The 70481-nt window shown below is 39.5% G+C and overlaps 6 protein-coding genes and 1 pseudogene across 7 annotated transcripts; 2 read left to right on the forward strand and 5 right to left on the reverse strand.

The window, feature by feature from the left end:
- Positions 1 to 11034: 11034 nt before the first annotated feature.
- On the forward strand, positions 11035 to 12590 carry LOC149042391 (uncharacterized; annotated as a pseudogene).
- Positions 12591 to 16723: 4133 nt separating this feature from the next.
- LOC149042392 (tetratricopeptide repeat protein 28-like) lies at positions 16724 to 19014 on the reverse strand. Of its 2 annotated transcripts, none has more exons than XM_089212954.1 (2): positions 17290 to 19014; positions 16724 to 16940 (listed from the first exon to the last, which is right to left on the reverse strand). In XM_089212954.1, the coding sequence occupies exons 1-2, from the start codon at positions 18518 to 18520 to the stop codon at positions 16870 to 16872; spliced, it is 1302 nt and encodes a 433-aa protein (XP_089069080.1). In that variant the 5' UTR covers positions 18521 to 19014; the 3' UTR covers positions 16724 to 16869. The 2 variants fall into 2 exon arrangements, with proteins under 2 accessions (XP_089069080.1, XP_089069079.1); XM_089212953.1 differs by having other exon boundaries at positions 16724 to 16936; positions 17287 to 19012.
- Positions 19015 to 24206: 5192 nt separating this feature from the next.
- Positions 24207 to 36679, forward strand: LOC149042393 (microtubule-actin cross-linking factor 1, isoforms 6/7-like). The gene is made up of 22 exons (XM_089212876.1): positions 24207 to 24228; positions 24832 to 25158; positions 25517 to 25831; positions 26134 to 26463; positions 26606 to 26909; positions 27204 to 27530; positions 27752 to 28084; positions 28334 to 28666; positions 28953 to 29279; positions 29879 to 30205; positions 30668 to 30834; positions 30948 to 31107; positions 31408 to 31583; positions 31710 to 31860; positions 32080 to 32223; positions 32651 to 33223; positions 33512 to 33556; positions 33686 to 33803; positions 33925 to 34031; positions 34410 to 34523; positions 34984 to 35101; positions 35320 to 36679. Exons 5-22 carry the CDS (start codon positions 26679 to 26681, stop codon positions 36000 to 36002), a joined length of 4434 nt encoding a protein of 1477 aa, XP_089069002.1. The 5' UTR covers positions 24207 to 24228; positions 24832 to 25158; positions 25517 to 25831; positions 26134 to 26463; positions 26606 to 26678; the 3' UTR covers positions 36003 to 36679.
- Positions 36680 to 39392: 2713 nt separating this feature from the next.
- On the reverse strand, positions 39393 to 40660 carry LOC149042394 (uncharacterized). The gene has a single exon (XM_089212981.1). It carries the CDS (start codon positions 40260 to 40262, stop codon positions 39408 to 39410), a length of 855 nt encoding a protein of 284 aa, XP_089069107.1. The 5' UTR covers positions 40263 to 40660; the 3' UTR covers positions 39393 to 39407.
- Positions 40661 to 42774: 2114 nt separating this feature from the next.
- On the reverse strand, positions 42775 to 44433 carry LOC149042395 (tetratricopeptide repeat protein 28-like). Its single transcript, XM_089213039.1, has 2 exons — positions 43210 to 44433; positions 42775 to 42841 (listed from the first exon to the last, which is right to left on the reverse strand). Exons 1-2 carry the CDS (start codon positions 44034 to 44036, stop codon positions 42775 to 42777), a joined length of 894 nt encoding a protein of 297 aa, XP_089069165.1. The 5' UTR covers positions 44037 to 44433.
- Positions 44434 to 54059: 9626 nt separating this feature from the next.
- Positions 54060 to 56095, reverse strand: LOC149042396 (tetratricopeptide repeat protein 28-like). Its single transcript, XM_089212928.1, has 2 exons — positions 54826 to 56095; positions 54060 to 54393 (listed from the first exon to the last, which is right to left on the reverse strand). Exons 1-2 carry the CDS (start codon positions 56093 to 56095, stop codon positions 54371 to 54373), a joined length of 1293 nt encoding a protein of 430 aa, XP_089069054.1. The 3' UTR covers positions 54060 to 54370.
- Positions 56096 to 63120: 7025 nt separating this feature from the next.
- Positions 63121 to 67955, reverse strand: LOC149042397 (retinoschisin-like). The gene is made up of 6 exons (XM_089212972.1): positions 67794 to 67955; positions 67202 to 67536; positions 66488 to 66629; positions 65441 to 65697; positions 64753 to 64867; positions 63121 to 63784 (listed from the first exon to the last, which is right to left on the reverse strand). The coding sequence occupies exons 1-6, from the start codon at positions 67876 to 67878 to the stop codon at positions 63744 to 63746; spliced, it is 975 nt and encodes a 324-aa protein (XP_089069098.1). The 5' UTR covers positions 67879 to 67955; the 3' UTR covers positions 63121 to 63743.
- Between the last annotated feature and the right edge of the window lie 2526 nt (positions 67956 to 70481).

The following is a 70481-nucleotide window of genomic DNA, read 5'->3' on the forward strand; positions in this document are numbered from 1 at the left end:
AGGAGCAATTGATTTCCATTTGGTACGCTCACCTCTTAAAAAAATCGGCGGCCAAACGAAAACACCATTTTAGTTTGCTTTGGAAAATTTATGGCTCGATATCTCTGTCTACCCTGCAAGCCGTCACAATTTACAAAATAGGATAACACATTTTTTTACGTCGTTAAAAATTAATGCAGTGAAATTTCCTCTATGCTGTAGTAACATATACCTAATTCATTTAGCAGTCTAGGGTGACGCATGAGTGGTATCGCGCTTAAAAAATGCAAACAACGGTAATTTTAAATTCTGGATTTAAAACTTTTTCCCGGAAATAAAAAATTAGGGGAGAAGAAGGAAACAAAATAAGAGCGTATTGGTAACCGAGCCTCCTTTCGAGTGACATGTTATTGCGTGACACCATCGCAAAAAACGAACGTCAATGATTCATTTCATCTGTCAGGATGCTCTGGCTCGTTCTATAAAAAAAAACTTCCATTCTTATTGTGAAAGGAAGACTTGTAAAATGTGAGTGTTCCAAGCTGAAATATGGTTATAACTGTCCAGCAATGCGACGTTTCCGGCAGGAACCTTCGTGAGATGTTTTCACTGTGATTTGGTATACACCGCCTGTAGTGCTGTACTATCGAAGCTGTTGTCAAGTCTCTTTATAACAAGATTGAGGCAAGGAACCAATCTTAGAAAGATGTTTTTCGCCAGGTGAGCCTAAGAAATCCAGTTTGCAATCTAGTATAGGTCAAAGCGATAAGATTTTGTTGGAATTATGGCTTCGATAGTAAAAAGCCTAATTGGATTATCTGCGGTTGTTTACATGGCGGCATTGCGATTTGCACGAAATAGACCGGGCTACTTCTTCGCAGTAATTAAGAGCCCCAAATTAATTTTTATATCCATGGAAAGAACATTCTTTCCACTTTGGAAAAATGCTCATCTCAAGTGATTCCGAGTTATACCAGGTAGGAAAAATTTTTATTGAAAAACTGCTCCAAAATGTAATTTTTAATCAATCAAATTTTGGCTATTTTCAAATATTCGCCAATAATTCATAGTTATGTCAACAAGCCCGTTATTAGATTCAAATCATTTTTTAATACCTCGTATACAAATAGGTAAAATTCAGAAAGACTTGCTTTCTTTTGCGCTTTTGAGGAATAAAGGTTTTGTTGCCCTACTCGTCGACTTCATTTCGGTCATTTTATGGCGGTTGGGGCTCGATACAGTGTTTGGTGATTTTCTAGAAAATAAAAACAGCTCTGAACAAAAAAATTATACCACGTTTATAGACTTACCCTAAGGTATCTCTGAGCGAAATATGAGGATAGTGATTTTTCCGATCATGTGCCACCTCCCACGCGGTGATTAAAAAAAATTCGCTCTTAATCGTTTGCTTTTTCTGGAGTGTGAGCTTGGGCCGCCTCTGTTGACATCAGTAAAGGACATTCTGCATGACAAATATGTCTTAATATAGGATTGATTTTAGTTTTTGATCACGTGATTGTGGGAACCATCAGTTTCTCAAAGTAAACAATGCTGAACAATCTTATACCCCATTCACACCAGCAAAACATGTTTTGTTAAACTGGTTTTCATTGAATGAAAATTATAAACAGAGAACTGAAAAACTTGATTTTCCATTGGATTCAAGTACTTGCTAACTTGCATTTCCAATGTGCTACATTCAAGTCAAAAATATTCGGTTAAATAGTTTCTATGAAGAAAAAAAAAATTAAACCGTGTTTAACAAAACAACTTTTAAACATGTTTAAGCTTTGGTGTGAATGGGGCATTAGTTACATTCTGGTTGAAATTTATTGTATGAAACCTTAACTGTTTTAAGAAAGCCATTTAACGGTGGAGATATGAAGCATTCGATCAACGGAAAAGTACGCCTATACTACGTATGCAGTAACATTGAATTTAAGAAAGTCTTAGTTTCTCTCAGAAAATTAAAACATTTCTCTTCGTGAGCGCGCAGCGTCATGACTTATCTTCTTATGCGAGGCTCTAGCGCTTAAGCAGACAAAAAAACAGATTACGGCGTTTAGAAAAATATGTACCGTAGAACCCGCCGCTAGTATCTAAAAATTTAAGTGAATGGTGTCTCGACCATGAAACGTTTGTGTACAAGTAGAAAACGGAAATTCAATTGGAATCTACCGCGATCTCTGAATCGATCGTTTAACTCTCCTAAAAAAGTGTCAAGTTAATAGCAGGTGCAGATCATAGCCTCTGGAAAACCACGTAATGAAGCACTACGGATTTCCTATGATGTCAGCGTGGGACAGTCTAGTTTTATGATCATCAATTTCTCAAATTGAACGATACTCAATAACCTTGTTTTAGTTAATGAGGATAAATTATACGGTATAGAGCCACAGAGATTTAAAAAAGTCGCCGTAGAATCAATTTATTTCACTGTGGTGACGATTCAATCGCGCCATCAACCGCTTTAACGAAGGGCTAACACTCGAAACGTAACATATTGCAAACATAAAGATCAGGTACTGGATAAAGTAAATAATAAAGGGATAAAGTAGGTACTGGGCTTTGCCATAAGAGCCTTACCTCTCTACAGTTACTAAATGACTAAGGCTGATAAAAACCGAGTGACTAGAAAAGATTTTCAATCGCACTTACCAAGATGTTGACAATGTGGCTGATGCTTTCAAAATGAAACAACAAAAATAACGAATTACTTTTCCCAACCTTCCGAACTTCCGCTGTCACAGTGTTTAATGCATCCAGATCACGTGTGTTCAGGATATTCCCTTCCCCCTCGGGGCTAATCGAAATAAAAGGAAAAGTTTTAAATTGCATATTTTTTTGTGTGCCCGTGTGCCCGTCTATCGCGTCCCATTTAGGTTAAAAATTTTTAACAGTTAGTGGTCATATGATAAAATGCTTATTGACAGAATTTGGTGGGACCAGTGGGGAAAATATTAAGCTCAGGGTCATGAAGAAAGGACCTCGCTGCGCCCCCTACCACTCAATAAGTACACAGTATTTCGGTTTCGTACGTCACACTTTTATCAGTCATGATGTAATTGAACATGGAAAATGAAAAGTGTTATTCTTTTTCCAACAGGAAATGTCAGGCTTCAGTGTTTACCCCTTTGAGAGGTTTGATTTTCATCACAAGATCAATCACAGTACAACCTAAGTCCCTTCTTTTTAACGCTAAGCTATCTTTGCGTAATAATAAACTCATTGTCTTAGTGAACTTTTCATTTTCTAGCGGGTGTGATTTGCATGATCGAAGCCAAAACTACTAAGAAAAAACCAAGTGACTGTAATTCGGTTTTGCAAGTCACACTTTTATAACTAATGATGGTTATAAAATAATTGAGATAGTTCGCACGCTCTCAATAGGCCAACTAGTGAGTTTAGATGAGAGTATGTAAACACAGCTTGTTTGGACGTCACACTTTTAATGTTTGCCGGCGCAAGTTGAAAACATTTCAAACTCAAAGTTTTCCCAATACTCGCACAGTAATCTCAAGTGTAAGTGATAAATATTGGAATTGGAGAAGTATGTGCCAATTTTTGATCTAGGGTTTGACTTCCATCCCTTCCCCAGTGAGGTATAAGAAGGAGGAAAAAGAGGAACTAGTACTCTTTTGCCTGCCTTGATGACCATGAACTGTGTGGCTTTGTCGAGGGAGTTCAAGTAAAGACGACAAATATGCAAAAAAATGCGCAGAAAACATCGAAATGTAAGGAAACAAGGAAAAATTCTGGAAAAAAACATTTTGTTCTACGGGCCCTACTTTCAAAGAAACACTTGGAAAACTGTATATCACTGAAAAGCTTATAAAGTATCGAAGAAAGTTTTAAAAGTTTGTTTTTTTCCCAGCAAATTTAATTTCAATGTTTTCTCTAAAAAAAAGAGTAAATAAAATGGAAGTTTGAAATTTGACCAGATCTTGTTGACAGTAACCTCAAATCAAAACTCACAATTCAAGGCAGTAACAAAACAGTTTTTTTGTTATTGCCTTCGCTACACTACAAAACTGAAGAAACCGTTTGTTCGTTGCGGCTGAACGAAAACAAAAATCATGCTGCCTAGGTCTCGAAGGCAGGGTAATTAATTTATTTTTCAAAAATGACATTTAGTTGCCCTTTTGCTGTGCCCTGAGCAAACGCTGGTCCCTCGTAAAAATGCCGAGTTAATCAAGTCGATTTTGAAATTCACGCAGGGGTCATATCATCGAAAGAACTCGGTGACACTGATTGCAAAGTGAGAAATTTTCAAAGTGTGGCTACATTTTTCAAGATAAACAAACAGTGACGTGGCTTGATTAAATTTCCTGAACTTAAGAGTCATCAGATATATTGACAACTGACATACTTAGACGTTAAGTCAAGTACATATGTATTCAAACTGGGGAAACTTTGTGTAAATATTGGTTGAAAGCGAAGGTAATTGATTAATTACCAAATTGCCTAAATTTAGATAGATTTTGCTTTTTGGAAGTTTCGCAGATATCACTGGCTAATTTTTAGCTGGTTAAGATGTCACTTTTTTACCTATGTATTTTCTACCCTTCTTTAACTTCATTCGCTTGCAATTTATCACTTCTCTTTATCGGAATAGTGGTTAAGATATCCGTGCTTATCTGTTCAAGTTACCAAATTTTCCAGCTTTTGCATGATTCAATTCTGATCTATTCAGATTCACTGTAAAAAGGAAATAAACAACTGGTTTCCTTGGTTTCCCATCCTGTTATCAATGAAAACTTTCCACTTGAATATTCTCTTCGCATATCTTTTTTTTCCTCTAGTTGCTGCTTCCTGTTCTCTGTTTTTGCACTTAGCTTGTTTTGAAGCCAAAACAAAGGTAAAAATACAAAATATACCACTGAAAGATATTGACAACGTAAGTAATTAGAAAAAAGGCTCTAAAATGGCAAATTACGAAAATACGCGGTCATTCACGGCTGCTGTTTCTCAGTGAAGGCGAGGCCCCTCTTTGATGAGGAAAATGGCTGTTGTTCAGTTGTGTATTTTAGCGCTGTTTGTGGCTTCCACAAAGAGTAGTAGTATGTATTACATGTATTCCAACATGATCATACTCGATGGCAAAAGAAATTGCTATGTTTTCTACCACTACAATGAGTCCGCAAACACACTGGAGTTTATGGTGCAAATCAGTTTAAGTTGGTTTCGGTGTTGCTGAAGTAGCATCAAATAAATATATGTTATTTGCCAGCCCACGGCCTCGGGCGGACTGACTTAGACTGGTGAATAACATCTTTATTTTTTCCTTAAACTGAACTAAATTCCTTCCAAAACATCCCGAATGATTTAGGACTGTAATTACAGCAGGATCCTCCATAAATTGAGCAATATTTGAGCGGGTAAATGATAGTTAAAATAGAGGTGATGCAAATTAAAGAGAGATGCTGCATCAAAACATTTCCATGTACGTAATGAATAAGATAAGGGTGATTTAAAATTCTTCCTAACAAACTTTGAAACATTTTTACAAGTATCTGTCACAATCTGACACAAGTTAATTGAAGAGCGCGTAAGAAAAAAAAAGGGCATGTACACTTTTGAAAAAACAACCAAACTAGTTTAGCAAGGACTGTCACGACAATGTTTTCTCCAAAAACAGTCAATGATCTGGCGGAAAGTATTATTCACTCTCGTCGACGATTAATTCATGTGCGAAGATTTACTGCTGCTCATGAAGTAAATGGCGAGGAAAATAATTGCAAGTAAATTCAAATTTTCTATTTTGAAGTTGTAAGAGTTTGCTCGTTTGTTTGCTGCAATGGCGTGTGTAAATCTGGTCTTTCCTTCACACAAAATCTAAATTCGAATGAGCTGAGACACTTCAACGAGACACAAGGGGATTTAATTCGTATATTTGTTGTAGAACTGAAAACTTCGCTCGTCCTTTTACAACGAACAAATTGTTTGACAGAACTAGGATATTAAATGAATGAAGGTTCTATCGATTAATTCAATTTTGACCAAATACCTCACGTTGTAACTTTCTAAGTATTTTTTGTAAAGGATTGAAATTAATTACAGACAGGTTTTAGGCCGCTTATCAACCAATTTAATGGCACTTAAGCTTATAGAAATTAATTTCGAAACTAATATTATTCTGTCAACCAAGATGATTTGAGAAAGAGAAAATAGAGGATTCATAAGTTAGTAATAGGTTTGAGTTAGTGACCGACGTCTTTGCTTGGAAATGCTGCCTGTCGGGAAAAACGGATACGGACCGCGTAAAGAACCAATCAGATTGAAGGATACGTTGCCGTGCCCTCTGATAAAAAAATAAGGGAGAATTAATGAGAGGGAGATATGGAGAGCGAATCAGCATTTCCTCAAACGATGTGAGTCTTCCAACTCTAGCAAATGAATTTCGGATTTGTACATCACTCTTTTATAACCACTGATGGAATTGAACATGTAAAAATAACTTATTTCATTCCTTTTAACAGGGAACGTCAGGCTTCTGTGTCTATCCCATTGGAAGATTTTCATCCCAAGATCGATACCAGTAGAACCAAAGCTTCTTTCTTTGAACGGTAAGCTATCTTTGCGCGATAATCAACTTTTCAGACTGATATGGAAAACCAATCCGTAGTTTACTCCGCAGTGAATCTATTTCGGTTTTGCACATCACCCTTTTTCAACCTCAGATGGATTTGAGCATGCAAAAATGAAACATTTATTTCCTCTTATCAGAAAACCTAAGGCTTCACGGTCCATCCCTTTGGAATGGTTTGATTTTCATCACAATGTCCTCGTGAACTTTTCGTTTTCTAGCGGGTGTGATTTTCACAATCGAAGACAAAACTACAAACGGTTATAAATTAATTGAGATAGTTCGCACGCTCTCATAGGTCACTGAAAGACAAACTAAAACCAGAAGTGAAGCTGATTCACGTAAAGTCCGACCTATCAAACCTAAAGCTCTCGCGACTCCAGATTTACCGCACGAACGAGATGTTGTTGTTGTGTTCAAATCTATTCTGAAAAGAGACCACAGTCCAGAACAAATCAAATGCACCCCTTTATCGGGTGTTAATCATACTACAAAAAACTCTGATAAAAGTTGGTTCAAAGCCAATGCAATGGGAGTTAACAAACTTAACAGTCTCATGAAAACAACTCTCACCTTACGAACCACAGTGCGTGAAAACGAATGATTCAAACATTGAATGATAAGGGTATTCCTTCTAATCATATATAATGCAGTTATAAGGACACAAAAATGTGCAGAGTACTTACAACTACAGTCATCTTTCACAAAAAACAATGGAAAAGTATGTCAAGAATATTGAGTGGCCCGACTTCATTAGTTCAAACTGAAACACACTCTTGTCGAAACAACATAACAACAAAGTCAAACGCCGACAGCAGCAGGGCTATTCGAGGATGCTGTGCTTTACGGAAGAAATTTCAACATCAAGTCGTCCTCGTCTTCAACAGAAGTACATAAACAACAAACTTATAGAGGAATAACATGCATATTTGACTCTTCAGACGACGAAGACACTACACGAGTTCACCTTTGACATAGAAAGAGTCACCTTCGTTGAAAAGCTAAGTACTTATTTTTGTCAAGCTTTTCCTCCTTTTTCTTTAGGATATTTTTGAATTAATACTTACGAAAATTAATTCGTTGCTAATAAACTGTCATGCTGTAAGCTTAGTTAATTTATATCAGTATTTAATTTCACCATTTCTAGCCTTGATTTAATTTGTAAGGCACTTTTTTTGTTAGTTCCATAGAGGGCTCCGAGTCGGACGACCCAGGTTCTAGTCCTGGCCAGGGCAAGGCGTTGTGCCCTTGAGACGTGCGGAAAAAAATGCGAGTTCTGCTTTTAGGCTTGGCTAAATCTATATATTACAAAATAGTAGTAACCCATCAAGCCGAAAAAAATTGGATGTACGATCGTACGACCGTACAAGGTGCTACTTTTAACATGCGTGGTCAACTGTGATCGCGGGGACGCCAATACCAGGCTTTGTTCAGTAGTACAGTGGTCAGTGCACTGGACTCCGAGTCAGACGACCCAGGTTCTAGTCCTGGCCGGGGCAAGGCGTTGTGTCCTTGAGACGTGCGGGGAAAAGAAAATGCGAGCTCCGCTTTTAGGCTTGACTAAATCTATATATTATGCTGGAGAGCTTGTTAGTAGTAGTCCATGGTTCGGCCGGACATGTTTGCTTGCCTATTTGACTGTGAGAACTCTGGGTATAGAATGGTTTCGACGCAAGGGGTCTTGAAACAGTTAAAAAAAAACACCGTGGGCAGCTATGGAGGACTTTCCTTGTAAGTAACTGTGTTTTCTTCCCGATCCGTGCCTTATCCTTGCTAAAAAATAATAGGGAAGAAAACACAGTTATTTACCAAGAAAGTCCTCCATGGCTGCTCACGATGTTTAAAACCCCCTGCGTTGAAGTTATTCTGTACCCAGAGTTCTCACAGTCAAACAGGCAAGCAAACAAATCCAGCCGAACCATGGACGCTGGAAATCATCGGCTACTACAGACAAGCTCTCCATCATATTACTCTTTTCTCGAGACCACCGAAAATTATACTTTACAAATTCGGCGCAAAAATCAGGTTTGTTCAAGTCCCCGAGTCTCACGGCCCCGAGTGCCACGTCACAGAGTCCACGTCCCCGAGTCCCAGTTCTCACGTCTCAGTCTCACTTTTAGTCACAGCCCTAAATCCCTCATATGCGGTGAAACATGGTTTACCTACCAAACATGTCCGAGGCATCAGAAGGCTGCGCGTTAGAGGACAAAGCGAGTTGTACTCGAGTTTCTGCCCAGAATAACATAAGAAGGAGATTTGTGGGAACTAAGTTTAATGCTGGAAAGACGACTGAAAAACTCGTAGGTACAATGTAGTTGATATCGGCTTGTAATTCACTATGCACGTGCACACGTTTACGTCGAAGGAACAGAATTGTAATCGTTCCCACTCTCAAACCCATTTTTAACGCAATTTCTTCCTTTCTCTTCCTTTTTTTGTCGTATTCCTTTCCTTTAGATGCACACGGTATAATTTTTACGTTCATGTCGTACTTTAATATGTATCCTAAGCCCAATAAATGGATGAAAACTGAGTTTTTTTTTTTTTTTTGCTTGTTTTGGTTTGTTTTGTTTTAATTTCCTTGTCTGTAACCTTGCACTGTTACTTATAATTTGATATACTAGTCGAAATCCCCAGCCCTGGACCCAGTATACATGCCTAAGTCTCTGATCCCTGGGGGATGTTAATATGGTAAGATTTCCGCTCAGCTCCATTCTTCATTATGCATACATATCTTGGATAACTGAAAGAAAACGATGGCGAAAACAATAGATTACCTTTGTTTTACAATTGTATGGGACTGTACGGAAATCTTGCTGAAAATATTCCGATCAAACTTTCTGTTCCTTGAGCAAATATTGTCAAGGGATTAAAAAAAAAATAGTCACTGTTATTGAAATGCCTTACATTCCCTGTTATTCAAGAAATAGGAGCAAATAAGAGAAGAGTTGTTCGTCAGATTCCAGATGAGATTGTCACCAATCTTGAGCTGCAAGATGCTGTGAGACAGGTAAATAATGAGAAACTTCACATGACCCTCGGTTAACTTGACCCTTTAACCCCACAAGTGACCAGGAAAGAATTTCTCCTTACAATATCAGTACAATATCAAGCAGACAAGTGATGAGAATGAAGAAAAATATCAATTAGGGATTAATAGCTGATCCAATACCCAACTTCTCAGAACTGACATGAAAAGAATTGTTGGGCAGACAGTAAGGAGAATTACTAATGAGATCTTGGGAGTCAAAGGGTTTGGATGAGGCGTTGGAATTAACGTACACTGATCCGAACCTAGAATCGGACCCAGAGGATAGCCCTCCAGCATCACAACTCGAGCCAAGGCATAAAGCTGAATTATCCAAACAACGCAGCAACGAAGGTCTACGCCTTCAAAAAGAAAGCCGTCAAAAAGAAAACCTTCCGAGGAATAGCCGATCCACGCGGCAGCCAAGGAAGAGGAAACATGAAGACACCATCAGCGCTATCCAGTTCAAGAAGCAAAAAACTGAAACCTCCATTTTAAAACTGGAGAGACACAACAAAAGACTTGCCCTAAGTCGCTTCAATACAAGGCGAAGGCAAACGTCACGCCTGACGAAACCTTTCGACAGGAAATAAGCGCTATTAAAAGTGACGCCGAAGAACAATATGTTAGCGCCCTAGTGCGCTTCCATCAGCGTAGACTTGTTAGTCACAAGAACAAACTTGAAAAGGCTAATATTGCCAAGTCTCGATCACAATACAATATAAATACACGTGAAAGATCACGTTCGCCCTTGAGGAACACTGTAAATATTGATGTCGACAGGATAGACAAAATAGAAAATCAGCTTTCAGAGCTGAAAGACCTTATATGTACACGCTTTCAGAGTGATAATAAACATGTTGAAAAGTACAACAGTGTCATCTCTGAAAAATCAGTCGCCAAACCCACTGCAGCAAAAAGGCTATCCAAGAATAATAAACGCAAAAAGGGTAGAAAAAATACACTACACAAGCGAGTGACTACAGAAAGGGCGAAAAATGAAAAGTTTTGACATACAAAAACTCAGTCGAAAAACCAATTAAAATTGTTTGTATAATCGAGTAAAAGCTCCATTAGCTAGCAGTGTTTCCTATTACAATCACCTCCCACCCCTCCCTGCGTAGTAATAATTCGTCTCACACCCCTCCTTAAGTAATAACACTCCATCTCCCACCCCTCCCTTAGTGCTGATAGACTTCATCCTACCCCTCCCTCAGTACTAATGGTGTGCTCCCCCCTTCAAAATGGTCCAAAAAATAGTCCAAAAAATGGTCCAAAAAATGGTCCAAAAAATAGTCCAGTCCATATTTTACCCTATGCCCGTGTTAGCAAAAGGGCTTAAATTTATTGAAACACCCGTGACAAATGAAAATAAGATCAGGCAACAATTGTTGCGTGACTTCGAACAATTCGCTAGGCGAGATATATGAGATATATATATATGAGATATATATTTCACGGGAATGACAAGGAACCACATCCTTTTCACGTCAAATCAAACTGGATACCACCAGTACAACCTTCTATTGCCCTTGAACGCTACTTCGAAAATATCAAGTTAAGCCTTGCTGAAATAGAAATAACAAAGCCAAAACACAACCTGTCATACAACGAACACAAAGCAGTCAAAGAACTGCAAAACAATACTGCCATCAACCTTAAACGTGCTGACTAAGGCACCACAACAGTGATTCTCAACAAGAGGGACAAAATTCAAGAGGCCCAGGTTCAGGTCGACAACAGAGACCACTACCGACCTCTTGAAAACCCCATGGTCACTGACACATTAAAAAAAGTCAATGAACTTATTGCTCAACTGCACAATGGCAAACATATAGACGATATGACAAAAAAGTGGCTTTCACAGACTCCCAATCCACCCAGAATACCGATTTTCTACACTTTAACAAAAATCCACAAACCTTTGCCAGTGGGTAGACCGATTATATCGGGCTGCGAAGGACCAACTGAAAGGATATCATCCTTTGTGGATCATTTATTACAGCCTATTGCTCAAAAGCAAACATCGTATCTCAAAGATACGACTGATTTCATCAACTTTATAGAGAAAACGCAAGTGTCAAATGATACTATTTTAGTATCAATGGATGTAACAAGCTTGTACACAAACATCCCACAAGAAGAGGGTATCACAATATTATGCCAAGCATACGAAAAATACCACAATAACAGCCCTCCCATTCCGTCCCACTACTAAAAACAAATGCTCGGGCTTATACTGAAAGAAAATTCGTTCCAGTTCAACGGAGTAAACTATCTCCACTGTTTTGGAACTGCCATGGGAACACGAATGGCGGTTGCTTTCGCCAATCTCTTTATGGCAGAAATTGAAACAAAACTGCTTCACCAAAGCAGTATCAAGCCGAGAGTATGGAAGCGTTACATTGACGACGTTTTCTCCCTGTGGGATGTTCGTTAACAAGACATTGATCTATTCATAGAACAAGCTAACACGTTCCATCCAACTATAAAGTTCACGGCTGAAATCTCAGAGACTGAAATCACATTCTTAGACACGATTGTCTACAAAGGTGAAAGATTCCAAAACGAAGCTATCCTCGACGTCAAAACTCACTACAAACCGACCGAGACCTCTCAATATACACACTATTCATCTTGCCACCCGCCAGGTGTTAAGAAAGGCTTTATTAAAGGAGAAGCTATCAGACTTCTAAGAACAAACTCCTCGGAAAGAAATTTCCAGGAGGCCATGTGTAACTTCAAAACACGACTTGAAGCACGTGGTTACCCAAAAAGCCTAATTGAAAAAACGTTATCTGAGGTCTCGTTTGCCGCAAGGCAGTCGACACTTAAAAAACAAACCAAAAAAAACTAAAGGCAAAATATTGCCTTTTGTGACAGCATACCACCCAGGGGTTAAAAATTTAAAGCAAATACTGATGCAAGAATGGAACCTCATCCAAAATCAGCCACTGCTGAAAACAATTTACAAAACGCCTCCGATTATATCATACAAAAGAGGTAAATCGCTCAAAGACATACTCGTCAGAGCGAAGCTCCAGACTTGCTGTTTAAGACAAACAGTTTTCCGCCGTATCTTTCCGCACTTATGTGGTCGGAGATATGACGATAAGAGTTGAAAAGAAGCGTAGAGATGTCGATGTAAAACTGTCGCAGTACTGAATTATATTGGTCTTTGCTATTTTGATCGGTGCTATTTAGCAAAATCAAACATTCCCTGGATATCTCGATGGCTTTCTGAATGCGATCTGAGTTGAGCAGGAACAGGGCAACAAGTAAGGCGATGCTCATGAAAGCTATCATGGCTTATGCTGTTAGGTTTCCATTGTCATCCTCTCCTGTTATCAGGGAAACATTATTTTTAGTAACACAATACTAAACGAGTTGATAATCTAGATTCATAATGAGTCACTACAAACAGGAACACACATGTTAAGTTACAAAAACGGGCTGGGTCTCTTACACCTGGAAACTTTTTGTCACGAACTGTAAGTGTTGGAATTCACAATATCGACTTAAAACAAAAAATAAGTGAAGAAGAGGATAAGTACATCAACGGATCACATTTGGTGAAACTTGTAAAATTAATTTGACCTGCACAGTTTTTTTGAAACGGACTATGTGACTGTCATGCTGTGAAAGTCAACTGCTATTTAAGTGATTTTTGATCTAACTGTTTCGTTTGTTCATCTTATCTAGTAAAAAAAAAAAGCCCCATGCTTGGGTTTGATTAATGGTCGTGTGTCGGGGGGTCTTGTCATCAATTAGGGGGGTTTTTGAAAGGTCGTGGGTTTCTTAAAAACCCAAGAAGGATTGATAAACCTTTAACTATAACGTTCTAGAACATTTGAAAATGTTCCTCTAACAGTTTATCACCAAGTAATGAGCTCACTTATCTAAATTATATGGCTGAAAACGAATTTATTCATAACTGATGAGGATGATTGCCAAGATTTGAGGTAACAATGATTTGATCAACTCGGTTTGTCACCTTTCGTTTTACTTAAGTTGTGATTTTCGTACAACATGATATGACCTTAAAGTCACAGGACAAAGATAAACAAATCAGCATTAATCTTCACTTTTGCTACGAGAACTTTCCCCATGCATAGTTTCTATAAACAACATTAATCAACGGGTTAAGTTTATAGAGAAACTTTTGTGGGGTATTGCAAAATAATTTGGCTTTACCAGCTGAGTTGACTATGTAGATTGGCCATCATAAAGAGTTTCTGAAGCAGACGTTTCGAGCGTTATCCCTTCATTAGAGCATTTGATAATCTTGGGGAATCAATGATGTTGTATTGCCAGTATTCCGCAAAGAAACTTGCAAAGAATGGTCTGCAGTATCTTTATAATGCTTCGTTTTCCATCTGCATTTCTACCGGCCGTCAGAATGTATTTACAATAAAGCCTCAAGGGATCAAGCTACATGCATTCAAATTTTAAACAAGAGAGACAACCTTTTAACACAACTGTCTGCAAGATATCCTGACATTCCGCATTATGGCATGGAACATTTGAAAATATTGTTGTAGCAAGCTATTACCAGGTAACGAGCTTACTTATCAGATGAATGTTACTGAAAACTAATCTATCCTTAGTTGATGAGAATGATGAGCAATATGTGAGGCTACAGAAGTTTGACGAACTCCGGCTTTGTGACGAATTCATTTCATTCAGTGGCGATTTTTGCACAACATAACATGACTTAATACTCACAGGACAGGACAGGACAGGACCAAAAAAAAAACATTCATGTATGCCTTTGCGATAAAAAAAGTTACTTATCCCATATGTGATCGTAAAGTTAAAGCTCAGTAATGAGGCCAACCCATGCCATGATTTATAAGTGTTTTGTAGCTCGAAAGAGATCAAAAACTTTCAAAACATCTTGACTAATGTTAGAACCACACAATACGATTCTGCATGTTTTTTATCTTTATAGAATATCGACAAATATTTTGGTTAAAAATTTCAGCAAGTATCTACTACACAAAGGTGTGTGTGATAACGTGACTGAAGTAAAAAGATTGTAATCCTCTTTTTCCCACTTTTATGCAGGTATATACCATGACTTAGTTAAATACTACCAGAAAAATCTCTTGATTTTTAACCAAAGTTGTTTGGGTTTATTGTATAGCCTAACAAAGCAATCGAACAAAATTAATGGTAGAGGTTCGCAGCCTACATCCATTTGAAAAGTAAGCGTTCTGATCAATAACACTACGACAAGATTATAGGGAATCAGTCAAGTAACGGTTTGTTCCTCACAGAAAATACACTATCTTTCTTCGTGAGCTTTAAGCGTCATAGGCTGACCTATCTTCTTACGCAAGACTTTGTAGACCATGTGTACCACTAGACTGACACAGCTTCCGCGTTGAAGTACATTAACTTTGTTAACTTGCAGCTCAGCGAAGTGTAGAATTGTTCTTAGTTGTGAGTATGATATGCAAATGTTAACTCACTTACTCACTAAGTCACTCAGTGAAGGCACTGTCGTAAATAAATTACTTTGATCTAGTTTTTTGGTTCATTCATCTCGTCGCGTGATGTAAAAGAAACAGTTTGCCCTTAGGTTGAATCGTATTCTCACTGATTTCAGTTTTTCACCTTTTTGAGGGTAAACATTAAAAGCGAAAATTATTTTTGTACATCCTTTATGTTGGAGCAGTCTGAAAATTAGTGACAAGTCTTACAAACTTTAAAGCGAACTTGAAGATTATCTGCAAACGGGCTAAAAGAAATGACAATGGAATTAATTGCAGTTTTAAAACAGTTACGATTGAAATATTAAAAGCAATTTTAAGAAAGCTTATACAATGTAGAAACAAATAAATATTAATTCACAAAAGCACGAAAAACCTTTTTTTTTTTAATTTCCAACAGTTTTGGTTTTAAAATTCAGTTTTTTTCAGGATTACTTCCATATTTCGCTGCTTCGCGCAGGGTCCATAGCACATCGGATAGGATATCAGAGCGAGTTCTTATTTTTTCACTCGAAGGGCGGCCGATGTAGTTTCTGAGGCTTGCTTTACTGTGATGACCGGAGATCGCCATGATAAGTGAGCTGCGATGGACTTCAGTACGATCATATTTGCTCAGACACCGTCATGATTAGTATGAATTTTAACAGTTATGCCAGTTTGGTTATATTTTTCATCATTTCTGTTTTGTTCTGTTTTGTTTTTGAACTCTGAACTTTATATACTATACGAGTGTTGGCTGTGTTTGATTTTCATTACCGTACGTAAGCTTGCAATCTAACTGAGCGTGAAAATCTTTAAAACTTGGAATGTCTATTTTGCTTTTCCTTTGAGGATTTTCGTATCTGCCCACGTTTTAATAACGTAAATAACGGCGCCTGGTATGTTTACAAACCTTTCTTTGGTTCTTTTGTTACTACTTGCGGGCTCGCTTGTTCCGAAATTTCACTTTAAATTATCGGAAAAAAGCTAAAAAGAAGTCCCGGAAAAGGTCGAACATGGTACAATTTGGCAGATGGCGTGACAGCTTTAGCTCAGTTCTATGCTCTATACTCTCATAGAACACGCTCTTTCAACCAATGACAGCGCGCGTTATATCCGAACTTTATTATAATGATTTATGGCCATGTGATTTTGAATGTGACATTTCCACATCAGCGTGTTCTTGAGCTTTTGTAAAGCCGGAAGTGATACTTCTCTACTGGAGCAGATAACTTCAGACACGTATTTCTCCAGAACTTCGTCAGGTATCCTCTTTCCCCTCTTTTAGTCGTATTTTTAAGCTCTGTAGGATTTTTTTCTAATGTTGAGTGCTTCGGATTTATTTTTAGGATGCGCAACGCTTAATGTCTTAACTTTACTGAATTCGTTTTACTCAAAAGGCTTACGTAGGTCAACATTGTTTCGTGCTTATTACATCAGAATATAGTTTTTGCGTGAAAAACTAAAAATTGTTGAGTACATAACCATTACCTCCTCCTGAGAATATTAGTAAAGAAAGCACCAAAAATTGGAATAACTCTCCCCTAACCTGGGATAGCTCTTTTTTTTTTAATGTCGATGAAATACCGGATAGAGTATTTTCGCTATTATTTCTAATAAAATTTTTGCGTTAAAGAACAAAAAATAATTGAGTACGTAACCAATGCATTCTTCTTAGAATATTGAAAAAGAACATTGAACATTGAACTAGATCTCCTCTAATTTATGAGAGCACTTTTTTTAAATGTCAATGAAATACCGTCAGAGTATTTTCTCTACATGTTTCTATACAATTTATGCATCTAAAAGTCTTTTAGCTCTGTTTCCTTTGAGTGATTCTCATTATTTATTCTGTTGGGGTCTCTTTTTCTATAAAAAAGTAAAAAAAACAACAATTTGTTTCAAACTCAATTAAAATTGTTGATTGCTAATACAATTATACCAAGCTCAATATGTAAAAATATAACTGGCTAACATTTGTATGTGATTGGCAGAGGCCTTTCGAAATTTTATATTTACACCAGAGAGCGTCTAAAGTAACTCTCCGAAAAGACCAAAAAAAAAAAATATATATATATATCTATATATATGGATATACTAGCCTTGATGTTCAAGGTAACAAAGGATCCCCGCCGACGGTCAGCGACTGCTAAACCATAGCCACCTTCACACCTAATTTTAAATTAATTTGTGAAATATCTTTTTGAGCTGAGTCTCACCTGGCGCGCCAAACTCTAATCTCACGTCATCTCCAATCAGCGTGAATGAAGCCCATTGAGACACTTGGGTAAAACCATTTTTTCTCATCCACTTCATAGCCTGGTGAAGAGACTCACTGGCACTTTCTCCTTCAACAAGGTGTTCGTAAAACCGACTCATCAGCTTCTCTGTTGCAGAGTCTGGAATGGCCCACAGCGCAACCAACACCGAGCGAGCACCGGATCCTAAGAACGCACGGGCAATTCCTATAACTCCCTCGGCTCTTATCTCTCCACTTCCACTGTGACAGCAGCTAAGTACCACCAGTTTAGCTCTGACTTTCACTCGTGAGACATCAGCCATCGTCAACATGTAAGCTTCCTTCGGGATAGCGTTTTGACTGTTGGGAGTAGGAATGGGGGAGAGTGCAATTTCTCCTCTTTCCGCGTTACCATGGGCAGCAAAATGTATCAAGCTCACTGAACTTATCCGCTCAAGTACCGCCTGCTTCGTTGCTTTCTCTTCAACTAGAGGCGGAACACCCACCAGTCGTCCGACCATCTCCGCTTCCTTTCTTGCAGCTGGCAATGGTTGCAGCCAATTAACCTTGGGATTGCCTATTACCAAGGCACCAGTGTTACTGTGATAGTCCTCTGGACTATCTTGAATGTTCTTGAGTGTTGTCAAAGAAGGAATGATACGGATCTTATGAGTCTCTGACAAGTATTCGGCTCCTTCCTTTTCACTCAGGGCAGCAAAGGGAACTTTGTACAACCTGCGGTCAGGAACAATAATGACTTCAGGCTCATCAAGCAAATCATAAACGGGGGCAATGAACATTTTGTAACATAAATGTAGACTTAAAATCACTTTCTCGTCCTCGTCCTCGTCCTCCTCCACGAGTCGTAATCTTGCTGAGCTCTTTTGCGCGGGGGAGAGAGGTTTAATCGTATTTAAAGACCGATCTTCACAATCTTTAGGGGGCAAAATACCAAGACTCCGGAAATTTTCATCCAAAAATTGACTCAAAGGCAAATCTTTGGGTAACCCAGCCTGAACTAGATTCTCTTCTGGAAATACTCTTCTATAGTGAAGGACTCCACTTGTTTTCAAGATCCACAAATGCAAACTATTCTGAAAATAAGAAATGTACAGACAAGTACAGTTTTTTTGCTTTCTTAAAATGTTCTCAATGCCAAACCAAGATTGTGGATTAGCAGAGATGTGCGTTTCAACCGAGTACTTCTCTGCCATTAAGTCTGATAGGCCTCTAGCTCGACCCAACTCCTCAACATAAATAGCATCCCGAGCATTTCCGGTGGCACAAAGCAAAGTACAAAGCAGTTTGTAAGGAAATATTCCTGTGTCCTCCAGTAATGATGTTTTGAACTGATCATTGGCGCCCAAGAAATATCTCAGCTCCTCATACTTTTCAATGCACAGATGAAGACACGACAGGGAATCTCTGATTTTATATTGGTACAAATACAAAACGGCGTAACTTCCGAGGATTTCGAACTCTTTTCTTCCATCTCCAATATCTCTGGATATTAATAAGGCTTTCTCCAAGCACACTTCCGAAGCTTCAAAATCACCAATAGTTCTAAACACAGTACCTAGGTTTCCATAACATGATGCTTCCCCTTCTCTGTCGCCAATTTCAGTTTGGATGACAAGCGCTTTTTGGAGATACTCTTCAGCCTTGTCGTATTGGCCAACGGACAGAAACACAGTACCTAGGCTTCCATAACATGATGCTTCCCCTTCTCTGTCGCCAATTTCAGTTGTGATGACAAGCGCGTTTTGGAGATACTCTTCAGCCTTGTCGTATTGGCCAAGCGACTTTAACACAGTACCTAGGTTTCCATAACTGGTTGCTTCCTTTTGTCTGTCGCCAATTTTAGTTGTGATGACAAGCGCTTTTTGGAGATACTCTTCAGCCTTGTCGTATTGGCCAACGGACAGAAACACACTACCTAGGTTTCCATAGTTAGCTGCCTCCCCTTCTCTGTCGCCAATTTCAGTTGTGATCACAAGCGCTTTTTGGAGATACTCTTCAGCCTTGTCGTATTGGCCAAGCAACTTAAACACACTACCTAGGTTTCCATAGTTAGCTGCCTCCCCTCCTCTGTCGCCAATTTCAGTTTTGATGACAAGCGCTTTTTGGAGATACTCTTCAGCCTTGTCGTATTGGTCAACGGACAGAAACACAGTACCTAGGCTTCCATAACATGATGCTTCCCCTTCTCTGTCGCCAATTTCAGTTCTGATGACAAGCGCTTTTTGGAGATACTCTTCAGCCTTGTCGTATTGGCCAAGCGACTTAAACACAGTACCTAGGCTTCCATAACATGATGCTTCCTTTTGTCTGTCGCCAATTTTAGTTGTGATGACAAGCGCTTTTTGGAGATACTCTTCAGCCTTGTCGTATTGGCCAACGGACAGAAACACACTACCTAGGTTTCCATAGTTAGCTGCCTCCCCTTCTCTGTCGCCAATTTCAGTTGTGATCACAAGCGCTTTTTGGAGATACTCTTCAGCCTTGTCCATGACAGGACGGAAAACGCGTGCACTGTAAGTACCTCCCGTTGTCCCATACAAAGCCTTAGAAAAGTTTTCTAAGGCTTTGTATGGGACAACGGGAGGTACTTACAGTGCACGCATTTTCCGTCCTGTCATGTATTGGCCAAGCAACTTAAACACACTACCTAGGTTTCCATAGTTAGCTGCCTCCCCTCCTCTGTCGCCAATTTCAGTTTTGATGACAAGCGCTTTTTGGAGATACTCTTCAGCCTTGTCGTATTGGCCAACGGACAGAAACACACTACCTAGGTTTCCATAGTTAGCTGCCTCCCCTCCTCTGTCGCCAATTTCAGTTTCGATGACAAGCGCTTTTTGGAGATACTCTTCAGCCTTGTCGTATTGGCCAACGGAGAGAAACACACTACCTAGGTTTCCATAGCTAGTTGCCTCCCCTTCTCTGTCGCCAATTTCAGTTCTGATGACAAGTGCTTTTTGGAGATACTCTTCAGCCTTGTCGTATTGGCCAACGGACAGAAACACAGTACCTAGGCTTCCATAACATGATGCTTCCCCTTCTCTGTCGCCAATTTCAGTTGTGATGACAAGCGCTTTTTGGAGATACTCTTCAGCCTTGTCGTATTGGCCAACGGACAGAAACACACTACCTAGGTTTCCATAACATGATGCTTCCCCTTCTCTGTCGCCAATTTCAGTTTGGATGACAAGCGCTTTTTAGAGATACTCTTCAGCCTTGTCGTATTGGCCAAGCGACTTAAACACAGTACCTAGGCTTCCATAACATGATGCTTCCTTTTGTCTGTCGCCAATTTCAGTTCTGATGACAAGCGCTTTTTGGAGATACTCTTCAGCCTTGTCGTATTGGCCAACGGACAGAAACACACTACCTAGGTTTCCATAGTTGGCTGCCTCCCCTCCTCTGTCGCCAATTTCAGTTGTGATGACAAGCGCTTTTTGGAGATACTCTTCAGCCTTGTCGTATTGGCCAACGGACAGAAACACAGTACCTAGGTTTCCATAGCTAGTTGTCTCCCCTTTTCTGTCGCCAATTTCAGTTTGGATGACAAGCGCTTTTTGGAGATACTTTTCAGCCTTGTCGTATTGGCCAAGCGACTTAAACACAATACCTAGGTTTCCATAACATGATGCTTCCCCTTCTCTGTCGCCAATTTCAGTTTGGATGACAAGCGCTTTTTGGAGATACTTTTCAGCCTTGTCGTATTGGCCAAGCGACTTAAACACAATACCTAGGTTTCCATAACATGATGCTTCCCCTTCTCTGTCGCCAATTTCAGTTTGGATGACAAGCGCTTTTTGGAGATACTCTTCAGCCTTGTCGTATTGGCCAACGGACAGAAACACACTACCTAGGTTTCCATAGTTAGCTGCCTCCCCTCCTCTGTCGCCAATTTCAGTTTTGATGACAAGCGCTTTTTGGAGATACTCTTCAGCCTTGTCGTATTGGCCAAGCGACTTAAACACAGTACCTAGGCTTCCATAACATGATGCTTCCTTTCGTCTGTCGCCAATTTCAGTTGTGATGACAAGCGCTTTTTGGAGATACTCTTCAGCCTTGTCGTATTGGCCAACGGACAGAAACACACAACCTAGGTTTCCATAGTTAGCTGCCTCCCCTCCTCTGTCGCCAATTTCAGTTTTGATGACAAGCGCTTTTTGGAGATACTCTTCAGCCTTGTCATATTGGCCAACGGACAGAAACACACTACCTAGGTTTCCATAGTTAGCTGCCTCCCCTTCTCTGTCGCCAATTTCAGTTGTGATCACTAGTGCTTTTTGGAGATACTCCTCAGCCTTGTCGTATTTGCCAAGCCACTGAAACACAGTACCTAGGTTTCCATAACATGATGCTTCCCCTTCTCTGTCGCCAATTTCAGTTGCGATGACAAGCGTTTTTTGGAGACATTCGCTGCATATCTCAATGGCTTTCTGAATGCGATCTGAGTTGAACAGGAACCGGGCAACAAGTAAGGCGATGCTCATGAAAGGTGTCATGGCTTCTGATGTTAGGTTTGCATTGCAATCTTCTCCTGTTATCAGGGAAACATTATTTTTATTAACACAATACTAAACAAAAAAAGAAAAAAAAAAAAAGAAAACGGACGGAGTGGATCGGTAATTTGCTCGAACATAACCACATCACTTGTTATCACATACTTAATAGTTTTTCATGTTTCTTTTGAGGAAGGGAGAGGTGGGGGATGAATTTCGGTTTTGTACGTCACACTTTTGTGACCAATGATAGAATTGAACATGTAAAATTAAATTATTTCATTCTTTTTTTAACCGGAAACGTCAGGCTTCTGTGTCCATCCATTTCGAAAATTGAAATCTCATTACAAGATCGATACCAACAGAACCAAAGCTTCTTTCTTTAAACGGTAAGCTATCTGTGAGCGATAATCAACTTTCCATGAACTGATATGGAAAACCGATCCGTAGTTTACTCCGCAGTGAATCTATTTCGGTTTTGTACGTCACATTTTTATAACTTCAAATCGACCATCTTTCGTTCCCCATACAATTCCTTATGACGTGTTCAACTCTGGTAAGTTAACACCGAGTCACACAACGCGTGACGCTTTCATGAATTAATCGTTTGCTTTTTCTCGAGTGTGAGCTTGGGCCGCCTCTGTTGACATCAGTAAAGGACATTCTGCATGACAAATATGTCTTAATATAGGATTGATTTTAGTTTTTGATCACGTGATTGTGGGAACCATCAGTTTCTCAAACTAAACAATGCTGAACAATCTTAGTTAAATTCTGGTTGAAATTTATTGTATGAAACCTTAACTGTTTTAAGAAAGCCATTTAACGGTGGAGATATGAAGCATCCGATCAACGGAAAAGTACGCCTATACTACGTATGCAGTAACATTGAATTTAAGAAAGTCTTAGTTTCTCTCAGAAAATTAAAACATCTCTCTTCGTGAGCGCGCAGCGTCATGACTTATCTTCTTATGCGAGGCTCTAGCGCTTAAGCAGACAAAAAAACAGATTACGGCGTTTAGAAAAATATGTACCGTAGAACCCGCCGCTAGTATCTAAAAATTTAAGTGAATGGTGTCTCGACCATGAAACGTTTGTGTACAAGTAGAAAACGGAAATTCAATTGGAATCTACCGCGATCTCTGAATCGATCGTTAAACTCTCCTAAAAAAGTGTCAAGTTAATAGCCAGTGCAGATCATAGCCTCTGGAAAACCACGTAATGAAGCACTACGGATTTCCTATGATGTCAGCGTGGGACAGTCTAGTTTTATGATCATCAATTTCTCAAATTGAACGATACTCAATAACCTCGTTTTAGTTAATGAGGATAAATTACACGGTATAAAGCCACAGAGATTTAAAAAAGTCGCCGTAGAATCAATTTATTTCACTGTGGTGACGATTCAATCGCGCCATCAACCGCTTTAACGAAGGGCTAACACTCGAAACGTAACATATTGCAAACATAAAGATCAGGTACTGGATAAAGTAAATAATAAAGGGATAAAGTAGGTACTGGGCTTTGCCATAAGAGCCTTACCTCTCTACAGTTACTAAATGACTAAGGCTGATAAAAACCGAGTGACTAGAAAAGATTTTCAATCGCACTTACCAAGATGTTGACAATGTGGCTGATGCTTTCAAAATGAAACAACAAAAATAACGAATTACTTTTCCCAACCTTCTGAACTTCCGCTGTCACAGTGTTTAATGCATCCAGATCACGTGTGTTCAGGATATTCCCTTCCCCCTCGGGGCTAATCGAAATAAAAGGAAAAGTTTTAAATTGCATATTTTTTTGTGTGCCCGTATGCCCGTCTATCGCGTCCCATTTAGGTTAAAAATTTTTAACAGTTAGTGGTCATATGATAAAATGCTTATTGACAGAATTTGGTGGGACCAGTGGGGAAAATATTAAGCTCAGGGTCATGAAGGAAGGACCTCGCTGCACCCCCTACCACTCAATAAGTCCACAGTATTTCGGTTTCGTACGTCACACTTTTATCAGTCATGATGTAATTGAACATGGAAAATGAAAAGTGTTATTCTTTTTCCAACAGGAAATGTCAGGCTTCAGTGTTTACTCCTTTGAGAGGTTTGATTTTCATCACAAGATCAATCACAGTACAACCTAAGTCTCTTCTTTTTAACGCTAAGCTATCTTTGCGTGATAATAAACTCCTTGTCTTCGTGAACTTTTCATTTTCTAGCGGGTGTGATTTGCATGATCGAAGCCAAAACTACTAAAAAAAACCAAGTGACTGTAATTCGGTTTTGCAAGTCACACTTTTATAACTAATGATGGTTATAAAATAATTGAGATAGTTCGCACGCTCTCAATAAGCCAACTAGTTAGTTTAGATGAGAGTATGTAAACACAGCTTGTTTGTTCAGCAGGAGAAACTTCAGGTTAGTATCAATGAACTTTGCACTGTCATTACTGCTACAGGGCTGACTTAGAAAGAAGTGCACAGCTTGTTGAAAAACGTGATATTCTCTACAAAACGGCGACAATTTCGTCACTGTGTGAGAGGCTAAAGACAGATGTTTGTACCTTGGTTACCCTTCAACTCGCAAGATTTTATTAGAACTTCGCCCCTACAGCAAACATATCCTTGTTAATAGAGCGCTTTTCGATTGAATGTCGTAAATCCAGAGCCAAAGTGATCAGATCGGCCAATCACAAGAAAGAGTGAGAATGGCGCGAGTTTTTGGACCAGAGCGAAGTGCAGCAAAACCAATACTATCTTGGATTACTCTCGACACTCAATTGAAAATTTTTCCAAGTCTTGTGACAAGATAGTGGATTCCATGTAATATTCCTGGCTCATAAGTCTCTTCCCTTTACCTGTTTGCTAAATGATGTATCGAAATACAGGGAAGGAGCTACATTATAATCTCTTCCCAACGTAAAAGGGGTCCAGCCTCGTGAGCATAGCACGAGTAGCAAAATGTGGCCGAAAGTCTGAAGAGGAAGACATTGGTTCATTATTCTTATTCATCTTGTTAAAGGAAATCCAGAAGGCTTTGTCGGCCAAGGAACCAGATCTTTCTTCATGTAAAGAACTTGGAGACGACCTTAAGAAATACCTCGTCCAAGAAGAAAAACCGAAAGTAGATCAAGCACAGAGCGAGGTGGACAAAAAGTGGCGCTCTTTGCAAGCCGATGTGGACGAGCTGGCCAAGAAATTGTTTTCATCTCAGGCCCGTGTAGACAGTTACCAGCTTGAAGTGAACGAGTTGAAGGCGTGGTTCACTGATACTGAAGGAAAGCTGACCAATTTGGAGCCTGTGGGGGTCGAGCCAGAGCAAGTCAAACAACAGTTGGGAACACAGGCGGTAAGTTGCGTGGCTGTGCGGAAGAGGCTATGTCAGTCTGATCCTCCAATACCCCCTCGCACTTACTTAGAGTGATGAAGGAAAAAAAATTAAGCTAAAGAAAACAGCGAAATTAATTGTAAAATATAAGATGTGTCTTGTAAATTGAACACGGAAGTTCTTACAATAGCGCTGGTTTTATTTGTAAAACTGGGAGTTCTCTAACGAGTAAGCGTGTTGAGAGGGTGATTTTCCTTATTCTCATTACCTCTCTGCGGGACAGTGCACTGAAATAGTAAGGAAATTGTACGTACTCATCGTCTCTGGAGTTGAAAGGGTTGGCGATCTTTTATACAAGTTTCTCGTTTTCTGTTTCTAGGCCCTCAACGCAGACGTTGCAGCCCATGAGAAACCCGTTAAATCTGTGTGCGAGAACGGCGAGGCGCTGATACCAGCACTTAAGGATGAGGAACAGCAAGCCATCAAAGACGATCTCGAAAGTATCAAGGCTCGCTACCAGGGTGTAAAGAATGACACGTCAGTTAGGCAGGCAGCTTTAGTAGAGGCTCTGTTGCTGTCTCAGCAGTTCAGAGACATTCACAAAGAAGTGGTCACTTGGCTTGATCGCTGCGAGGGAAACTTCCTTGAGCTGGACGATGAATCGGTTGCGGAACTTCAACAGGAGAGAATCAAGGTAATTTTCTTTTGCTTTACTGAGATATTTCCGTTGTCTTTAAAACCTTTAGACTCTAAGAAGGCACGATCACGAGTTTGGAAAGTTCCTGTGGTGCAGCTTGCACGGGGAAGCGCGATCCTGCGACATTTCATTTCACTGGTATCTATTCATGCTCCTGGAGGGAGAAGAGGCCCCCGAGACAGTTAAGTGCCCTGCGTGGGGGCACAACACCAGCGCGTCAACCACTACCTAAACGCGTCTTACCTGTTTTCAATTTCACTCCTTCATTGAAAGAACGAGTTCTTTGGTTTCTTTTGCAGTCAATCCAAGAGGGTATCACTGCCCTTAAAGTTTTAATCGGCAATTTGGAAGAGACTGGAAGCGACCTTGTTAAGTTGAGCGGCCCAGGTGAGGCATCCACTTCAATTGAACAAAAGGTGGCAGCTTGTGTTGAGCGCTACGAACGACTTCAGCTACAGACAGAGGAGCGAGGAATTAAGATCGGAATGACCCTAGCACAAGAAGAAGAAGTGCAGACCAGATTGGACGAGTTACAGACACTGTTAGAAAAGAGAAAAGAAGACTTTGGAAGTTTGAAACCGATCAGTGTGAGACCAGATGTAATTCGTGAACAGATTGAAGAGCTGAAGGTAATTTGGCATAACTCAATGTTCAAACATGTGACACAAAAGGTTGCGTTTGTTTATTGCGCAGCGGGAATATTAAAGCGGTTTTTGATCGCCTGTCGTAATACACAACCCAAGTGTAATTTTCCTATCTTTCATTGTTCAGGTACTTCAAAGTGAGTTTGATCCAGAGAAGGAAATGGTGGAAGAAATCAGACCGCTAGCGACTGCTGTGGTAAATGCCAACCCAGATTCCAAAACATCATTGCTCCACGCTTGCATCCGATACGCAGACCATGTATGATGACAGGCACAAATCTCTAGAACTGACCCTCGATGCCGGGGACAAATTTTGGACGGGCTTAGATGAGATAAAGCACATCCTCAAGGACGTGCAGGATCATCAGGACTCCGAAGAACCCCCGGCCGCTGAGCTAGAGGTACTGGAGGAGCAGATTCACGATCATCAGGTAGGAATCTCTTACTTCCTACTGGTTTGAACTATCTCACTTTTACAACCAGCATGTCTCTTTTCGTGAGACGTCAAATAACACAGTCACACCAAACCATCAACCATGTCAAGTCAGTGACGTCCCAGTTTGTGTTCTCCGTGGTTTCTCCGACTGTAATCTTTGTACGGTATGGGGAACTCTTTTCTTTGAAGTCTTACCCATGATCTGCATTGCATATTTGGACCTACCGGTAATAAACTTCTTGCGACATCCCCTCTAAATATCTCTGGTTGTTTCGTCTTTTTTATTTAGGAGCTTCGAACAGAGCTGGACGCACACAGTGAAGCAGTGAATGTGTTGTGTGAGATCAGTCCTGTTCTTGTAGCGCACTGTAGTCCAGGCGACAAGATGCTAGTACAAACAGAACTCTCCAAGGTCACCAAACAGTGGGCAGACATCGAGAAGACCTGGAACAAGAGAGAAGCTGACATGACGGAAGTCAAGGAAACAGCTACTCAGTATCACAATACCCATGACCCCTTGCTGGCTAAGTTGACTAACTTAGAAGAAAGGCTGGCCGAGCAGCCGCCGGTGGGAACTGAGTTGGATATCGTCAAAGAACAACTTAAAGAGCAAAAGGTAACTTCTTTGTGCTAAATTAACGAACGCCCTCTAATGATATGTTTCTATCATCATCACAATTTAGCCTAGAGCAATTGAAATTTGCCAATTTCTAGTCAAGTTTATGTAGAAGCTTTTCAGAAATGCAAAATTAATACCGAGGATTTTTTGATTCTGTTGTAAAAGTTAAACTACCGTATTCGTGGCCTCTAAAACTAAAAAGCTTTCTTCTGTTATAGGACTTCCATAAGGAACTTACACCACTCCAAAGCGATGTGACAGCTGTAAACCAAAAGGGTACAATTCTTAGTGAGCAGTGTCGTCCGGAGGACGCAGATTTAATAGCGGCCCAGCTGGAGGATTTGAACACTCGATGGGATGACTTGTGTCTTCATTCCGGTGAGAGGCAGAAGACAATTGAAGGTGCTCTGTTACAGCTAGGACAGTTCCAACTGGCCTTAGAGGAGCTTCTGGTTTGGGTCAAACAGACCAATGCTACTTTGGATGAGCAGCTGGCCAGGGATGTTCAGGGAGACGTTAAGTTTATTGAGGTGGAAAAAGCCAAACACAAGGTGTGAATCTTTACTTTTGAGCAAGTGACGAATATCAATCGTCAAATGCTGCTGTTGTTGTTGTTTGTTTGTTTTTTTAAAGTAGAAAGAGTAATTGTGACACATGCACGAGGCGGCCCCATGTCCTCAGTGATGGGAAGCAAGCTATCTCGCCTCTGAGCCCTCTCGGTTCTGGCTTTTCTCACCTTAACTGCTAATAGTTATTAGGACACTCAGAGAGATATTTACTTCTGCGATTTTCGTCTTCAGATTCTCTACAATGACATCTTGGCCCACGAACCATCTGTGGAATCCGTGACGCGCGCGGCTTCTTCCCTGCTGACGGAAAATGGAGACAGCAAGTTGGATAGTGGTTCCCTGCAGATGAAGATGACGGAACTACAGGACGGCTGGCAGGAGGTGTTAGACAAAGCAGCCCGCTTAGACGCCCACCTCGCAGCTGCCCTAAGCGCGTCTCATGACGTCATGGACCAGATGAAGGAACTGAGAACTTGGCTGAATGAGGGACGTGACTTCCTTGACTCCAGGAGACAAATTGGCGGGCGCCCTGGGAGTGCACGTAACCAACTGACCAAGCATAAGGTTTGTTTTGGGAAATAAATGCCTTAAATTCTTAGTTACGGGTTTGAACGATAGTTTCATTCATTGCGGGGGTTTGAAAACATAATATGAATATGTTTAAAAATCCTTGATAATCTACTTTGTTGGAGTAGAGAAAACATCACTCGCGCAAGAATAAACCAGTTGCTATTGAACTAAAAATTTTAAGATGTTCTGCAATAGATAAACAAACCGGGAACGATTTGCACTCGAACCACGCAGGCAACATTTTTTATTGACGATGTCAATGATCCCTTTACTTCTACAGGACTTCCTAGACGTACTTGAAAAACGTAAGGAAACATACCAACGAATCACTGAAGCCGTCCAAGCCATGATAAAGAACAGCGATCCTACCACAGCAGCCTCCCTTCAAAGGCAGTCGGATGAATTGACAGAAGCCTGGGAACAAGTGAGCACAAAGGCTGACGAGGAAGGCCGTAAGTTGGATGACGCGCTCAAGAATGCAGTGGAATTAGAAAAACAAATCACAGATATGGACTCTTGGCTCAAGCAGGTTCATGACCAAATAGTGTCCTTTGATAATGTCAGCTGCATTTTAGACATTTTGGAAAAGCAACGACAGGAATACAAGGTATGAAAGGGAAATGGAATGGTGACACATTACTTGAGTGATATTTGTAATCCTATAACTCCCAAGATCAGATAGTAAATTCTCCCCTCTAGCTGTTACACATTTCCTTGTAAATTAATTATAAGAATTTTGTATGACTTCTACTTGATTAGTTTTAGTATATTACCTTTTTGCTGGATAATGTATGGATATTATAGAGAGGTTACATGTTTATCACTTGTGGGAGCTAAAGGGTTAAGAGATGATTAAACGCGCTAGCTAAAGTATCATGACATCCTAATGGAGCCGCAGCCTTCAAATGAAACTCTTCCTTTTTTTAAGCTTTTGTTTATTTCTTTGCCAAGAAAAAGTTTTTAAGTAGTTTACTGCAGTTGATAGAAACGGTCTTCGAAAAAAATTTCTTCATTTTCATTTGCTCTTTTTTTTACGAAGGTCGTTCAAGTGTTTTACTAAATTCAAGAATAATGTCTGAACAAAATTCCCAATAAATGTCCTCCTAAATTTTAAAAAGTTACCTCTTTCTGATGGAAAAACTAAGTATTGAGTTTGAGAATTTAGGTCGAGGGTCAAAGAGTTAAATGGTCCTTCTTCCCTTATAGGATCTCAAAGAGGACATTGACGCACACCGTGACCCGTTCAAACAACTCAAGGTACTAGCATTCAAGATCACAGATGTGTGTCTCCAGGAGGACGTGACTTACATCGACGATACGATCCGTAACCTGGACGCTCGCTGGAAAGAGCTGACAGGTCTGTCTTCGGGTAGAAAGAAAGATCTCGATGAAAATTACAAGCTGTCGCACAAGTTCTTCAAAGGTGCTGAAGAACTATTGAACATGCTGGACGAAGCTGAGCGGAGCCTTAAAGATGAGGAACCTATTGGGGTGGACCCCGCTCACCTGAGGTCCCAACTTAAAAAACACAAGGTTTGTGAATGTCTTTTTTTTCACCTTTTTGTCTCCTTTGTGCTAAATGAGCAGCATTACCTTATTTTGGGTCATTTCTCACGTCGTAGAAAGTTTCGTTCAACAGAATAAAACGTCGAATAGTTATTTGTTAACCTTGTACACCCTGACATCAGTATGCATATTCTCCATACTGTTCTCTAATCATTTCCTGTGGACCTTACAAGGAGAATGTGTATAACAATCAATACTTTCTTTAGTTCGCGATCATCTCCTTTATTCACATGAGCTTAAGGTGTGATTCAGGGGTGAGAAGTGTCGGCAGAAGTTGGACGCTTATCACTTCTAGGGATTTAAGGGTGAAGGTGGTAAAAAAAAGCTGAAAGGGAACAAGAATATAAATCGATAAAGCGACAACTTGCACGGGTCGCAGATGATAGAGAATGAAGTAGCTTTTTGACAATGTTGTTACTTATCTCTCAGGAGTTCCAATCCATGCTCGGTGCCAACCAAACATCAATGGATGGAATCATTAAGACGGGTAAAGTGTTGATGGAGAAGAGTCCTGGAGATGACGCCATTATTATCGAAGGAAAGATAGCTGACCTCAAGGCACGATGGGACGCCATCTGCGCGCTATCAGTAGAAAGGTTAGTTGCATGTAACACTTAGTATCATGGAGGTCTAACGCTTAATAGTAAAACAATTAGCTCTACGGTTTCTTTTTATATGATGACTTGTGTTTGCTTCACTCCTTTTTCAGACAACAAAAACTAGAGGAGGCTCTCCTCTTCACTGGTTTGTTCCAGGATGCCCTGCAGTCGCTGCTTGACTGGCTCAGTGCAGTAGAGCCCAGTCTTTCCACTGAAACTGCCGTCATGGGTGACCCTGAAACTGTACAGATCTTAATTGACAATCACAAGGTTAGGGATGCAACATGGATTTCGAGCATACTTGAACCGAATCAGAATCTTTTAAGAAAATTTCCTAAGCATAGGACATTCACTCGCGGATTTTAGCATGACAGATTTGTACACAAAGAACGCATGCTACTGACCGAGACAAAAACGCTGCACCGGTATTGCAGAGGTCATGGGTTCAAATCCCGTACGAGCCTGAAAATTTTTTTCAGGTCTTATCTCAACTACCAGTTCAGTAGTTTTCTTAGCTGCGAGGATCTCTTATATTCACATTCTAACAGTGTACTTGTTCCAATCTTGCAGACCTTCCAACGCGAGCTCGGACGCCGCCAAGCAAATTACGACTCGGTAATGAATACAGGTAGAACAATGATCAATGAGAACAAAGTGGAGGACCTGCACAAACTGGAAGAGAGGCTCGATGACTTGCGCATGCGTTGGGAAGCCATCAGCGCCTTATCTAACACTAAACAAGATAGGTAACGCTTTTTAAGTTGACTAAAACGGAAGCATGTTTTGACATTTTACCTTTCTGGCAAAATTGCCTACTGTTCACACTACCCACTCACAGATAACTAAATTTCTTCATTTAACTCATCTGGTAGACTCGACAATGCACTCGTTTTGGCGAAGGAGTTCGACACTGCCGTCAAGACAGAGTTGCGCATACTGAAAGACTTCGAAGATACGCTTAGGGGACTGGGTCCAATTGCCGACGACTCAGAAACTATTGCTGATCAACTGAATGAACACAAGGTACGTGTGAAGTAATAGGACACCGCTGGCTAACTTTCAATTTATGAGAAGTGGCTCTTCTTTTTACGAGTCATGACGATCTCCGAATTTCAAAGGTTTTCTAACATTTGCCTTGGCTCCTTGTGCGATCGCGAAGTTTGCCTTTAATTGTACAAAAATTTAGTGTAGGTCCGTTAAGTTTGCCACATTAACAATTCATTGGATTCGTGTCCATGGTAGGTTTTCCACGAAGATCTAATGGCAGAGGAAGTGAACGTTCAATCAGCCATTAAGAAGGGCCAAGTGATTGCACGATTCTGTCATCCAAGCGCACTGCCAATCATCCAGCTATGGATTGCAAGATTAAAGAAACGATGGGATGAGGTGACTTAGTGAATCTGTACATTTGAATACGAGCTGTAAAACAAAGCTATTCGCTCTGAAACGTTCGTCGGTAATATTGTCTGTGAGTGTGGACACATTAGAGCTTCCTCCTTTAAAACTTTTTCCTTGTCTAGAGTGGCAAAGAATTAAGGTGGAGCAGAATTTTCCTGAAATCTTCGTGACAAGTGTCCTTTTCAAGTTAAGTCATCTACACCAGAAAATTTTTTCCTTGAAAAGTTATTCCTTCACAATCCTCCTTTTCCAAAAACTGGCGAGTGAGGTTCTCAACAAGGTGACTTGTCAAGGGAAATTTCGTCATATTGTTTAACCTTCACTGCTAAGGGAAATTTTTTCTAAAGAATATTTGTTAAAGAAAACCTTGACTGTAATTGGATGAATAACAAACAGTTGGCTGGCTCTTTTCCAGGTTCGCAAATGGTCAGTTCAAAGATTGATTCGCCTGGAGGAAGAACAATCTAAGCTGACAGAGGAGCAAAGCATGATGGAGGAACTGCTGCAGTGGATTGGAGAGAAAGAAGAAATCCTGATCGAAAAGGAAAATGAGCCTATCCCTGACGATGATTACGAGCAAGTCATGACGCTGTTGGAAGACCACAAAGGTTTTCAAGAAGAAATGGCCAAGAAACAGCCAACATACGACAGACTCACCAAGTCGGTAAAACGACGTGGTTCTGTAGCGCCTACCGCTGTTTCTGCTGCCCCAGTCCAAGCTCAGACCACTCCGGACAAGCAAGGTCGGCGTGGAAGCAGAATACCTAAACTCACCTCCAGTCCTTCTCCGTCCTTCACTCGCGAACGGTCACGCGAGAAGTTGACACTGGTCACCAGCCCGGGTTCTTCGTTCACTCGGTCTGGTTCCACCACACTTGATAAGAATCATCCAGCTTTGCTGCACTTGTCCAAACGATGGCAGCATTTGTGGCTTTTTTCGATGGAGAGGCTGCGACGTCTTCAAGAGAAGTTGGAACGAATTGCCATCGTAAGTAAAGTTACTGTGATTCAGTCGCGCATCACTCAGGAAAATAAAAAGGCGTGATTCACGCTGTTTTGATTTAGTTTGTTTCCTCGCGAAAAAAAGCTTATTTAGCGATGCCTTTCCTCAAAGTTCACAATGAATCGCTGCTTTTTTCCCGCTTTTTTTTTCTTTTTATCTAGCTGTTGTGACATTTTATCAATCTTTCTGAATAAGTGGGTGGACAATTTTCAATAGTAAATTGATTATTTTTTCTTTTTTTATAACAAATATTCAATTTATTTCCTTTTGCAGAGACGAGCCTCGGCGAAGTTTGACTTCAACGAGTGGAAGAGTAGGGTAAGTTTATCAAACAGATTATGAACAATTTACTGTAAAGATAGATCTTCTTTTTCAAGATATGCACACGTATTATTCCAGTTACTTCTTGTCGTTTTATTGATCTGATGAATTTTTTTTTGTTCACAGTTTAACAAATGGCTGCGTGACAGCAAGTCACGCGTTCTTGACATCTTCCGCCGCATGGATCAAGACCGAGATGGCAAGCTAACCAGAGAGCAGTTTATCTCAGGAGTGCTCAGCACAAGTAAGCGTGACATATTGTTCCACCTTAACTTGTTGAGATACTTATTAAGCTAAGCGTGACATACTGTCTAATATAAACATGACATGTTTGGAGTAACACCCTTTCTGTCTTTGTTTTCCAGGTTTCCCAACAGAGAGATGGGAGATGGAAATAGTCGCCAGTAAATTTGAACGTGATGGACTGATCGACTACAAAGAATTCGTAAACTCGCTTAAGGATAAAAAACCAGTAAGCACCATTTCCTACCAGTTCAACTCATGACATTTAAAAGGGGAGTTGTGTCACATCTTGTTAGGAGGCGCAGGCTTTGTGGTCAGCGGGCGTGCTTTCTAGATAGAAAGTTCTGGCCCCAAGCCTTCGGCTGGTTTATTGTGTTGTGTTCCGGAAGAAGACACAACCTCTAGACTTTCTTCCTCCACAGGGGAATATAGAAGGGTACCAGAAAACTATCAGTGAAAACTAGCGGATTTTAGGTGATTCCCTTAAATTAAACTAGCCCTCCGCTTCGTGCCACTGAAACTAGGAAACGTTGTTGCAGTAAGGGGCCAGTATTCACCAGGAGTGTGTAATTATAATTATTGGTCTGACACTTATTCCTTTCATCAGACTAAGAAGCCAGAGAAGCCTAAGACTGAAGAACAACAGATTCAGTCTGAAATTGAACGCCTATGTCGCAAGTGCGGCGTGACATTTGTCAAAGTGGCTGAGAACAAGTACAGGGTAAGAGCCCCCTTAAATAATTAATATTTAGCTTTCCAAGCTCACAATTCCTTCACCGCTTTGCCGATTTATTTCCTCGGTTATTTCGTCACATCGCACCAAACTACTCTCTCAACATTGGACAGTTTGCTTGATACTATTATGCGCAATCTGATTGGTTGTTTGCTCGTTTCGCATCAGAAAGTACAACAGCGAAGTGGTGTACGATGTAATTTTGTAGATTTTCATGATATTACGAAGTAAATATGTAAAATTCTTTAATTATAACTTTGTAAAACGATGCAACATAGCAACTTGTTAAGGAGAATTTTCCTCAGGATTGTGTTTATACTTATCCTGTGACCGCGGTGTGAGTAGTTTTCTGTATGCTTGCTCACGGATCTTGCCGCACACCGAAAACTGATCACCAATCACCACTGCTTACTTTATATTTAACCGTCTGTTTTGCCATCTCTTACAGTTCGGTGACTCCCAGAAGATGCGTTTGGTTCGTATCCTTCGCAGCACTGTCATGGTACGAGTCGGAGGAGGCTGGGAAACACTGGAAGAATTCCTTCTAAAGAACGAACCCAGCAAAGGTAAATGAAAGTACTTAGAGGCAAAGAAACTATAACCTACCACAACTAAACAAGTTGTTGCCGACCGCAGACTTTTTAACCCCTTTACACCCTAACATCAGTTTCCGTATTCTTCATACTCTTCTCTACAATTTCTATGGTACTGGCAGGACAATCTGTTTTTGAACAAGTAAGGAGATGTTGCATGTTGATCTCATTGTGTCATATTTTTCCTTTAGCTACTGGACGAACAAATGTAGAACTTAGAGAACAGTTGTCAAGACCTGAAGGCGTCACACAGACCATGGGAGCCTTCACAAGCAAACGACACTCGGAACAGAAATCGACAGTGGTCACGGAAAAACCGCCCACTGGTCTCGGTCGAAAACCTAGGCTCGACGTTCCGAGTAGTGGTTACGGCCACCGTCGAGAGAAATCCGGTGAACTTCGGCCTCGTCGTGAAAAGTCGGGAGAACTTCGGCTACCAAGTGGTCCCACCAAACAGAGAAGCGGAACAAATTTAAAGGGGACGGCTGAAAAGTCCCCCTCGACGAAGAGACCTAGTGGCGTATCAAGGGTTAGGAAATCTGACAGTCAGACGTCACTTGGTAGTACGGGATCGCTCGAGGACTCTTCGGAGGGCACTTCACCTCGGGTATCTTCGGGAATTCCCTCAAGCCCAAGCAGCACCTCGTCTCGCGGGTCTCCGGATCGTCCAGGTTCGGCCGCGTCTAAATCAGCTACTAAGTCGACTGGAATGGCAAGAACCGGAAGTCGGGAAAATGTGCGAGGTAGCAGGGAGAGTCTTCACAAAGCCAAAGAAGGAACGACGAAAAGTTCTGGGATGACTAAAAGTACAACGAGAAGCCCTGGAACAACAAAGTTAAAGAACGGAGAAGAAAAGAAAGGTCCGAAAAAGTAAAGGAAAAAACTGTTTTTCAAATCATTTTTGTTTTTGGATTGAAACGAAGCGAATTTGAATAGGCAGAGCGAATTAATAGGTAGTCTTAAATTAATTTTTTTTGTCTTCATCAAGCAAGGAAAGTATTTAATTTAATGCTCTTAAAGAGAGTCAAAGTTAATTATGTGGTATGATATTGTTTCATTTAACTTCGTTTATATGAAAAGCTAACAACGACCACAAACACGCAGTCGTTCTATTTCGTAAACTTAATTTTTCGTAATTTTACTAAGATAAGAAAAACCGTCATTTTTGTACTGGGCGCTTTTTATAATACACTTCCATTTTCTCGAAGGCAATTAAAGCTTTTCACTGAGTGCATTACAACGCTCTGGTCGTTTCGCCCGTAATATAGCTCTTTAAGAATGTGAGAGCAAACTAAGTTAAACCTTTTTGGGACAATAATATTTCTTGAAAAAGTGAAGAGTTTGTATGTGAATCTTCAAGAAACTATTTAAGTAGAGATTAATATTGTCAATTTGCACGTTTGCCATGACCCATTTCAATGTGAAACCATTTGTTACAGAGAGTACAGCTTCCAGACTCTCTCGATACAGTGGATTCTATGTTTTTGTGAATGTTAAGTAAAGCTTTAAACATTTTGTAGGAATTGAATAAACAAAGGTAATTTTCTATGACGTGCGAATTTGTTTGTTGTTTAGATCAGTCCTGAAATCAATGAATTGAGTACCATGAATTGACGCTAGCAACTTTGTGATGCACTTGTCAAGAAGACCTTGTTCACTGTAAAAGCTGTCAACATGAGAAAGAATGAACTTAACCACTGTGGTCCATTTTATCGAAGAGGCCCTTCCCTCGCAGATCAGTAGCTTGGGCAAGCGACCGAGAGAGAGAGACAGAGGCAGGATTCAAAATAGTTCAACTTTTAGCTTAAAATCCTAGTGTGACAATTATAAGCTTGAGAGGATTTTTAAGGATTCAGGTTGGATCTGTTTCCTTGGCTACCCGATGAAAATCAAGAGAGTACTTTTCTTCTATTTGTTAACCCTTTAACCCCTAAGAATGACTAGTATCTAATTTATCCCTGCAATATCATCAACTGAAAAACCTCTTGATTGTTAAACAAATTCTCCTCGTCAGCACCTTAGGAAATATGTAGAGAACAGCATGAAGAATATACAAAGTGGTGTTGAAGGTTAGAAGTCGGCGAACCAGTAGTGAATAAGGCTATTTGGGATAGCGAAGCGCGCACAAATACCAGTCATTGTGGCTTACGTTAATTATTTTAAGGCTTCAACTCTTTAAGTTACATCCCCCTGAGTTGTTAAGTTGGCTGAATTTAACAACAATCCAAAGATAAACCAAGATTTCTGTTGTCATCATCACCATCATTGCGATTTGATCTCACCGCACCAGTGGGCGTATAAGGTCATCATCACCAGATTTTGTGTCACCACCCTCGCCGCACCCTTCTTCTTTCACCTGACTTGATTTCTTCCCCTGTAGGCTGACCTTCTCCAAGCGGTCATCAGCCCCCCTCTGCTGTCTTCATGCACTCTCCTTTGTGTTTCATTAACCAGATCCATCTTCTAAATACCTCGCGGCAAACATTTTCACTACTTTAACGTCAACCACTCCCGCTGTTACAGAAACTAAAAGCGTTAAAATCAATAGCATATATTCTATACACGGATTATATTAACAGGAAAGTTAATCACTGGAGCATAAAAGCCCCTAACCTCTAACTCACTCGTGGTTCAGCTGATAATAATGCCTAATTAATATTTGGGAGGCACTGACTGAAGTCTCAGCAGATACCGTGACTGTCAACAGAGAAACAAGCGAAAAAGAAGAAACAAAACAGTTTTCATTTAACTACCGACAACAATTGATTTTAAATCGGCTTACCTGTGAGGATCTCACCTTCCATCCCCCCTCCCTCCCTCCCCCCCCCCCCCCACGCCTCGTTAGCAGTTAATTGGCAATCAATTTACTACGGTCCCGCCTTTAATTAAACTCTGTTAGCGACGGATAATTCCCAAACTTTCTCCCTAAAAACCATGTAATCCTTAAAATCCTCCATCCACCCCCCCCCCCCCCCCCGGCCATAAATAATAATGACTAGTCCCTTAGAAGTGTCAAACTAGTCTCGTACCCAGACCCTTTCATGTCGGAAGGATGGAGAAACAAAGATTTTGGTCAAGAGAAGACATTGGAATTACTAACTTTTTAGTGGATACTGCAAAGATAAGAACTTCCGAATTATTTAGTAATACTGGCAAAAATGGTGGCCCTTTTGAAGTCTAATTATTATACGAAGTGTTCGTTTTTTTACCAATTGTCTTGGAAAGGATAAAACTGATTACATGGTAAGTGGATAGTTCTTAATTAGCCACCATTTTTGGAATAGTTTGTTATGTTACGGATTGTTATACAGACCCTGTCATTTGACTTCAAGTATTTGAGTTACCAGTCATAATTTGGTGTAATTTATCTCAGATAGTCTGGTTGCATCGAATTAAAGACAGAAAAAATTGGAAACTGATAGAATCCTGGCTGTTACTTAAATTATTAAATTCGGAAGCTCTGATCGCTCATTTTTGGGGGTTTGTTTAACAGTTAGTATCACAGTTATATCCTAGTTGATATCGCACAAAGGTGATATAAAGTGGCACTCCAAAAAAAAACTTCGGCCGTACAAAGACCAAATGGAATTCAAAATTGAAATCTTTTGATGAGTTTTCGTATCTTATTTACGTCAAAAATCAAGTTGCTGAACACCATCGATTTACACTATCATCAAAGACTGAATTTTAGAAAACTGGTTTGCTATCTAAGTGAAGACGTCTTACAACAGAGGGAACCAAACTTGACAAGTTACAAACGACTTACAAAAAAAACAAAAAAAACAACAAAAAAAACCAGGCGCGGTTACCAAGGGACCAAATAGAATGAACTAACCTTACCGACTGATCAAAACTGACGAATCAACGGACGAAAATCCCAATTTGAGTCTGACAGCCACTTCAATGCAAAACTGACCAATCACTTTTACAAACCAAATTTGCAACGTTCGAGTTACAAAAAATTGTTCAGTCGACTCTGATGACTTCTGCTCAGGCCAGTCTCTAGTTTCGACAACAAACTTTTTCAGGACTACTCTCACCTGGATGATTGTAGTTGATGATTGACAACTGAATGATACCAATAAGAAGCTAAGTTTTTCGTTTGTCTCACGGTGTAGTCACGTGTGATGTAGATCAAGACGTTTCGACTGAATACTGCTAGTCTTCTTCAGGCGATGAGGTCGACTGGTCATGCGTGATCTTATAAAGCATGATGCTTTGCTGTGATTGGTTGTTTTTCAACAGCTCTGATTTTTGCATTTCGATCCTTGCTGTTCACTCAGTGATTTGCTCCCTCGGCGGTCCTCTGTCGCATGGCTCTCCTGTTGTTGTGTTTCTTGATCGTGGGCATCCACGCTTCTGGAATCTCTATCCCACTATCCCTGTTGATGTTGTTAGGGTGAAGTCTTATATGAATAGCCTCTTTGACCCTGCGGGTGTAGTAATAAGGGTCACGATCAATAAACTTTACTTCGTTCCAGAGTGGCTTGTGTCCGGTGTTGTGGGCATGTTCTGAAACGGCGGAGGTCTCGGTACGGGCGAGTCGAATGTCTCGATCGTGTTTCTTAATTCTGTCTGGCACAGGTCTTTCAGTCTCTCCGATGTACACCTTGACGCATTCACAGGGAATCCTGTAAACTACACCATCTTGTTTAGCCGGGTCGACAGCGTCTTTTGGTCGTACTAACTGAGATCTTAGCGTAGTCTCCGACTTGAAAACAGCGCGTACGCCTTGTTGTTGTAGGCAATGGCGAAGCTGTTCGGATAGACCTTTAACATAAAGTAAAACCGCAGTGGCTTTGAACTCGTTGGCGGGTTCGGCACTGTTGTTTGGTTTTCTGGTCTTGGTGAGTTTCTGCAAGAAAGAAAAAGGATAACCATTAGAAACCAGAACAGATGACAGATGTTTTTTCTCCTCGGAGATAACGGAGGGTTTGGTTACGAGGCGTTTGGCGCGCTCGTAAAGGCACTTAGCAATACCGCGTTTTACTGATTGAGGGTGGTGTGAATCATACGCTAAGTATTGATCGGTGTGCGTGGGCTTGCTGTATACGCTGATGGTGAGGCGGCCGTCAGGTTCTCTTAAAACTGCGATGTCTAGGAAGGCGAGTTTGTTGTCTTTCTCTGTCTCCATGGTGAAGCGGGAGAAAAGAGAAAACGCCGGTTAAAACGCCGGTTAAAACATTGATTAAATCAAAAATTCGTTCTCGGTATGAGCTGTATCAAAGTGGAAATCTAGAAACTTAATTTAAAAAAATATATTTACATAAACGAAGCATGAATCTGGCAAAGTGCCACCTTATATCCGTTATTTTGTTACTTTGTGCCATTAACTGTTTCCGTTTGGACGTAATTTATGTCTTAAAACTCTAATGCCTGGTCACAAGCTCTTTGGACAAACAGATTAAGTGGAAATATACTACTATATAAGCCAGTTTAAAATGATTCTTTTTCACAACAAAGAAATATAGATTTTCATAATTCAAAGACGGGTTTATTTCTCGAATTTCTCGAGCGTAATTGCTTTTGATTTCTCAGTTTATGTTGTCGCGAACACAGCTTTTGGGAGTCACGATATAAAAATCGCATCGGGCCCTAGTTTCATGTTCTAATAGCAAATAAATAGCAAATAAAAACAATTTCTCTTCAGAAATAAAGTTATAAATAGCAAGGGTTCTTTGAAACAAGTAGTGAGAGAGAGGGTTTCAGTTCTGGTCAATATTGACTTTTCATAGCCTATTTTCAAATCTGAGGGAACGCACAGAGGGAATAAAAAAAACATACATATATGATAATGCAAGAAAGAGGATACAAATACAAATAAAGAAAAAGGAGACAACATAGGAACCCGTGTTGCTTGAACTTTTGCAGATATCTTTTGAGCCACACCTACACACCACGCAATGAAACTCGTACCAACTGGCTCGAACGTGCACGCAGGAAAGGCCATGGCATGACCATATTCGAAGTCAAAAAACAGGAAAATAAATTAAAAGAAGGCTTAAGAACTTTCTAGAAGTTTTACCTTGAAAAAAAAGGTAGAACATTTTTACTTCTCAAGAAAGGTCACAAAGTCACGCTACAAATAATATTTTTGCGTGGAATTTCTTGATGGTGGATGGTGGAAACAACATTTTCCAGTCTTATTTTCTGGAAACATAGCGCATTTAATGAATTTCGTGGGGCTACTGATATTTCTTTTCAAATGAGGAGGCAGAGTTTCCCGCCATCCACGGTCTGGGAGGAAGCCGAAGTTGTTACACACGGGAACTTGTACGTTAACAAGCACGCGATATGTGACTTTAAAATCTCCTCTCCTGTTACAGTTTCCTTATTGTAAACGATAATGGCAAGAAAAATCAAATCATGGACTAATGAATTTCTGGTGCCGTGCAAAAGCCATATTTGCTGATTTTAGCAAATCTCCAAAGTAATAAACGACAGAAGAAAGAAAAGCTACCATTTTATAACCAACATTTCGCCCACATGCATCTCTTGAAATTTTCCATTCCCACAAAAAAACCTCGAAAATTTTTTACATTTGTTCGCTTTCTTTATCAATCATCTTGTATAAAGAGCTATAAAATGTACGTTTATTTGGTCAAGTTGTAACTCTCTGGTAAGGGGAGATAATTGACCTCAAAGTTGTCAAATATTTGGATGAATCGAAAAGTCTAAAAACAGTCATTTATTTGCCTCTGTTGATTGACAAGCCGTCAATCAAATGAACTGTTACCTGCGTCGGGCATTAACTAAGGATGTAATAACATGTATGCAAACCCTCAGAGTAATCGGTTCAATACCATCGCAGTGAGAGCTTCATACATTTTATCTATTTTGAAGCGATTTCTATGGCGAGAAACAAGAAAAACCGGGGGGTGGTCTATCTCCCCCGGAAAAAAACCAAAACAGAAACTAGTTTGTCGTTTTGAGTTTTAGGGTAGACCCTTAAAACTGGCAAAGTTTCATTGAAATCGGTGAGATCGCAAGTAGCACGACTGTGAAGAAACGGAACACGAATCTCAGAACTGAACCTTGCAAACCTTAAGAATTGAACTTTGCAAACCTTGAGAATTGAACCTTGCAAACCTTAAGAACTCAACGCTGCGAACATTTATGTTATTTTTTAATTAGAACCTAGCTTGAAACCGAATACTACCTATCTTATCAAAGGGCATGTTAATTGACACACGCATAGCTTTCATATGCCAGAATTGAGTTTAAGCCTTCGAGAGTATTTGTTTTCCACGAGAACGGATAGTTTCTTTTTGACAAGTTAGACCCTTGGAATCTTATAAATCTAATTATCGGAGGATATAGCCAATAAAAACTTTATCAACTACCTGGTACTCTCGTGGACACCCTCTTGTACCTAGCCTACTGTTTAAAATTTACTGATTTCGCTATACTTTAAAGCCTTACGAACGTCAACATTGTTTTGTGCTTATTATATCAGAAATATAATTTTTGCGTTAAAAAACAAAACATCCTTGAGTACGTAACCAATGCATCCTTCTTAGAAAATTTAAAAGAGAAAGCACAAAAAATTGAACTAGATCTCCTCTAATTTGGGAGAGCCCTTTTTTTGATTTCAGTGAAATACCGTCAGAGTATTTTCTCCACATGTTTCTATACAATTTATGCATCTAAAAGTCTTTTAGCTCTGTTTCCTTTGAGTGATTCTCATTATTTACTCTATCGGGGTCTCTTTTTCTGTAAAAAAGTAAAAAAAAAAACAATTTGTTTCAAACTCAACTAAAATTGTTAATATAAAGCAAATACAATTATACCAAGCTCAACATATAAAAATATGAATGGCTAACATTTGTATGTGATTGGCAGAGAGGCCTTTCGAAATTCTATATTTATACCAGAGAGCGTCTAAAGTAACTCTCCGAAAAGACCAAAAAAAAAAAAAAAAGAAAAAAAAATATATATATATGTGTGGATATATATTGAACTAGCCTTGATGTTCAAGGTAACACAGGATCCCCGCCGACGGTCAGCGACCGCTAAACCATAGCCACCTTCACACCCAATTTAAATTAATTTGTGAAATATCTTTTCGAACTGAGTCTCACCTGGGCGCGCCAAACTCAAACCTCACGCCATCTCCAATCAGCGTGAATGAAGCCCATTGAGACACTTGGGTAAAACCATTTTTTCTCATCCACTTCATAGCCTGGTGAAGGGATTCACTGGCACTTTCTCCTTCAACAAGGTGTTCGTAAAACCGACTCATCACCTTCTCTGTTGCAGAGTCTGGAATGGCCCACAGCGCAACCAACACCGAGCGAGCACCGGATCCTAAGAACGCACGGGCAATTCCTATAATTCCCTCAGCTCTTATCTGACCACTTCCACTGTGACAGCAACCAAGTACCACCAGTCTAGCTCTGACTATCACTCGTGAGACATCAGCCATCGTCAACATGCAAGCTTCCTGTGGTGGGATAGCGTTTCGATTATCGGAAGTAGGAATGGAGGAGAGGGCAATTTCTCCCCTTTCGGCGTCACCATGGGCAGCAAACTGAATCAGGCTCACTGAACTTATCCGCTCAAGTACCGCCTGCTTCATTGCTTTCTCGTCTACCAGGGGCGGAACACCCACCAGTCGTCCGACCATCTCCGCTTCCTTTCTTGCACCTGGAAATGGCGACAGCGGCCCATCAACCTTGGGATTGCCTATTATCAAGGCACCAGTGTTGCTGTGATTGTCCTCTGGACTATCTTGAATGATCTTGAGCGTCGTCAAAGAAGGAATGACACGGATCCTATGAGTCTCCGAGAGGTATTCGGCTCCCTCCTTTTCACTCAGTGCGGCAAAGGGAACTTTGTACAAACGGCGGTCAGGAACGATGATGACTTCAGCCTCCTCAAGCAAATCTTTAACGGGAGCAATAAACATTTTTTAACACAAGTATAGACTTGAAATGACTTTCTCGTCCTCGTCCTCCTCCACGAGTCGCAATCTTGCTGAGCTCTTCTGTTCGGGGGACACAGGATGCAATTTAATCATATTTAAAGAGCGATCTTCACAATCTTCAGTGGACAAAATACCAAGACTCCGGAAATTATCATCCAAAAATTTACTCAAGTAAGGTAAATCTTTGGGCAACCCAGCCTGAACTAGATTATCTTCTGGTGAAATTCTTCTATGGTGAAGGACTCCACTTGTTTTCAAGATCCACAAATGCAGATGATTGCGAAAATAAGAAATATACAGGCAAGTACAGTTATTTTTCCCTCTAAAAATGTTCTCAATGCCAAACCAAGATTGTGGATTAGCAGAGATGTGCGTTACAACCGAGTACTTCTCTGCCATCAAGTCTGATAGGCCTCTAGCTCGACTCAACTCCTCAACGTATAGAGCATCACGAGCATTTCCGGTGTCACAAAGCAAGCGACATAGTAGCTTGTGGGGAAATATTCCTGAGTTCTCCAGATATGATGTTTTGAACTGATCATTGGCGCCCAAGAAACATCTCAGCTCCTCATACTTTTGAATGCACAGATGAAGACACGAAAGGGAGTCTTGGATTTTATTTTGACACAAATACAAAATGGCGTAACCTTGAAGGATTTTGAACTCTTCTCTTCTATCTCCAACATCTCTGGATATGTATAATGCTTTCTCCAAGCATACTTCCGAAGCTTCATAATCTCCAACAATCGTAGACACACTTCCAAGGTTTGAAAGATCTGCCGCTTCCCCTGGCCCATTACCAATTTCAGTTCTGATGACAAGTGCTTTCTGGAGATACTCTTTAGCCTTGTCGTATTGCCCGAGCGACGTAAACACGTTACCTAGCATTCCATAACATGATGCTTCCTCTTTTCTCTTGCCAATTTCAGTTTCGATGACAAGTGCTTTCTGGAGATACTCTTTAGCCTTGTCGTATTGCCCGAGCGACGTAAACACGGTACCTAGGATTCCATAACATGATGATTCCTCTTGTCTGACGCCAATTTCAGTTCCGATAGCAAGCGCTTTTTGAAGATACTCTTTAGCCTTGTCGTATTGCCCGAGCGACTCATGCAAATAAGCTAGGTTTCGATAACAGGATGCTTCCCCTTTTCTGTCACCAATTTCAGTTGTGATAGCAAGCGCTTTCTGGAAATACTCTTTAGCCGTGTCGCATCGCCCGAGCGACTTAAACACGACACCTAGGTGTGCATAACATGTTGCTTCCCCTTGTAGAAGTCCTAAATGTAATAACTGTCCTAAATGTAATAAAGTCCTAAATGTAATAACATTTGGTCCTAAATGTAATAAAGCCCTAAATGTAATAACGTTCGGTCCTAAATGTAATAAGGCTCCTATGCAATCGTTTAACTGCGCTAACGTTGAGATGTGAAAGTGACAGCTGTTGCATCAAAGAATCCTCTGACCAGTATTCATGGCATATTGCGGGCTCACTGATATTAATCAGCGTCTTTTTATTTGCTAAAGACGTAGATTGAAAAGCCCTGGCTACAAAACCTTATATTGATACTGATGTGCTTTTGGCAGCAAATTGACGGACGCAAAAGCAATGAGAGCGCTGACCAATAGCTCTCTTTATATCATTGGCTCAGACTCTAAAGTGTAACAGATTTTGACGATATACTTCTGTCATCAGTGCTGAAGTTAACATTGTTGAAGTCCTAAATGCAATAACTTTCCTAAATGTAATAAAGTCCTAAATGTAATAACATTTGGTCCTAAATGTAATAACATTTAGTCCTAAATGTAATAAGCCTCCAATGCAATCGTTTAACTCCTTCGGTGCATTGTTGTTATGGCGGACATCCACAATGAGATGTAAAAGTGACAGCCGTTGCACCAAAAAACCGCTGACCAGTATACATGTCACATTACGGGCTCGCTGATATAAATCAGCGTCTTTCTACTTGCTAGACATAAGAAATATCAGCAGTCGAAGTATGGTCCTTAAAGTGGTCTATTGATCGAGTTAAAGAAAATCATTTCCAGCCCAAAGTGGGCTAGTGCTTGGCTGGAAGCTCAATAAGATGGAATCGATTGGTACGTAATCATTAAGACTTTTTTTGACAAGACATTGACTACAATTGATGATTAACTAGCATGCTATTGTTGATGTTATCGTTCGTGTTAAAGTCTTTAGTAGTGATGCAACATTTTAGAGCAGTTTGAATGATTTTGCTGTGTCACATGTTAATCCAAAGAAAATTATTATTATCAGTTGTGTTACTGAAATTTTGCACATCAATGTTATTTAGTGTCAATTGATTTTAATGAAGCATTTGGGTTCATTTTTAAGACTGACTATCCTGATTTATTCAATTTTGGACCTGGGATATTGCATTTCTAGCCCTCTGTGGCTTTACTCCACCTCAGTAATCAGTTCATGTACCATATGACTAAATGGAAACTGTTGAGCTTTCTTCTTCATCATCTATTTATCTATTCATTTTCTCCCCTCAAGGCGGGGAGAAGGGATGACGACAAAAAAAATGGAATATAAACTTGAGATCAAATATATGTTTTCCCAATAATTCGGTTCGGGAACTGATGAACCTGTCATAAAGGGCTAAAGGGAAAAAAAATGAATGGTTCATTAGACCATCAACTGACCATCTTGTGTTGAATATTGTAGCTCAATGGTTCAATTTCACTCTTGCGTAGAAAAAAGGCAACATGTCGAGACTTTTGATCGTGAAATGGGATAAAATATGATTGGTCAGTAGACATCTTGCTCTGTAAGTCACTTTATCATAAAGCCAGCAGCGCACGCGGGCAAGATGAAGTGAATCCTGTGTTCTGATTGGCTACCTGAGCGGGCATGATGGGCCCACCCTCGCCCGCTCGGGATTCCCCGTATTGATCCCACGCAAGAAAACTTACAAAGTTCGTAACTTTTGGACAATGTTGGCATAAACATAGAAAAAAATAAACGACCTTCTTGGGTTTATTGTGCTGCAAGCACAGTTGGCTTTCACTATCGGCTCTCGAAATAAACAGGCCATTCTTGATTCTTATCAAAGCGAAATATTTTGCTATACAATAAATCCTTTAATGATTAAGCCGGGAGAATATAAACTCTATTGACCAAGCTTGTATGGTCAAGATTTCTGGGTATTAGTCTCGTGCTTTTTCTTCTTTTTTATGGACGGAGACTTCGTGTCCGTCCAATAAAAACGCAAAAAAAAAAAGAACTCGGCCAACATCCAGCTATTTTGACCTCACGCTTGGTCAATAACGTCTATGAATATATTTTATGCAGACCCATACAATTCTGGCGAGGGAAGACAGTACAAAAAATGTACTTCCGAGGCCGGAATTTGTCTAACGTATAAGTCGGTGGACTTCCTTTTCCTTGTAATTATGTTCATGAAATGTTAACTTCAGCACTGATGACAGAAGTATATCATCAAAATGTTACACTTAAGAGTCTGAGCCAATGATATAAAGAGAGCTATTGGTCAGCGCTCTCATTGCTTTTGCGTCCGTCAATTTGCTGCCAAAAGCACATCAGTATCAATATAAGGTTTTGTAGCCAGGGCTTTTCAATCTACGTCTTTAGCAAATAAAAAGACGCTGATTAATATCAGTGAGCCCGCAATATGCCATGAATACTGGTCAGAGGATTCTTTGATGCAACAGCTGTCACTTTCACATCTCAACGTTAGCGCAGTTAAACGATTGCATAGGAGCCTTATTACATTTAGGACCGAACGTTATTACATTTAGGGCTTTATTACATTTAGGACCAAATGTTATTACATTTAGGACTTTATTACATTTAGGACAGTTATTACATTTAGGACTTCTACAAATGGTGTCTCGACCATGAAACGCTTGTGTACGGGTAGAAAACGGAAATTCAAGTCGAATCTACCATGATCTCTTAATCGATCGTTAAACCCTCCTAAAAACAAAGTCAAGTTAATTGCTAGTGCAGATCATAGCTAATGGAAAACCACGTAATGGAGCACTACGGAATTCCAATGATATCAGAGTGGGACAGTCTACACCATAAATAGAGGTCTGAATTTAGTTTTATGATCATCAACTTCTCAAATTGAACGATGCTCAATAACCTTAGTTAATGAGGATAAATTATACGGTATAAAGCCACAGAGATTTGAAAGAGTCGCCGTAGAACCAATTTATTTCACTGTGGTGACGATTCAATCGCGCCATCAACCGCTCTAACGAAGGGCTAACCCTCGAAACGTGACATATTGCCAACATAAGCATCAAGAGAACAGTTACTGGGTTTTGCCATAAGAGCCTTACCTCTCTACAGTTACTAAATAACCAAAGCTGATAAAAACCGAGCCACTGAGAAAGATTTTAATCGCACTTACCAAGATCTTGACAACGTGACTGATGCTTTTAAAGTGATCAAACAACCAAAATAATGAATTACTTTTCCCAACCTTCCGAACTTCTTCTGTCACAGTGTTTTAGGTATCCAGATCACGTGTGTTTAGGTTATTCCCTTCCCCCTCTAGGCTTATCGAAATAAAAAGGAAAAGTTCTAAATTGCATAATTTTTGTGTACCTGTTAGCCTGTCCATCGCGCGTCTCATTTAGGTTGAAATTTTCAATAGTCAGTAGTCATGATAAACTGCTTATGACCGAATTTGGTGGGGTTAGTGGGTAAAATATTTGGGTAGTGATTTAGGTAAGTGTCAAGGGTAATATTTTCTTTTCTTCTATAATGCTATGATTCCACAAAATTTCATGCACCTGTAAACAATCAATAGTCTTTCCCCTTGGCAGGAAGTTGGAAAAGTGACACCATAGCTTCTTTGAAATACAACTTTCCTGTTAAAGTCTTAGCAATATGAAATGATGTCTGGTTAGCAAACTGTTTTTCCTTTGACCATTTCCAGTAAAGTAGAAGTTCATAATTTTGCAATGTGAGTATGACTTGGTTCAGTACTGTCACTTCAAAGAGACCTTTTCTAATACAATAGAACTTATGCAGTATTTTAATAAATTTGTTCAAGCCAAGTATTGTTTTTTCATAAAATAGATTTGGACAAGAAAAATGATAATAAAGAGAAGGTGTGAAAGAAGTGGAATGGTGAAGTAAAGTAAATAGTAACCTAACAACAACTGACATTACAATAAACTAGGCTAACATTTGTTTTAGATGCCATTTTCCACAGTATTCAGAAAATATTTAATTTACCATGCTCATGCGAAAAGAAATTAAATTTTAGAAACAGTATGGGGCCCAAGAAATATTTTTCAATCTGTAACAAATAGGGATTTTTTCATGGAAAGTGTGCACAAATGAGATTTATTGCATCAAACAAAAATTAACATGTGAGCCTAGTGAACTAGTGAATTTTTTTGATCAACGCGACAGGTGGATAAAAATTGTTCAAGCATTTTCCATGGTATGATGCTTCCATTTCATACATACTAAGTTTTTTTCTAACCGTCCAACAAAGATTGGAAGCTGACAACTGTGAAAATACATTGTTTGTTTCATTAGAGCCACAAATGATACTACTAAACAGTGTAAATCCCTATTTGTATTAAAATAAATTCCATTTCTTAACAATTCTCAAATAGAAGATTAAATAATTTTTCAAAGATTTAAAGGTGAGAAGGAAAAAAAAAGGTGATACTATATGATTATTTTTGACTGTTGACAAAGAAATTAAAATTTAATATAGATCAAATAAAAAACCCTTTGAAGGTCCATTGCAACAGTTTCCAGTTCATACACATATACAAAGACTGTTTTATTTCCAATCCAACAAAAGCTGCCATAAGCAGGCATTGAAAGATAAAAATCTATGATAATACAAATAGGGATTTTAGGGCAAAAGGGTAATTTATTTAGATCTTGTGAGTATAGTTGTCAGTTGGGTAACATCTCCTTGCAAGTGCATTGCCTTACCTCAACTTTTAATTTCTTTTTTTTTTCTATCAAAGAAATAAAAAATGTTTCAACTTAGGAGGGAGAGGCCACTCCTACACGGTGGATGTGGTGACCATGCCCACCACGTCAATCTTATTAAAAATATAAAATATGAATCAAAATGAAATCAACTGTCTCTCATTCATTTTATAAATGTAAATTTGCAGCAGATGAATTCAGCCATAACTGCAAATGATAATTTCTTACCAAGCCTGAGGGCCATACAAGAGAACATTTTCCTGAGTTCCTTACAAAAACAGCGGATGGCCAATATTCCTCAGTAGAATTTGAGCAAGAAAAGTTAGCAAGTGATTCATTACATTGCAATTGGACTAAACTTTTAAATTTGGTGCCTTTCAAAACAAAAATACATGGATTATGATCGTTTCACAGGAAACGGTCTGCATGGAAAAGTGCAGAACAAGTAAGAACCAGATCAGTGCTGGTAATTACCTTCATACTACTGTAGTTATTCGGTTATGAGGCGCACTCGGCTATAAGACGCACCCGCAATTCGGCAACTTCATTATTGCGTGTTTTCAAACTGAAAATATCGCTAAAATACTTGGTTATAAGGCGCATCGTTGTTTGGGGAGTAAAGATCGGTCAAGTTTATTGTAAATTCTTTCATAAACTTACAAAAAAGCGAAAAAGTCGCGTATTGATTTTAGTTTACCGTTAATTAACAAAAGCAGAATTGTGAATGAAAGTGATCCTCGCAGTAATGTGCACTACTTAGGCAGTAGTGAAAATAAGGCCTGAAAAATATTCAGGCCTGTACGGGATTTGAACCCATGACCTCCGCGATACCGGTGCAGCGCTCTACCAACTGAGCTAACAAGCCAACTGGGAGCTGGTCATGAAGTTGGTTCTAAATAAACCCGTGAAGTGATGAATAAATAGTTAAGAATATACGAAAGTAATATATCTTTATCCGCAGTTCAAATATATGACTTTCGTATATTCTTAACTATTTATTCATGACCAGCTCCCAGTTGGCTTGTTAGCAATTCGATCAACAAAATCAGTAGCGCAAATTTACTTCATCTGGTGAACATCATCTTGCGAAGTCTACATTCAGCACAATCATGCCAAACACTCGCCGTCATTCTAATGATCTCAACTTCAAGTTGAAAATCGTAATAGAAACTGAAGCTGTTAACAACAATCGAGAGATAGCGAGGGAATACGGAATTTTCGAATCAATGGTTTCGATCAATGGTTCGGCGACCCTTCATCAACTGTAGGCCGACTGGTTCAGTGATCAAAGGAGCCAAGGTAGGCAAATGCCTTCTTATCTAACACATGAAAGTTCACACGGCAACCAGGTGGACAATCAGACATAGTTTGATGCTACTCTGGTTTGCAGATTTAATGAATGTAACCGAAGAAGATACAATTCATAGACCCAACGTTTCGACAATCCTGTCTAGTGCCTTCATCAGGGGTGATCTAGACGTTGTAACTAGGGGTCCTTTTATATGATCACTAATTAGCGGCCTTTTTTTTTTCTCTGACGAAGTGTAAAAAGGCGTCAGGAAGCAAACCGCCATCGTCACGATCTAAACCTCCACCCAAAAACATTCAAAAGGATGTTTTCAATGCGCTTATAGCTCTCAAAAAGGATCCGGACAGGCTCGTATTATCTGCTGACAAGGGTAATTGTGTTGTGGTTATGGACAAACAGCAATATCACGACAAAGCTTTGTCTCTGCTTAATGACAAGAGAACGTATGTCTTAAACTCTGATCCTACCAGAAAAACTCAAAGAAAGTTGAACAAAATGTCGCTTGGTAAAATTAGTGACTCCACGTACAAAATATTATACAGTAGTGACGGCTTTTGTCCACGTTTTTATGGCTTACCTAAAATTCATAAACCGGGAATTCCTTTGAGACCCATTGTCCCTTTTGTTAATTCTCCGACTTATGCAATTTCTGGTTATCTTGCGGGAATTTTGGCGCCTGTTGTTGGGAATACTGATTACACTGTCAAAAATTCCTGCGAATTTGCGGATTTCAACCACAACGTTAAAGTTGCTCAAAAACCTTCTAAAAGACTTCAGTTTATATGCATTGGCGAAACGCATGTTTTGAACTAAAAACATACTTTAGTACCCACTGGAGCGTATAGTGTTATGTATTTCTACTAGAACGTTAAGGACGTAACTGCCCAAAAACAGTTATAAATAGTAACGCTCTTGATGAAAGGGAACCAGCGACTAGTTTTGCTGTTATTACAGGGTGTTACGAATTAACTTATTCTACAACAGATGAACTCTATATTCCAAGACAGGATTACTTCCATAGTTCGCTGCTTCGCGCAGGGTCCATAGCACAAGAGGCAAGTGACCAGTTAAAAATTGAAGTATTGACATGCCCGCATGACACTCCCGCCATCCGCAAGCGATTTTAAATTTCTGTCTCCAAAGATCAGTTCTGGCCAGGATATACTTTAATTAACAAATAGAGAAGCCTTGACTGTGCTCTGTTCTGTTATAAAGCACGCAGGAAGCGGCTAGAGCACGAAAGAAATGTAGGGAGAAACACGAGACGTAGTCGAGTGTTTCTTCCCACTTCTTGAGTGCTCTAGCCGCTTCCTAAGTGCTTTATACCAGAACAGAGCACAGTCAAGGCTTCTCTATTTGTTTTATAATAAAGAATCCGTTAAATTCCCTATGTATTACTTTCAATTTTCAAAACAAACTTTATTTCCAAAGCGAACAACAGTGTCGTCAGCATGCTCTATACTCTCATAGAGCACGCTACAATAAGCCAATCAGAATCCCTGATAGAATGGTTAAAATAATCTGATTAGCTGTACAAGACAAAAGCTGTCAAAAGTGTCAAACCATCAAAGGTAAAAAACAATCAAAGTTCACAATCTGCGATAGTTTACAAACTAAAATAATTCGGCAGGTCGAATTTAACGCTTTTGCCTGAAGTTTTTAATCAGAATCTTGAAGTGAAATGTTCAGTGAACTTACGCCGAATTATGGCTCAGAAAAACACGCGGGTTTTTTCACATGACAAGGTAGAAAACAAACTGTTCAAGGCGAGTGTTTTTTAAATGAACGACAGCCGAATTCACCGGAATATGAAGATGGCTCGGGATGACAGCGCCGCAAAACACGGCTGCAGTGACCGAAGTGACTTTCTACTCAACACATCGGAAAGGATATCAGAGCGAGCTCTTATTTTTTCACTCGAAGGGCGGCCGATGTAGTTTCTGAGTCTTGCTTTACTGTGATGACCGGAGATCGCCATGATAAGTGAGGTGCGATGGACTTCAGCATGATCATATTTGCTCGGACACCGTCATGATTGGTATGAATTTTAACAGTTATGCCAGTTTGGTTATATTTTTAATCATTTCTGTTTTGTTTTTGAACTCTGATTTTTATATACTATACGAGTGTTGGCTGTGTTTGATTTTCATTACCGTGCGTAAGCTTGCAATCTAACTGAGCGTGAAATTCTTTAAAACTCGGAATGTCTATTTTGTTTTTCCTTTGAGGATTTTCGTATCTGCCCACGTTTTAATAACGTAAATAACGGCGCCTGGTATGTTTACAAACCTTTCTTTGGTTCTTCTGTTACTACTTGCCGGCTCGCTTGTTCCGAAATTTCACTTTCAATTATCGGAAAAAAGCTAAAAAGAAGTCCCGGAAAAGGTCGAACATGGTACAATTTGGCAGATGGCGTGACAGCTTTAGCTCAGTTCTATGCTCTATACTCTCATAGAACACGCTCTTTCAACCAATGACAGCGCGCGTTATATCCGAACTTTATTATAATGTTTTATGGCCATGTCATTTTGAATGTGACATTTCCACATCAGCGTGTTCTTGAGCTTTTGTAAAGCCGGAAGTGATACTTCTCTACTGGAGCAGATAACTTCAGACACGTATTTCTCCAGAACTTCGTCAGGTATCCTCTTTCCCCTCTTTTAGTCGTATTTTTAAGCTCTGTAGGATTTTTTTCTAACGTTGAGTGCTTCGGATTTATTTTTAGGATGCGCAACGCTTAATGTCTTAACTTTACTGAATTCGTTTTACTCAAAAGGCTTACGTAGGTCAACATTGTTTCGTGCATATTATATCAGAATATAATTTTTGCGTGAAAAACTAAAAATTGTTGAGTACATAACCATTACCTCCTCCTGAGAATATTAGTAAAGAAAGCACCAAAAATTGGACTAGATCTCCCCTAACCTGGCATAGCTCTCTCTTTTTAATGTCGATGAAATACCGGATAGAGTATTTTCTCTATTATTTCTAATAATTTATCCATCTAAAAGTCTTTTAACTCTGTTCCCTTCGAGTACTTGTCATTATTTACTCTATCGGGGTCTTTTTTCCTGCAAGAAAAAAATTGAAATAACCCAATTTATCATTACCTCAATTAACATTTTAGATATAAAGCAAACACAATTACACCAAGCACAATATATATAAATAATTGGCTATTACTTGTATCTCATTGGTAGAGAGGCATCCGTGAGATTCTATACTTTACACCAGAGAGCGGAGATAGTAACTCTTCAAAAAGGAAAAAGAAGTGTGTGTATATATATATATATATATATATATATATATATATATTTATATATATATATATTTATATTAATATATATATATATATATATTTATATTTATGTACATATTTATATATATATAGATAGATATCAAACTAGCCTTGATGTTCAAGGTAAGAAAGGATCCCCATCCGGTCAACGACCAGTAAGTCATAACCATTTTCACGTCTAATCTAACTTTAATTTATGAAATACCTGTTCTCACTGAGTCTTGCCGCTGCGTGTCAAAGTCGAGTCTCACATCATCTCCAATCAGCGTAAACGAAGCCCACTCAGACATTTTGTTCAAGCCGTTTTTTCTCATCCACTTCATGGCATGATGAAGGGATTCACTGGCACTTCCACCTTCAATGAGGTGTTCGTAGAACCGACTCATCAGCTGCTCTGTTGCTGAGTCTGGAATGGCCCACAGCGCAACCAACACCGAGCGAGCACCGGATCCTAAGAACGCACGGGCAATTCCTATAACTCCCTCGGCTCTTATCTCTCCACTTCCACTGTGACAGCAGCTAAGTACCACCAGTTTAGGTCTGACTTTCACTCGTGAGATATCAGCCATCGTCAACATGTAAGCTTCCTTCGGGATAGCGTTTTGACTGTTGGGAGTAGGAATGGGGGAGAGTGCAATTTCTCCTCTTTCCGCGTCACCATGGGCAGCAAAATGTATCAAGCTCACTGAACTTATCCGCTCAAGTACCGCCTGCTTCGTTGCTTTCTCTTCAACTAGAGGCGGAACACCCACCAATCGTCCGACCATCTCCGCTTCCTTTCTTGCAGCTGGCAATGGTTGCAGCCAATTAACCTTGGGATTGCCTATTACCAAGGCACCAGTGTTGCTGTGATAGTCCTCTGGACTATCTTGAATGTTCTTGAGTGTTGTCAACGAAGGAATGATACGGATCTTATGAGTCTCTGACAAGTATTCGGCTCCTTCCTTTTCACTCAGGGCAGCAAAGGGAACTTTGTACAACCTGCGGTCAGGAACAATAATGACTTCAGGCTCATCAAGCAAATCATAAACGGGGGCAATGAACATTTTGTAACATAAATGTAGACTTGAAATCACTTTCTCGTCCTCGTCTTCGTCCTCGACCTCCTCCACGAGTCGTAATCTTGCTGAGCTCTTTTGCGCGGGGGAGAGAGGTTGCAATTTAATCGTATTTAAAGACCGATCTTCACAATCTTTAGTGGGCAAAATACCAAGACTCCGGAAATTATCATCCAAAAATTTACTCAAGTAAGGTAAATCTTTGGGCAACCCAGCCTGAACTAGATTATCTTCTGGTGAAATTCTTCTATGGTGAAGGACTCCACTTGTTTTCAAGATCCACAAATGCAGATGATTGCGAAGATAAGAAATATACAGGCAAGTACAGTTATTTTTCCCTCTAAAAATGTTCTCAATGCCAAACCAAGATTGTGGATTAGCAGATATGTGCGTTTCAACCGAGTACTTCTCTGCCATTAAGTCTGATAGGCCTCTAGCTCGACCCAACTCCTCAACATAAATAGCATCCCGAGCATTTCCGGTGGCACAAAGCAAAGCACAAAGCAGTTTGTAAGGAAATATTCCTGTGTCCTCCAGTAATGATGTTTTGAACTGATCATTGGCGCCCAAGAAATATCTCAGCTCCTCATACTTTTCAATGCACAGATGAAGACACGACAGGGAGTCTTTGATTTTATATTGGTACAAATACAAAACGGCGTAACTTCCGAGGATTTCGAACTCTTTTCTTCCATCTACAATATCTCTGGATATCAATAAGGCTTTCTCCAAGCATACTTCCGAAGCTTAAAAATCACCAACAGTTCTAGTACCTAGGTTTTCATAACATGATGCTTCCCCTTCTCTGTTGCCAATTTCAGTTGTGATGACAAGCGCTTTATGGAGATACTCCTCAGCCTTGTCGTATTGGCCAAGCGACTTAAACACAGTACCTAGGTTTCCATAACATGATGCTTCCCCTTCTCTGTCGCCAATTTCAGTTGCGATGACAAGCGCTTTTTGGAGACATTCGCTGCATATCTCAATGGCTTTCTGAATGCGATCTGAGTTGAGCAAGAACCGGGCAACAAGTAAGGCGATGCTCATGAAAGGTGTCATGGCTTCTGCTGTTAAGTTTGCATTGCAACCCTCTCCTGTTATCAGGGAAACATTATTTTTATTAACACAATACTAAACAAAAAAAGGAAAAAAAAAAAAAGAAAACGGACGGAGTGGATCGGTAATTTGCTCCAACATAACCACATCACTTGTTATCACATGCTTAATAGTTTTTCATATTTCTTTTGAGGAAGGGAGAGGTGGGGGGATGAATTTCGGTTTTGTACGTCACACTTTTGTGACCAATGATAGAATTGAACATGTAAAAATAAATTATTTATTTCTTTTTTTAACAGGAAACGTCAGGCTTCTGTGTCCATCCATTTCGAAAATTGAAATTTATTACAAGATCGATACCAACAGAACCAAAGCTTCTTTCTTTAAACGGTAAGCTATCTGTGAGCGATAATCAACTTTTCATGAACTGATATGGAAAACCGATCCGTAGTTTACTCCGCAGTGAATCTATTTCGGTTTTGTACGTCACATTTTTATAACTTCAAATCGACCATCTTTCGTTCCCCATACAATTCCTTATGACGTGTTCAACTCTGGTAAGTTAACACCGAGTCACACAACGCGTGACACTTTCATGAATTAAGAGAGAATTTTTCTGGAGACCGCGTGAAATCAAAAAAATGTGGCACATGCCTAGAAAAAGCCCTACCTTCATACTTCGCTCAAAGATACCTTAGGGTAAGTCTATAAACGTGGTATAATTTTTTTTGTTCAGAAATGTTTTTATTTTCTAGAAAATCACCAAACACTATATCGAGCCCCAACCGCCATAACAGTGGCCCAAATGAAGCCGACGAGTAGGGCAACAAAAACGTTATTCTTCAAAAGCGCAAAAGAAAGCAAGTCTTTCCGAATATTATCTATTTGTATACGAGGTATTAACAAATGATTTGAATCTAATAACGGGATTATTGACATAACTATGAATTATTGGCGAATATTTGAAAATCGCCAAAATTTGATTGATTAAAAATTTCATTTTGGAGCAGTTTTTCAATAAAAACTTTTCCTACTCGGTATAACTCGGAATCACTTGAGATGAACATTTCTGAAAATTGGAAACGATGTTCTTTTCAAGGATATAAAAATTAATTTGGGGCTCTTATTTACTGCGAAGAAATAGCCCGATCTATTTCGTTCAAATCGCAACGCCGCCGTGTAAACAACCGCAGATAATCCAATTATTCTTTTATTATCGAAGCCATAATTTCTTCAAAATCTTACCGCTTTGAGCTGTGCTTTATCAGAAACTCAATATGTTACCCTTACCTTCTGAAACCAGTGATTAAGGAGTGATGTTTCCATTATTTTTGTTTCAAATCGCCATGTTCACTTGAAAAGTGTTTACAACGTCCGGCTTGACCATTTACAATACTCGGAGCTGTTCATAAATCATCGCAAACCATCGCAACTCTATATTCTGCTTCCATACAACTCCAGTATACACAAAAGTCTTTTTAGCACGATAAACCAAGATGCTTTGATTGCTTACAGTTTCAGTTAAGAAACGTTTGGCTCCCCAAATGGCACAACGATGTTCACCAACGAAGTCGTGTGTCATCACTCATGTTTGTCACGCAATCACACTAAACGTGCACAGGACACCCAGACAGGCATTCGTCTGCAGACATCGCTGTACCGAGTGCAGGGCCAACTAATATTTATTTCTTAGTCAGTGTTATGTTTTAAACAAAAACCTGCGCGAATTCACTTAAAAAACGTAGTAGATCTCTTTTGAGTGTTTTGAATCAGTGCCATTCTGAAAAACTACTTTTTGACGTTTTCGTAAATTTAGTCACCCCCTGGTACTGACTATACATGCGTTGTTATCGACTCTATTTCCACGACTACGCGCTTGCAAAGATTCTATTTATCAATAGGTACTTTAAGCATGACGTTTAACGGCAAACGGCAAACGCAAGCTTGCCTTTCATTTTGTTACCTATTTATGGAATTCTTAAAAAAATCCTGCACAAAAAATAAAATAAAATAAATCAAACCTACTTAATTCCGTGTACACACGCCTAGAGACAGACGACAGAAATTGAATTTTTGACGTTCGCGGGAAAAACAAACGTCATGCGTAACCTCTCAAATGACGAACTTCCCAGTTAACTAAAACAACTAGTTGGAAGTTAATTGTCTAGTGCTCCGTGATTATATACATCACCTACGTGTCCCTAGTGGATCGATAAGGTCTACCATGACCTTCAGTGGCAGGCAGACAGGTTCCACGGTGAGGCGTTCTTTTCTAATGACACTGGAAAAATTCTACCGACTATGTAAACAGAACAACAGACTAACAATTTCGTGCTTTATCTAAGCACTTTGATAAAGATCGAGATACCGAAATATTGGAAGGCAACGTGAATATCGATGCCCGCGCTAAAATGAGATCGACTTCCGATTCAACATCATTCACGCCCACAGCCTGTTTGTGTGCTGAGATGTCTTTCTCACATAAGCGCAGAGGGACTATAAGAGAAGCTTTTCCTGCAACTCGACTTCGCTTATCTTGGGAGCAGCATCCCCCAACTAATCTTTGAGAGGAGCAATTGATTTCCATTTGGTACGCTCACCTCTTAAAAAAATCGGCGGCCAAACGAAAACACCATTTTAGTTTGCTTTGGAAAATTTATGGCTCGATATCTCTGTCTACCCTGCAAGCCGTCACAATTTACAAAATAGGATAACACATTTTTTTACGTCGTTAAAAATTAATGCAGTGAAATTTCCTCTATGCTGTAGTAACATATACCTAATTCATTTAGCAGTCTAGGGTGACGCATGAGTGGTATCGCGCTTAAAAAATGCAAACAACGGTAATTTTAAATTCTGGATTTAAAACTTTTTCCCGGAAATAAAAAATTAGGGGATAAGAAGGAAACAAAATAAGAGCGTATTGGTAACCGAGCCTCCTTTCGAGTGACATGTTATTGCGTGACACCATCGCAAAAAACGAACGTCAATGATTCATTTCATCTGTCAGGATGCTCTGGCTCGTTCTATAAAAGAAAAACTTCCATTCTTATTGTGAAAGGAAGACTTGTAAAATGTGAGTGTTCCAAGCTGAAATATGGTTATAACTGTCCAGCAATGCGACGTTTCCGGCAGGAACCTTCGTGAGATGTTTTCACTGTGATTTGGTATACACCGCCTGTAGTGCTGTACTATCGAAGCTGTTGTCAAGTCTCTTTATAACAAGATTGAGGCAAGGAACCAATCTTAGAAAGGTGTTTTTCGCCAGGTGAGCCTAAGAAGTCCAGTTTACAATCTAGTATAGGTCAAAGCGATAAGATTTTGTTGGAATTATGGCTTCGATAATAAAAAGCCTAATTGGATTATCTGCGGTTGTTTACATGGCGGCATTGCGATTTGCACGAAATAGACCGGGCTACTTCTTCGCAGTAATTAAGAGCCCCAAATTAATTTTTATATCCATGGAAAGAACATTCTTTCCACTTTGGAAAAATGCTCATCTCAAGTGATTCCGAGTTATACCAGGTAGGAAAAATTTTTATTGAAAAACTTCTCCAAAATGTAATTTTAATCAATCAAATTTTGGCTATTTTCAAATATTCGCCAATAATTCATAGTTATGTCAACAAGCCCGTTATTAGATTCAAATCATTTTTTAATACCTCGTATACAAATAGGTAAAATTCAGAAAGACTTGCTTTCTTTTGCGCTTTTGAGGAATAAAGGTTTTGTTGCCCTACTCGTCGACTTCATTTCGGTCATTTTATGGCGGTTGGGGCTCGATACAGTGTTTGGTGATTTTCTAGAAAATAAAAACAGCTCTGAACAAAATAATTATACCACGTTTATAGACTTACCCTAAGGTATCTCTGAGCGAAATATGAGGATAGTGATTTTTTCGATCATGTGCCACCTCCCACGCGGTGATAAAAAAAATTCGCTCTTAATATATCATTCTGAAGGGAGGAAAGGGAGAGAGGGGACTTTTCATGAGAAAAGAGCAGCCACACATCCTGAAAATTTTACATTAACGAATTAATACAGGCTTTACCTTTCCTCAGCCCTTATATGGTACCACCTTGAGCAGTGTAGATACACATTTTGAGTCTAGCATGGGTAGAGTTTATGGAAAACTTATACATATTTTTCCTTATGTGCCTAGATCATCAACAAGGGTGTTAACCCTTCAACTCCCAGATCAAATTTGTAATGCTTCTTACTGTCAACCATACAATTCTTGTAATGTTAGTTCAGAGAATTTAGTATTGGATCAACTAATTATCCCCAAATTGATATTTTTCTTCATTCTCATCACTTATCTGGTTGATATTGTGTTGATATTGTAAGGAGAAATTCTGTCTTGGTCACTCATGGGAGTTAAAGTGTTAAATTTTGACATAAAAGCTGAAAGATTGCACGGGTTTTATCAAGAAAAGTGAAGTCGCTGAGTGAGCAAAAGAACACATAGCACTTTGTTTGACACATGGCCAAGATCACTTTTTACTTTTGGGCTTTGAGGTCCCTTTTGGTTCAGTTTGTGTTTTAAGTAGTTGACAGTTGTTTTAAGCCATCCCATTTAACTGGAAAATAATTTTCTGAATCTGTCAGTTGTTGAGTAGAGAAATCATGAATATCTAATGAACTTCATCTTCCCTGTATGCACTACATGTATAAGTTGCAGGCCAAGCCTTTTACCCTTTTAAGTATAAGATATACATGCCATTTCTAGTGTGTTATATTATTTGCACAAGGTACTATCATGGTAACACATTTTTCTTTTTGTATTTGATGAACGCCTCAAGACAAGCATGATATTAATTAGCTGGTATTCATTTTGCAGCAGCAGGACCTAATACAGCTGTGTATGCAGCTTCCAAACATGCTCTTCAGGTGATTGACTAGAACTGACATATTGCACTGTTTCTGTTACTGATTATACGATATATATTACCAAATATACTAAAGCATTACAGGCAGGTATTGTGTCCACTTTTCATGACTTCTTAAAGGACATTTAATATGTCTTTGGATATATTCTGATCAAGTTTGGCTACTCATAGACTTGGGCTGGTATGCAGAGTTTGAGCCAGGCCGCGCCATTGCGCCAATCCCGCGCTGCAATTGAAATTGTCCCTTAAAAAAACGGTCAAGGGGACAATTTGTCCCCTTCAAAATTTAGGGAAAAAACTCGAAAGGAAGCAAACACGAAGAGTTTTATCTCGATACAGAAATTGCAGGCTAAAACAGAACGTGGAAAGTATATTTTCTTGCACGTTTAGAGTTCATTCTAAAGTCACGTTTCAGTCACACTTTACTGAACACGTACGTCTCATGCTCAACCAAGCGTGGTGAACGCACGTGGCAATCTTTACTATGCTTTTCACAAACATGCGAACTCAAAAGTTCAAAAGCTGCCTTCACAATTACGTTTTTCGCTGCCCTCAATCATAATTACGATCACAAGCAACGAACCTTGAAACACAGAAACACACGAAACGGATTGAAATCCACCAATCACAAATCACAAACCATGACCTTTTGAACCCGTGAAAGTAAAGTTTTGTTTCCTAAGAGTTCCGTTAAGATGATTGACGGCAGCGAAAAACGCAATCGTCAATTGGCTTTTGAACTTCAAAATTCGCATGTTTGTGAAAAGCGCAGTAACATGTCACATCGAAAACGTGTTCGATCATTAGAAAGCTTTTTCGCTCGGAATCGAAGCCAGAGTGAATCAGAGAAAAATGATACAGAAGAAGAACAGTGTATTAATCAGGAAGAAACGAATGAGGATCGAAGGAAACCGAAGAAATCGCGAACTTTCCTGAAAACTTGGTTGCGAGATCACACATGGTTGCGCTATGAAAAAGAGGCGATGTTCTGCTATTTTTGTCGGAAATCTAAGAAGACAAACCCCTTTGCAACGGCAGAAGGGTGTACAAATTTTAGAACCTCAACTCTGCAGCAACTCTTTTCTACAGCCCTTCAGTTTTGGGCTAGAACCAACTGAAGAATTAGTACATTTACGTTTACCAGTGATTAAGAAAGGAATTGAAGTTTACAAGGCGATGCCGGGACGAGATTCTGCTGTGTAATGTTTTGAAGTATAAAGCATAGTTATTGATCCTCTGTTTAAATATGACGAGAAAAAGAAATTTGACATCAATAACAACTTTTCTTTTTTGTATCACTTTTCTTGTATTACAAGTCTTACAAGGATCAGGTAAAAAAAATGTTTTTGTCGGCTTGCCTGTATGAATGTAAAAAAAGAAAATGTTGAATAAAAATTAATTTGTCTGTCCCCCTAAAAATGAAAATGTCCTCCAAAATTTTTGCTTTTTGCTAAGGGGACAAATTGTCCCCCAGTGATCAAATACTAGCTCAAACCCTGGACTCATAGGAGCACCCTTCGAAAAGCCACATTCTGGGTGAACTAGGCGCACTCTACTATGTCTCTTTGAATTTGAGACTCAGTACGACTTCAATAGCTGCGTATTCCGTTGAGCGAGCTAATAAGGATCGAATGAAACTGTGCTTACGTTGAGCGCGTTACGATAAGAGCTTCTGAAATTTTTCGTTGTTCAAAGAACATTCTCTTTGAAAATTTTGATAAGAATTTATGAAATTTGCGGAAAATAATTAGGCGAAAGAGTCATGAAAAGTGGTTCTTTTTTTCTTAAATATTGTTACTTGACAACAATTTACTTACAATTTTTTGCCTAATCAAGCTACGGGCATGCCATGGAGAGAACAGGTAAAATCAGTGGGTGGGCTTAAAACTAGAGACAATCAGAAGGACTTTTCATGCCTGTCTGTTTGTCTGATAGACGTCATGACAGTTAGTTAGCTTGGGGTGAAAAAGATAAGATCAATTGCTATATATAGGTGGAATCAGATAAATGCAGATGGGTGGAATCAAATCACCATGAGAGAGCACACTGTTCTTTGCAGTGGGAAATGGCTTTCATAGTACAAGCTTTAAAGGCATCTGAGCACTTTTCAATCACTGCATTTATATGAAGCCCATTGCTCTGATGTTTGCTCCGCCATTATCTGTTGAGGCAAAATTTCCACACTTGATACTATCGTCCGGAAAACAGTTAATACCAAATCTGATTCTAGAATCGCATGAGAAGCAGTCATCTTCATTGTCAGCGACCATGAAATTCTTGCTTGAGCATTTCTCCTATAAAAGCATTCAGCACTGAATCCTTCCTTACCACAGTAATACTACAAAGATGCTTGTAAACCAATAGGCGACTTTCACGAGTCACGACTCATTTTCATCAGTCCAATGCTTTGAGTGATAATCAAGGGTGGTCTGTCAAGGAATTAAACATTCCGGAACTCACATCTTTTACCTGATTGAGTTATGATTTGGATATATTTCATAAGCACTGAATTTATGGTACAAAACGATACTGTACAGCGGCGGAATGAGTGCGCATGCTCGGCGGATATGGCGCTTTCAGGGAGCGTTTTGTGACTCTAGCGTGAATAATTTTCGTTGATGAACGAACAGAAAATCGTTTCACACTTTTTTGGATAGTAATTAATGTGAAACAAGTAAACAATTAATGGAGGTTGCTCTTAGGGAAAGGTCTGAAGGTTAGGAAGCATTTTTTTAAATTAAAGGTCATCGTAAGCAGTTTTAAATTTAGCCAGAAAGCAAAGGCAATAGCAGTCGCTACAAAATTCGTCACCGTGTTACGGATGCTCTACTTAGTCCATAAATTCACATCTGTGACAGCAAATTTTTCTCTGTTCGGTGAGTATGTGACGGGAAAGTTTCCACAGAAATTTTCTTGAAAACGGCTACCTTATCTGTTTTGCAAAATGAAAGCAAACAATGGAAATTTTTAAAATGCCGCCATTTTTCCGCAATACTGTTACTGAAGAAATAATGTCGTTTCCATTCCTTTGCACACGTAAAATTTCTCGCGCGTTACAAGCATGCTCACTTATTGTGCCACTGTGTCGAACAAAACTGAGTCTTGTGTAGCATGCGCAGTATGCCTCACCTCTTTCACAGTTTTCTCCCCAAGAACCATCTTGACACACACAGAGGTATTTTTTATATGTAAATCCCCTCAGGCACGTCCCATTAAACATGCAAGGATCACTGGAGCAAGGGCTCTGATAGGTACAAAAAAGGTGAAGGAGAAATTATCTTAAGCTCTTTATAAAACCGATGATGGGAAAAAAAGTTACATCACAACCCCTCCACCTAGATGGTTTCATTGATTACTTGAAGTACCAGCGTGAGCTATCTTCTAAAATTAACTCTTGTTATCCTGTTGATAAATCAATCCAGATGCTTTCAAAACGAGTAAAACTTAACGCTGATGACCATCCATGTAATTTCAGTTAACAGGGGAAAAAAGGGCGTCTAAGCTTTTCACTAAAGTGTGAGGACTGAAGTTGGCACATTTTTGGGATCGAATTACATTTGTGTACATTACTTCGCAGCAGAGTATCAACATAGCTGGCGTTCGGGGTGAAAAGCTCTGTAACTTAATTTGTAACCTTGACACCATCACTAACCTATTACCCAGAGCGCAAAACTTCGCCGTTGTTTAAGTTTGCATGCTTTTGTCTCTCTCCGTGATCCAACAAAAGTTCTCGACAAGTGATCCTCTTTCTCAGCTCTGTCATCAGACAATCTGCAGAATTACATAGAGGTATACGTAATTTTTTCGGTAATCTTACCTCAGTAGCAGTGTAGGTAAACCCATCTCGTGGTTTCAGGTCTTCAGGATGTCTAACGTGATCAGAATCGCTCAACTGACATAGCACTTGATCGTTTATTGATGGACCGATGTTAAATGATGCGCAGCTATTATCAATTACACACTTTCCTCTACAGGAATGACGCATACCCACGTGCAAAGTAATGTTTTTAATCACGTGACCCACGAGGGCGCGGCCATCTATTGATGGGGTAAATTTCAGAGATCGGCAGGAATCTGCAGAGAAGTGGGATAAATAGTGATATTAAAGCAACGATAGGAGTAAAAAAAGTGAAAAAATATATGTATAAAACGAAGTGAATCTGACGAAATCATCAAAGCGCTGTCCTCAATTAGTTACTGATCATGTGAGAAACTTATGATTGTTTAAGACTCAAAAAGTAAACGTACCGGTTGTAAACGTTGTTATGACAGGAGTTTCGAGCTAAGATGATTTTTGCACTTGGCGAGCATATTTTTGCTATATAAAAAGAGCTGTTTTAGCATGTTAGAAAAAGAAAGCGAGTGCCTCCCAAGCAAGTTGTACAATTCTGACTACTACGTTTTATCAAATGTTCTGTTTGTTTTTCTTGTACGACTCCTTTCACATCTTAAACTCTTCAGTCACTTTTTCTATTTCAAGAAGAGTGGCATGGATAGCAACAGCACACGATTGAGTTGTGGCCTCCATTACTATACCAAAGGGCATCAGTGCTATGGTGCGCAACCAGGAACAAAGAATTTTTCATCAATCCTTTTTTTAAACAGAAGTGCTGCCTCTACCATCCTTTCACTAAATGGAAATAGATGGGAAGGCCGGCGTACAAATATCAGCAGATGTTCTCCAGAACAAAAAACAAAAAAACATACAAACAAACTAGGGAGCCGTGTCCCTAACGACCACTGGCGCGATTTGTTGTTCGCCTGCTTTCACTTGCCTCCTCTGACTCAGGGCCTGGAGCAACCTAAAAGCTAAGTGGTGTCACGGCATTAGATTGAATAATTAAAAAGAGCAATTTTCGTTTACCTCTATGACAGCCGTGCAGCTCTGCTCTCATTGAAATATGGCGATTCCAAGCTACCGGTCGGAAACGAATGTAGCGCGCAATGACTGGTGGGTTTAAGACGTTTACCACAACGGTGTCTTTGTGCGTGTTTCCATTAAACTCCTTAATAGGATAAATTAAGAATTAATAATAAATCAGCCCTTGAAAATAATTACTGATAGTGGATAAAATTCAAGAATTGGCAGCTTAGACATGCCAGTTTTGATCAACACCCTAACTCCTTAGATCTGATTGGTGATTCTCCCTAATAGCTGCAATACATTTCCATGTAAATAACAGTTATGACAATTTGGTGTCATATCATGATAAACACTCATATCTGTTAAGTTTGTCTGAGTATTCTCATGAATTGCTTGATGGATAATGTATGGATATTAAAAAGAGAAGTTAAGTGTTGATCACTTCTGGGTTTTAAGGGATTAACAAGAGGAATTAACTCTCTTTTCTGAGAGCTTTTCCTCTAGTTAAGCTGTCAAGTACGCTCGGTTCATTCATGCTTCCAACTGATCTTGCTAAGGATATCAAAACCTTATGTACATGTGGTCCACTTGGTACTCTTTCTTTTTAAACACATTTTAAAATTATTTTAATCATTCTGGCGAAAAGACGCATGCACGAACAAATGTATGGGAGTATACGTTCTGAGAACATTCGCATGAAATTTGCAATCTTACTTTATCGGCACTTTGTCCTTCTTCCTTGAAATATTGCAAGCTTCCTTCATCATTACCATACTGCAGTTTGTACTTTGTAACCCACTGATTAACTCCATTCCTTCCCTGCGTTCCTACGCGAGTAAGTTTGGTCTGTTGATCTCTCAGATCAATCTGCAGCCACTGTTTATCATTATTTTTCCTCGTTGACCAGGCTCCTCGTTTTTCGGGGCCTTGTTCATGATGTAGTCTGCCATTTTTGGGGCTAAGACTGCTGTCCCATTGGGAAGAGGCGCTAATTTGACTGTCAGATATTGCACCATTTTCCATGCCAAGAGGGTACGTGTATTTGCATTCTAAAAGTTTATCCAGTAGTAAAAAAATAAGCACAAATACGTCTTCTAACGACAAAATAAATATCTTGCGTTCAGAAAAATCCAGCCCCTGGAAGAACAGGTGCTTAATTAACATCTTCACATACAAATACTTAAGATATTGAAGGGAAAGGTTGTCTATCCTCTCAAAACCTCCAGAAAATATCGAGTGACCAAGATTGATAATTAAAGCAAATTTAGCACAGAAACTTCGTAGACACTTACATTAGGTTATTTACCTTCTGAAGCAGTGGTACAGTGGAAAAGATAACTTCCCCAGAAGAAAAACGATAAGGTGCGAGCTAACTCAAAATGGTGTTTCATTTTCAGCAATGATGCAGGATAATTAATCAGGTCTTTGATCGCAGTACAATCAACCAACCACAGAAAGTTGATAGACAGTGAGAGCCTGTTCATCAAATAACAATAAAGTCAGCTTACTTAGCCGGATAATTAACTTTTCCATTTACTTAACCTGAGGATAAATTTTGAGATAATATCTACTCTTTAAATTTGTTTTTCCCATTTTTTAGAGCGGAGTCACATCCTACTGTTTAAAGTACATAAGCATTCTGAGTTTGGCTAACATCTGCCCCAACCAAATTAACCAATCAGAACGAAGCCATGAAGCTTGAACGTGATGTTACCAAACCCTTAAATTTTAATCAACGAGCCTTCAAAATTTACCCTTATCACGCATATGAAGTACTAAAATAATTTAAGTTAAGAACTTACCATCTCGATTATTACGGGAAAATATATTGATTTTTCTATATGGTTGTTTGGAATATATTTATTCGTAAACTTTTCATATTCAACCATTTTTATTTTATTCGAGTTCATTCAAGTTCTTTCAGTCTAAGTAAATCAAAAAATATATAAAAAGCCACAGTGGTTTTTGAGTAGTAAACTAAGAGATTCTTGTTTTGTTGCTTGCTTTCATTTTACAGCTACATGTCGGTACTTTTGTTGACCACTGTCTGTGAAATTTTTGGGTAAATATAATTTTTAATGGTCTTTCTGGAAAAATTAGCTCTCATGGTAGTTGGCAGCTGAGTTTTTGCTCGTAATTTCAGTTTCCTTTCGTACGATAATTTCCCGCACCAACTTTGCATAGATAAGCCGAAATTTTTACCTGCTTTTCCACTTTTATTTCCTAAGCTGTTCTACTTTAATTAAGAGAGGTATATTTTCAATATCAGAGCTGTGAATTCTCACCTCAGTTTCCTACTTTTAACGGCCTAGAGTTTATTGAACCTCCTCCTTAATTTGACAATTCTCACACCAGTTCATACTTAAGCAAGTACATTGTAAAGCTTTTTCGATTACATAGACGACTGCGTGCCGATTACATTGATTACGAAGTTGAGTATACTAAAGGTCATGTCAGTTGTTGGCCTGACTTAGTAAAAAAGTCTACCGTGGAACTAAAACGCTGTCTTATCCTTGACGTCCGTAAAAGCTCGCTTGAAGTAGATCGCCGTGTACTAGGAAATCGTGACGAGTTTCCGTTCTCACTGCCGAGTTGTCTCTACAAAGCTATTTTTCCCCCATTGTTGTTGTGCCTTCTACGAGAGTTCAGTTTATCTTTACACAATAGCGTCTGAAGACTATTACAAAAATGCTGAGTAGCGTAACATCACACCACAAAAAATTATAACGATTTAAAAAAATAGAAAAAAATTATCCAGCCGTCGACATGACGAACAATTTGGTTGTTTTTACGCAAATTCGTTAAATCGAGGTTTTCGATATAATGAACCCTCGATATAACGAAGCAGTTTTGCCAGTCCCTCGGCATTTCGTTAAATCGAGGTTCGACTGTATATAGCAATTCAAATTGCACAGTTTCGGCATTACACGAAAAAATTTTCTGTCAGATAGCTGCAAACTTAGATATTAACTTTCTCTTTGTCTTCCGAGTAATGTAAAACATGTTTGTCTCAAGGACATCTGCGGTCTTCTGTTGACCAATTTCATGTCTCACAGTGAAAATCTTATTTGTCTCGAACTATTCTCCTTCTTTGTTATGATTTCTGTTACCTTTTTATTCACGGGTTCTTCCCTTGCCCATGTTGTGAATGTTGGGAATCGTTGCAAAAATCAACCAACAAAGTATTCTCTTTAAAAAATATACATTTTGAGAGTGTCTCCGCCTGTATCCTTGCATTGATAATAGAGAACAATTCAAGTTTAAGAAGTAATTAATAAAAGATATCAGATATATGTTATAATTACCCGACTATATTCAACAGCTTGTGTTTCTTAAATTTCGATGTAACGTTTGACATCAAACTTGAAACGGTTTTCTTTACTTTTAAAATTCAGATTTCACTTTTGCGTTCATGATGTGAAACGTACCTCCAGGAGACTAATAACTGAACTTCTCGTTTGATATTTTTTCGATATTTGCTCTTCATTCTTTTAAAACAGACCCCACAGGTAGACTTTTTTTGTTATGCCGACTAAGAAATTGAAGATGATTGACGTTGCATGGTGATGGCCAGTTGTTCGTGCTTTGTTTGGTGTTTTGTTGTTCCAAAATTAAACAAGCTCAATCCGAATGCAACTTCTGCAATTCTTTGAGTAAATTTCGTAGCTCCTGAGGGCAAATTTTTTAACGAGACCACAACACAGCAACACAGCTGTCAAACGTGGAGCATGCACAAGTGAATCATTTTTGGCCGACTCCGTCAATTTCCTGTGAAACATTTCAAAGGAAAACAGTTGTCGCGCAAAGCTATAAGAAACAATCGAAACGTTCGTAAAAATAAGGGCAAGTGACCAGACATTTCAAGAAGTTAGAAAAATACAAGTCATGCCGTCAAGAGACTTACTTTGGTAAAGTCATTCTGTTGCTCTTACTTCCTCACCTCAACACCTGGGTGCCCTGTGGTACTGCTGTCTTTTAGACCCAGGTCTCCCAT

This window comes from Pocillopora damicornis, chromosome 7, assembly GCF_964200805.1.
Source record: "Pocillopora damicornis chromosome 7, jaPocDami1.2, whole genome shotgun sequence".
Taxonomy (NCBI): Eukaryota; Metazoa; Cnidaria; class Anthozoa; order Scleractinia; family Pocilloporidae; genus Pocillopora; species Pocillopora damicornis.

Excerpts from the sequence above, each read along its gene's own strand:
- LOC149042394 (XM_089212981.1), bottom strand. The coding sequence starts at position 40,262 with ATGGAGACAGAGAAAGACAACAAACTCGCCTTCCTAGACATCGCAGTT.
- LOC149042392 (XM_089212954.1), bottom strand. The coding sequence starts at position 18,520 with ATGGCAGAGAAGTACTCGGTTGAAACGCACATCTCTGCTAATCCACAA. Across the intron at positions 16,941-17,289 it reads GAGATTAGAGTTTGGCGCGC|ATAGAAAAAGAGACCCCAAC; the intron begins CAGGTGAGACTC and ends TTTTACTTTTTT.
- LOC149042393 (XM_089212876.1), top strand. The coding sequence starts at position 26,679 with ATGCCAACCCAGATTCCAAAACATCATTGCTCCACGCTTGCATCCGAT. Across the intron at positions 27,531-27,751 it reads AACAACTTAAAGAGCAAAAG|GACTTCCATAAGGAACTTAC; the intron begins GTAACTTCTTTG and ends CTTCTGTTATAG. Across the intron at positions 28,667-28,952 it reads ACCAACTGACCAAGCATAAG|GACTTCCTAGACGTACTTGA; the intron begins GTTTGTTTTGGG and ends TTACTTCTACAG.
- LOC149042396 (XM_089212928.1), bottom strand. The coding sequence starts at position 56,095 with ATGGCAGAGAAGTACTCGGTTGAAACGCACATATCTGCTAATCCACAA. Across the intron at positions 54,394-54,825 it reads GCAAGACTCAGTGAGAACAG|GAAAAAAGACCCCGATAGAG; the intron begins GTATTTCATAAA and ends TTTTTCTTGCAG.
- LOC149042395 (XM_089213039.1), bottom strand. The coding sequence starts at position 44,036 with ATGTTTATTGCTCCCGTTAAAGATTTGCTTGAGGAGGCTGAAGTCATC. Across the intron at positions 42,842-43,209 it reads TTTGAGTTTGGCGCGCCCAG|AAAAAGAGACCCCGATAGAG; the intron begins GTGAGACTCAGT and ends ACTTTTTTACAG.
- LOC149042397 (XM_089212972.1), bottom strand. The coding sequence starts at position 67,878 with ATGAAACACCATTTTGAGTTAGCTCGCACCTTATCGTTTTTCTTCTGG. Across the intron at positions 64,868-65,440 it reads TTACCTACACTGCTACTGAG|AGCCCTTGCTCCAGTGATCC; the intron begins GTAAGATTACCG and ends TGTACCTATCAG. Across the intron at positions 63,785-64,752 it reads GGGAGAAAACTGTGAAAGAG|ATAATGGCGGAGCAAACATC; the intron begins GTGAGGCATACT and ends TTGCCTCAACAG.